The sequence below is a fragment of the Stomoxys calcitrans genome, chromosome 2, assembly GCF_963082655.1.
Source record: "Stomoxys calcitrans chromosome 2, idStoCalc2.1, whole genome shotgun sequence".
In the NCBI taxonomy this organism is placed as follows: Eukaryota; Metazoa; Arthropoda; class Insecta; order Diptera; family Muscidae; genus Stomoxys; species Stomoxys calcitrans.
Window position 1 is genome coordinate 133,531,506 of NC_081553.1, and position 72,089 is coordinate 133,603,594.

Sequence of the window (72,089 nt, forward strand, 5' to 3'; positions counted from 1 at the left end):
AACCCCAACAAAGTATTGTATAAATATTATTGATCGTCTTGACATTCTAAGGCGCGTTAGCTATGTCCGTCCGTCTGTGGAAATCACGATATCGGTCAAACGGATAAAACTAGCTACTTGAAATTCTACACCCTCACATTTCTTATTTGAGATTGCAAATGGATAGAGATGGGCGATGGGTTAATACCCAAAAGGTATTTACCCGGTAAATTGGGTTATAAAACATTTTTCCAAAAAATTTTCATGATTTCGTATTCTTTGTATGTAAACCTGACTTTCTGATCTCATAAAATCGGATTTTAGTTATATATAGGATATTAGTTACGGGAGATCGGTATATATGGACCAAATATGGTCCGATCTGTACCACATTTGACAGGAATGGGTAAGGGTCTACCAGAACATTCTGTGCCAAATTTCATCGAATTTGGTTAATAAATGAATCTCTTATGGCCTCAATACCCTATATCGGGAGATCGATTGGTCGGTCTAAGGGCAGCTATATCAAAATATAATCCGATCTTAACTGCACTTCACAGAATTGAGTAGGGGTCTGCCAGAACTCAGTGTGCCAAATTTCATCGAAATCGGATGAAAAATTATCAATTTATTGCCTTTAAGTCTAGAGATATAATATATAAATATACCCCCATATAAACCGATCCATCGATTGTACTTATTTAACCTAATGGGGCTACACTATTTGACTGAAATTTCGCATAATGACTTTTACTATGACTTCCAACATTCGTGCTAAGTTTGGTCTGAATCGGTTCATAATCTGATATAGCTCCCATATAACCTATTTCTCGATTTAACTTCTTGGACAACAACGGAAAACAATTCTTATATATTCATTGCCTATCTACATATGTACCAATTAAGATAAACCGTGCAAAAAAACTTGGCAAAAGCGATACAGCCGAACGCACGCTTTAACTTGTTATCTTAACAGGCCATCAGTTTTCATTTTACAAATCTAATCACATGATCGTGCGTGAACGTGAATCACGACTCATAACTCTAATCACGACTCACGTACAAATCACGAACCACGAGATATCACGACTCATAAGAAAATCACAACTCAGGGTTGGTTTTCTATTCTGCTTTTGGAAAACTCACGTGCACATCTCTAGTTCACACACGAGTCGTACACTCGCAAAAAAAATAGTTCGTTTCACACAACGGAAATTTTCGCCAAGTAAACATTTTTTCTGAAAAACGTTAGACTTTGTTTACAATAAAGGTACAGGTTTTTTGCGATACATTCTTGAAAGAAATTGTGAATTAACGTCATGCTTATGTATATGTACATATATTTTTTTTATACCCTCCACCGCAGAAAGGGGGTATACTAATATACAAAGTACATATATTCTGGATCGTCTTAACATTCCAAGTCGATTTAACCACAACCGTCCATCCGTCTGTCTGTCGAACGCTAACTTTCGCAGGAGTAAAGCTATGCGCATGAAATTTTTACAAATACTACAAATGGGCCAAATCCATGTTTGATGAAGCTGCCATATAAACCGATCCCCCGATTAGACCTCTGGAGCTTTTAGAGGGCACAATTCCTCTCCGATTTGGCTGAAATTTCACACATATCGCTAAAGTATGTCTTCCAATAACTGTGCCAAGCATGATCTAAATCGGACCATAACCGGATATAGATGTCATATAATCCGTTCTCCCAGTTTGACTTCTTGAGGATCAAAAGGGCGGAATTCTTATCTAATTTGGCTGAAATTTTGAACATGACGTTTTGGTATTACCTCCAACAACTGTGCGAAGTATGGACTTAATCGGTTTATAACATGATACGGCTGCCATATAAACCAGTCTCCCAATTTAACCTTCTGAGCATCTGTAGGCCGCAATTATTACTCGATTTGCGTGAAATTTTGCAGGTATTTTTTCTATGTCAATAACTTGATGATCAATATATATTTGAAAAAGTCATTCAAAGAACTTGATAGATTGTATCGGAATAGTGGAAAGTAAGGCTTTCTTCTCTCTTGCTGCGCTAAGGAGAGGTGGAGGACTTATTGAGCCCAGTTTCAAGACAAAAGCGTGCTCTAAACCGTACTCAATAGTCTTTGGGTATGTAGGACAACTTAATTAATTTGACAAAAGTGCTGATGAAGTTACACGGCGTAACAGAAATCATGATACACAAGCCAAAGTGTTATAAATAACAACACATACTTGTTCAACTTTTAAAAGTTCATTGCTGTGATATTCTTTGAATAGAAAGCATTGAATATGATCTCGAGCTGGAAGATATTCGAAAAATCACGAAAAGATTTTAAAGATCAAAATCAAAACAGCGCAAACAGACGAAGGACAATTAAGTTTCAAGTTTCGCACGACTCCATCACGGTTTTGCATTATGATCTGCTGTATTCGTTATGCTAGAAATAAAACCAGAGGAGGCCACCGTAGTGCCGTGGTTAGCATGACCGCCTATGGCGCTAAACGATTGGGTTCGAATCCTGTTGAGTACATCAGAAAAATTTTCGCGTTGGAAATCCCCTCCTAATGCTGGTGACATTTGTGAGGCACTGTACCATTTGATGGCAGCCATGTAAAAACTTCTTCCCAAAGAGGTGTCGCCCTGCGGCACGCCGTTCGGACTCGTTTAAAGGAGTTTTGGGGTTGGGGACCCGCTGGGTACTTGGACCAAAATTTTAATACCATATTAGATAAAACTATAAAGCCTATTCCTACTTCCTAACCATATTCGTAATCTACTCCCGAATACCTTTCATTTGAGCCCCATATTGTCATGATCGTCAAATAAACTTATTTTAAGGGGTTTTGGGGCTGGGGCGGCCCCCCAGGTACTTAGACCCAACATTAATTATGAAATACTCTTGAATACCTTTCATTTGAATCCCATATTGTCCCGATCGGTTCACTTTTATTTTTGGGTAGTACTTTTTGGGGTAAGGGGGAAGATCCGCCCCGCTCCCCATATCAAAAAATTATATAGTCTATGTTTCTTTCCAGACCAACCTACACAATCTGTGAAAATGTCAATGTAATGGGGCTCAAATTAAAGGGATTTGGAAATGCAGTACCAATTTTATATGCATATTTGAGTCGAAATGTGTGAGGTGCCATCCCTCCCCTAATGACAACATTACCCAAAGGAAGAACATTACCACCAGGAACCGAGAAGGGGCAAATTCGCACACATCAATGAGTGCTTCCCGATTCAAGTTTAAACTCAATGGTAAGTGACCTTTTTTATAGCCAAGTTCGAACGAAGACGAACGCGTTCAGCGTCATAGGCTACAATGGCACGAATTCGATATCCCCATTCAGGGCGAAGTGTCCCCACCCTAAAAAGATATTAGAGAGTAAAAGAAGGCGCAGCGGAGCAGCCACGGTTCGGCAAGTTTTTTTTTCCCACAGTATCTTTTCAGAAAGGCACAATTCACAGCTTTTTTTAATCACTTACTCGTAAGGGGGCCTTCATTTTGATGTTATTCTTATGGACATCTGTCAGCAGCAAAGTGTCATGAATTATATTTGAATACCTTTTTAACTTATGAATATTTCTGTCCTGCTTCTGTGCCAAGATTTTTCGTAGTGAAGCACGTTTAATTTCATCAAAACAGCATAAGGAGTAATTTTTACCGTCAGAGGCAAGGCCTTGCGCTCCAATGTCAACCTATGTAAAAAAGAAAAGAAAAGGGAAACTATGGGCTACACTCATAGAAAAATGTTTGCTGAAAATAGCAAACACTATCTGCCGAATATTAGTAATTAATTTTGCTGCTATTGTAGCAGTAGTCTCGTAATAGGTCATTATTTTTGGAAGAAAATTTTAAATCACTCAAGGATAGCTGCGATAGAGGTATCCATTAGGCGGTTGATGATCTTAGAATTGACTCCAAAGACCCAAGAGCTGCGTTGATGGTATCAGATCGTATCATGTTGTCTGCTACGAGTTTTCAGTAGCAGCTGGTGGAGCGACTGCTCCTGGCTCCACTAGCCGACAGACGACGGGTCAGCAGGGGCTTTAGACGAAGGCACCTGGTTCGAGACTTAAAGACAAGGCAGATCCTATCCTTTCTTCGTATGCCTATAATTTGCCTAAGTAATCGACCTTCCCCGGCAAACCATCACGCTCTTTAAGAGGTAGGAATAATAGAAGATGCATCGCCCTCAAGTTTATTGAGAGACTTGCGGATGATCCTGAGACTCTCACTAATAGGGACTCCCTAAATTTGGATCGGGAATTTGCTGCATTGTAAGATGGGTTCAAGAACCTTTGCTAATTTCGCAAGGGACAGGTTGGTGATTGCAGTTGTCGACAGGGGAGAAAAACAGACACTGCATACCTAGGAATAATTGGAGTGGGATAGTCAATGGACTGTCATTAGTGTACTCCGATGTCCTTGCGGAATTTCTTGGGTCTTCTCCAGTTTGTGACGAAGCAGGCTGGAACGGGGCCGATACAGGCTAATTGCCAACGGGGATCAACACTCAATTGAAATGTATCGTTGTGCGCTAAAAAAGATTGGTTAGATCAGGCCAGGTGCAACACTAGATTTAGTCAAGAAGGATGATATTCCTTCTCGACCAATGGCGCATGCTTGGATACCAAGGATTCCCTCAGATCCTGAATCGATACTTGGAAGACTAAGGGAATATAATCCCAATCTTTCAACCACCGACTGGAAGATTGATAGAATGGATAAGGCTGATGGTGACCGGAGACATGCAGTATTCGTACTAAATTCCGGCTGTCTCGCAGACCTCAACAAGCTTGAACGGGTTGTGTCCTATGGATTCAACAAGTTGAAACTGAAGGTCTAGACGACTCAGCAGTTGTTGCTGAACACTTGCCTGAGGAACTATCGACCACATAGCTAAAGTCTGGCGGATTGCAGGAGACTGATAATCCACTGCCACAATCGAGACAGGAGGGGATGGCATCGAAACAGGACCCGACAAGCCATGTGTGGGTGGGTCATCCAGTTGGACTGGGCTTAAGGTGTGCGCTAGCGGGGAAGCAAGGAACTCAAAAAGTACTTCGACTGCAACAGCTAGTGAAGCATCTAAGGAGGAATCGTCCACACAGCAAGTGTCCAGTGTCCTGAGGAAGAGTGGTTTCACATCTTTCTCACCTGCCCCTGGATGCGTACGGAAGCTCATCATGACAAGATCTAACGAATCATGTGTGGATCAACTCCTGGTGGGATCAGAAGACGAGGCTAACACAACAGTGGTGGAAGTTCTGAATCCTGACTATGGTCCGGTTTCTACAGGGCAGGGGTCCTCCTGATGGCAGGGGAATTTGACGTAGTTCTTATCCAGGAACCATGAGTGTGTGGAGGAATGGTTCGTGGACTAAGAATTCCGGGATTTAAACTACTCAAGGGTACGGGGAATGGGAGACACAGAGCCTGCATTCCTGCAAAGAGTAGTCTAAATGTTTTTCTTCCGTGTTTATTGCTGGCTGGCTTTCCTATATATGACACACGATTCAGATATACCGCTTTCAAACCTTAAGCCACTGGTTGAAGCCGCAAGTTACCTACAGAACCTGTCTCCTTGTGAGGAGAAAATGTTCCATTTACAAAAATCGCAAAATATCCGAGTGTTTTGCTAGACAGGAAATTGAACTTCAAATCCTACATTTTTGAAAGGGTAAGTAAGGCAACTCTTAGACTATACACCTGCAAGAGAACCATTGGCAAAAGATGGGGGTTTAGACCGCGTGTCGCGCATTGGCTATATATACTGCAGTTGTCAAACCTATAATGCTATATGCTGTTGTGGTCTGAGAGACGCCGGTTCAAAAGTCCATCTACTGCTCAATACTTAACCGGATCTTATCTTATGCCTCTGGACATAGTGGCTAGACAAATTGCAGCGACTGAGGTTAAGAGACCTTTCTCATTAGTAAAGTGGCGGCTACGGACACTGTGTTATCCTTGAACTATATCCGATGTTTTTTGTCAGAGTGGATTACACCCTATCTGAGCCGCTTTTAGATAAAAATAATTGTACCACTATTCCTGATAGAACCGATTGGAACTACGATATCCATGGTAGCAGAAGTAACATAGACTTCAATACGGATGGTTCCAAACTAAACGACCAAATGGGCTTTGGGGTGTACTCTAAAGATCTAGAACTGGTCATATCGAAAAGTTTACCCGACCACTGCAGTGTGTATCAAGCAGAGATCCTTGCAATTAAGGAAATGGTGGAATGGCTAAGATATAATGTCAATACGACGATTGGCATAAATATCTTCTCAGACAGCCAGGCAGACATTAAATCCCTGGAGAACGTATTTCTGAACATAAAAACCGCCCTCGACTGTCGCAGATTTCTCAACGAGATGGCTGAACAGTTCAAAATTCACCTGTTCTGTGTGCCTGGCCACAGATATCCCAGGGAATTATAAAGCGGACGAGCTTGTGAGACTAGGAATTACCCTACACATTCCAGGGATACTGGAATCTGTAGGTATGCATCTAGCGACATGTAAGTTAAGTTTTCAGGACCAGGCCCGAAGGACAACGAGTGATAGATGGTCACAAAGAAGCGGCTGTGAGCATTCCAAAACTATGTGGCCTAATCTAGACTTGAAGAGGGTTACTGCTTTGCTGTCATTGGCTAGAACAGACGTCTCAGTTATTGTGTCACTGTCTAATCGGAAAACATGCTGACAGACTGAAGGTTGCCAGCAACGACTTTTGCGGAAGCTGTGAGGTCATCGAAGAAGAACAGACTATAGAACAGCTTCTGTGTGTGTGTCCCGCACGAGCAGTTAAAAGGAGTTCCACATTCGGTTCCCATTTCTTTGAGAACCTGTCCGATTTAGCGGATGTGAACATTCGCAAGTTATTGGGCTTTTTTAAGCGATCTGGTTGGTTCAACGGTAGGAACTAGAAGGCTTCTCCTTCTTCTGTTCCTGTGTTATCGCAATGGACGAACACGTCTAAGTGAGTCTGATGGCAGGCAGCCACTTAAACCTAACCTAACCTAGAAGAAAAAATAGAACAGGTTTGTTAACGTGTGTCTCAGTGGATGTTTATAATTAAAGTGAAAAGTTTTATTTTCTTTATTTTAGGGCGAACTTAAACATGGTCCTTCGAAACCTAACGCGTTTCGTGATATAAATTAAAAAAAGCTATGGAAACTTTAAAATTGGTTGGATTTATTTGTATGTCGCCAAAAATACATCGAGAGTTCCATCAACAAATCCCATTAAGTGATACTGGCTTTACAAGCCCATCGTGTTTTATGGAGAACCAGACTTCACGAGCCATTGGATACCACAAGAGAGTGAGTTTAATACAACAAAATAAGACTTTTCTAAATGTCCCACCCTTTGTATTAATAAATAATGAAACGCAAAACAATTTAAAAAGAGACAAATGCAGAACTTATTTGTAAAAATAATTCGATTTTGTAGAATTTTCACTGTCTTAAGTAAAATAAGCACAACTTTAAAAAGACTCTGTCAGCATCTTCCACTTTTATCCAAATAATTGTTGTTGTAATTGGAAGACCAAAAACACAACACATTCTTTCACAATCCTCATGTGAGCAACATCACTAACACTAACAAACACTCAGTTACAATTAGAAGTTTGGCGATCGCGTTTATTTTGCGTAAATGGCTTGTTGCACAGCGACTGTGGTTGTGCTCTCAATTAGCGTCCCAAAATGTAAATTTTCCGTATATGAAAAAACAAGTTATAACGAAACGAACACTTTTCTGCAAATTTGTCCGTTTATTTGTATACCCTCCATCATAGGATGGGGGGTATACTAATTTCGTTATTCTGTTTGTAACTCCTCGAACTATTCGTCTCAGACCCCATAAAGTATATATTGTGTTGCCCAAAAAGTAATTGCGGATTTTTTAAAAGAAAGTAAATGCATTTTTAATAAAACTTAGAATGAACTTTAATCAAATATACTTTTTTTACACTTTTTTTCTAAAGCATGCTAAAAGTAACAGCTGATAACTGACAGAAGAAAGAATGCAATTACAGAGTCACAAGCTGTGAAAAAATTTGTCAACGCCGACTATATGAAAAATCCGCAATTACTTTTTGGGCAACCTAATATATTCTTGAACACCATGACGCTGATCTAGCCATGTCCGTCCGTCTGTCTGTCGAAAGCACGCTAACTTTCGAAGGAATAAAGCTAGCCACTTGGTGTAGGTCGATTGGGATTGTAAATGGGCCATATCGGTCCATGTTTTGATATAGCTGCCATATAAACCGATCTTGGATCTTGACTTATTGAGCCTCTATAAGGCGCAATTATTATCTGGTTTGGCTCAAATTTTGCATGAGGTGTTTTGTTATGATTTTCAACAACTGTGCCAAGTATGGGTAAAATCGGTTCATAACCTGATATAGCTGTCATATAAACCTACCTGGGTCTTGACTTCTTGAGCCGCTAGAGGACGCAATTCCTATCCGGTTTGGCTAAAATTTTGCATGACGTGTTTCGTCACGACTTCCTGATATAGCTGTCATATAAACCGATCTTGAATCTTGACTTTTTGAGCCACTAGAGAACGCAATTCTTATCCGATTTTATCAAATTTAGCATGAGGTGTTTTGTTATGATTTTCAACAACTGTGCCAAGTATGGGTGAAATCGGCTCATAATCTGATATAGCTGTCATATAAACCGAACTGGGGTCTTGACTTCTTAAGCCTTTAGAGACGCAAATTCTATCCGATTTCGCTGAACTTTTGCATGACGTGTTTCGTTATGACATTCAACAACTGCTCAAAGTATGGTTTAAATCGGTTCATAACCTGATATAACTGCCATATAAACCGATCTGGGATCTTGACTTCTTGAGCCTCTATAGAGCGCAATTATTATCTGATTTTGGTTAAATTTGTACAACATGACCTTCAACATACGTGTCAAATATGGTCTGAATCGGTCTATAGCCTAATACAGCACCCCTATAAAAAAATCTCCCTATTTTAATTTTTGAGCTCCTAAAAGGCGCAATTCTTATTCGGTTTTGCTGAAATTTTACACGATGACTTCTACTATGGTCTCCAGCATTCATTCCATTATGGTCCGAATCTGACCATAACTTGATATAGCTCCAAAAGCATAGCAATTATTTTCTTTTATCCTTTCCTTTACTGTGTTTGCCTAAAAAGAGAAACCGGGAAAAGAACTCGACAAATGCGATCTATGGTGGAGGGTATATAAAATTCGGCCCGGCCGAACTAAGCACGCTTTTACTTGTTTTTATATGGAGTTTCAACGCGAAAACTGAAAGGCAATAAATCCGGATTTAGTGGCCAATGTAAACGTACTTAAAATTACAATAACTATTATAGCTTATCCTTCTCACATTTGTTTATCCTATGAAATATTTAATTATTTAGTGGCTGCTATAGACAGTTTGTTTCTTTAAGCTGCCATTAGACGATAAGACATGTCATATGTGCTGTCACTTTCTATATTCAAAAGATTTGTCTTATGTACGTCGAATACGAATAGAGCCAGCTCTAATCGGCATGTATTTTCAAATGTATTGTCCTTTTTTAGATACATATTCGAAAAAACTCGATTTAATCGAAAAATTGCATATTTATTCCAATATCCTTTTGTCAACTTTCAGAGTTGCTGTTTTTGAAATTACATATGACATGTCTTATCGTCTAATGGCAGCTTTAGCTGAACTCATTTTCGGCATATGCTAAATTTCTGGACAATTGGGTAACAAAGTATACGATTTTTATGAGCCTAAGTCCTTAAACCGAAATCAGTCAATGTTCGAAATATGATCAGATTTAAATCATATTTGGGAAGATTCCAAATCCAGCGAACGGGTTTTGCTTTTTTAATTTACTATACTACTATAGCGTGTATTAACAATTTAATTATGCATTAAAGAACAGACGTAAAATTCAATGCATACTTTTAGGCATTCCTTTACTTAGCTACAACATCACTGTGAGAACCGTGTGTAAATTTTTGAAGCAGAGTACACTAAAACAAATATGTTAGACGAATTTCGATATGCTAATGGTTGGTGGTTGGTCTACCCGCATCTTGTACATTTTTTTCAGAGGTCAAACATAAATTTAAAATTTTGGCAGATAAATGTTTTTAAAATCAGTCTTTTGTTGTACTACATTTAAAAAAGAACTGTCAAAATTTGCTCTCTCTCGCGCTCTGCTCTGCTGGCGAATAAAGTACGTAAGTAAGCATATACATTGTTTTGGAAAACAATTTAAAAAAAAAAAAAAAAGTCGGGGGTTACTTATGTGGTATTTTCCTTAAATAAGCGTTAATTTATTGACCCGAGAGTGAAAAGGCTAGAAGGGGAGCCATTACCGTGCATGCATTTCGAAGGCTGCATAGGACTACAACTGCTTTACATGCCATCACCGTATACAAAAGTACACTTGTTGTGCCAACAAAGATACCTTGGACTAACCATCTAATGCTTTTGGATATTGTGGCTAGATAAATTAAAAAGCTGTTAAAAACGTCACTGTTGACAAATAAAAACCGCATAAATCGTAGTGGAAACGGGCTTTTGAGATTATCTCAAATCAAGTGGATTTGGGCTCTAGTGGAAACATGATTCAAACATTACTTAAAGATGCATTAAGTTTTGCGAATAGGCCCCAGTATCCACCTCAAGCAAAATTTTAGAAAACAAACACATGGTGACAATAAAATATGAATTCGTTTGCCCTTATTTTGCTTATAAAGTACGCATTTGTCAAAATTAAGTGCTATTTTGTACCATTACGTGCATGGCGAAACAATTAAAGGTGGTACAACAACCACAAATCATTTGGTGCAATCCGCCATCTTCTCATTAAGCTGATCGATGTTATGCCAACACCAACAAAAAAAAAATTTGTGTGAGTGTGTTTATAAGTATATGCGAGAAAGAAGATAACAACAAAGAGAATGCAACGAAAATCTGACATCTTGATACCGGCAAACCTGGACGGCTGTTGGTGTGAGACAACCTTTTTAAATCCGCCTTGCATTACGTGGTGAAAAAGTTTCCTTGCAACCATGGCGAAACAATTAAAGGTGGCATCATTTGTACAACAACCACAAATCATAAGGTAAAATCCGCCATCAAGCTGATCGTCGTTTTTCCAACACACACAAAGTAATTTGTGTGCGTGTGTGTATACATGTGTGTACATGAGCAGAGATATGCGAGAAAGAAGATAGCAACAAAAAGAATGCTAACAAAAATCTGTCATCTTAATACCGTCCAATTTGGCCGTCTGCTAAGAACTGTTCGCGTGAGACCACCTTTTTAAATCTGCCTTGCAATGAAACCAAAAAATATGTATCCATTCATTTCAGTGTCACCCTGTAACACAAAGCAAACCGAAAATTTCGCTTAGGATGTGTCAACACCGCCATTCATCGGTGAATCACACGGCAGCCGGTTGTACGTACCGGATTGACTCGATGAAGTCCTTCATTGGCAAGACTGCCGCCTCAGTGTACAAAACATGACATAATTAACAGGTAGTGTATCATTAACAGCTGAGTAAAATTCTTTCTAGCGAAGTGCACTATCTGTCAACGAGTTTTGGTTGTGTGTGCGTATTATAGTTAAGAACCACAACACACACAAACGGCGAAAAATGGAGCGAACTTGTAACATACTCAAAATAAGAGTTGAACTAATCACTGATTTTGACAGATAGTGCACTCAATATTTTGTTGTTGGGCAACTGAATATATCTTGGTACACTGCTACAATAACAACCGGTGAATAACTTGGGCTTGTAATCGATTAAACCCCGTTTACACTGCTCATTAAATCCCGATTAAGGGCTCTCTTCATTTGATTTTATAAAGAGAAAACAGATGATAGTGCCATTAAATCTGGATTTAATGAGCATTCTAAAACGTGGTTTTTTCGATATTTTATCCACTAGTAGTCGGCTTCGACTTTTTTACGAATAATCGATTATAAGAAAATCGTATTTTGGATCCATTCGGTTACTTTGTCTTGTCACCGCTAGTGGTTAATTTTTTTTACTCTATTATTCATTCACTGCTGCACTCTCGTTAACGAACATATAATTAGTAAGAAAACAACAGGAGGATTTATATCCCGTTTAATAATATAATATTAACATTATTGTGCGCGTACAAGAGTAGTCAAAAAGAAAAGATTTTGTAGGGAATTGTGCGTTAACCATGAAACAAGCAAAATTTGGCCTTTGTGCCATAGTGGCTCTCGTAGCTGTGTTTGGTAAGTTTGGCAAATTAAATTATTTGTTTATTACTAATGCCTCAATACCACTGCAAGTAAGCTATCGCTTGCCAATAGAAATAACCACTTAATATTTCCATTGTCCGATTGTTTGCCCTATGTGTTTGTGTTGGAGGCTAGCTACAAATCTGCGTATTTAACATTGTGCTTCAAATTGGTTAAATTTCTTTGTTGTGTTGTTTTTTTTACTTCTTTCTAGGTTTGGGTGTAACCAATGCCTCTCCCGTACACCAACAGTTGGTGGGAGCAAAAAAATGCACCTGGGGACCCTCATACTGGTGCAGTAACTTGGTGTAAGTTCTTAACAATAGCTTAAACAAATTTTAGTGCATTTTTGTCTTCATTGTGTGAATGTATTTCTATGTGCGAATAGACCAAAGATAACAACAACAATCAAAAAAACAAAAAGTTCAAAAATTGCGTTGTCATTTGTTGCAAAGCCGCAGCAACGACTAACCGGCCATTGTTTGCACAAACTTAAGAAAAAAATCAACACAATTAGCAAGTTCTTTCCTCTCCTGTGCCCTATAGCTTTTGTAGTCCATGAAAAAGAATTAAAAATAGCTATGCGAGTCGATAACTTTTTCTAAACAAATTCACCAAAATTGCAGCTTTGTCGCAGGCTATTAAGGAGGCAGAGAATAATACTGTTCGAAAAATTTAAATATTCATTGATTGCCTTTTCCATTCGGGACTTGCTGGCTGACTGACATATGTATGTGTGTATGTTTGTTTGTACACTGTTGTTTTCAATCGAATGAAAACAAAAATATGATAAGAAATGTGCGCCAATTACATTTTTGTTATTCTATATTTTTGTACGTTATATATGCTTTTGCGAATCAGAAATCTAGATTTCATATATAAGCAGAGTGATAAGCCCTAAGACACGTCTATACTTTGTTTATAGGATAGTTGTAAAATAGCACTTCATAAAATAAGTTATAAACTTAATATTTTTCAACGCATCTCTGGCACCGTTTCAGCCCAAATTTACTACTGCTATATTCAAAAGAATTAACTTACAGTGGTATTTATCATGTCCTTCGTCTTATCAAGATTAACCTTTAATTTATGTCATACTAACTTATGTGTACAATCTCCTCGTACTACTTGTAAGGTATCATATATCTTATAATTCGAGGGCTAAGCATGGTTATTGTTATTCAGACTCTAGAAATTCTGCAACTTGGTTAAGATATGTTATGAGTAATTTGGTTGAAAGTTGAGTAAAATTTATGCGGTCCCAGGTTACATGGCCTCTAAGAGCAGCATTCAACCGATAGTCTCCTTATTGTCGTTAGACCTACCTGATTCACTACTTGATCTAACGTGGTCGATGCCTATTCACGATATGGTGATTTTAATGAATGTTCAAAAACAGCCCAGATCATGCTATGCTCCTTATGGGTCCCATGAAAACTAAGTGACAAGCTGTCGTTTCGAAAGCCTTTGATATATCAACCGCCAGGACAACCAAAAGGAACATATTAATCTAAATGCAGTAGTATGCACCAATGCTTTTTTTATAAATTAAAAATATCAATCCCATGGCAGCCGGTTCTACGTTGACCAGTGTACAACACACTGCTACAACAACATAAATTAAAAATTAGTATTTGCGTTCTTGTTTGTAGACTATAACAAATATAAAGTGTAAATAATTTCATTTTGAAAAAACAAAATGATTTTGAGTATTTTCTACAAAACCTTTTTAATGTACATTTGTGTATGTGCTTTTCTATCATTTACTGCAAAATCGCAGACCAGAAAAGAAATTAGCACAAATGAAATTAATGACATTCTCCGATAACCTCTTTGTTGATTCCGTAACAATAGGACCGGCCACCCGTAAATATATCGACATATTTTTCGTCATACATTTCTGTATTGTAGATTGAAATCACGTTTTATACCAAATGACATGTTCTAAAGGAAACTTTCTACGGAATGCATTTTCAAAAAAAAAAAAAAAAATTTATGAGGGTAGATGAATAAACTGACACTGATGACTGTGCATTTACTCGCTTCATTTATTTTTCTTAATTTTCGTTTAATTTAATTATTACATATGTTCATATGGGTGTATATTTGTTATTTACTTTTGATGACTAAGGCCGTGTTGTTTTGCTTGCTATGTATGAGTTTCATTGTATAGGGGAGGTTTGTTATTTGGAGTATTATTTGATACTTATGTATCGGAAGCAATTTGTAAAGGGTGATTTTTTAGCTAATAGCTTTTTGGCAACACTGGTTTAAACAGCTCATGTACCTTTCATGTTTTGTTCATCATCTTACAAACGAACAACGCTTGCAAATTATTGTTAAGAAAGTTCATCGCGCGCCACACAACACGCGTAACAATGTACTTATTTGTACGAGTTCAGTGAACATTTTATTTCACGTTTGGGACCGGTCAATTGGCCGCCTAGATCGTGCGATTTAACGACCGGCACGGGATAGCTGTGAGTACCACACAAGCTGGAACATTGAGGTTCGATATGTGTGGTATTCATTGCTGTCATGAGAAGCTTACCGGGCGCGTCCACAGGTTACGGATAGTGGAATGCTCCATTCGCAGTAGCTGTTACTGCAGTCACGAACAATCAGCGGTGTCGAGTGGAGAGTCTCAGTGAGAGGTCGCGTGGCACCGGCTCTTGCACAAATACTGAGTGCCTACGATGCTCGATATAACAAGGCGAGTTATTGGCGCATTTAAATAACCAATGGCCAACCTGTTCCTACGGCGATCGGTCCTTTGGACCGGAACGAGCTTGCTCACCTGCAGGCGCTTGACGAGGATCGCCACCTCCACATGAAAATGTTACAACAACAACAAAAACTTTTTTGTGGAGCTATGTTAAAGCTCATGTCTACACAGACAAGCCCGCTTCAATTGACGCATTGGAAAAAAATATTGAAATGACTTTTTCATGAGATACCGGTCGAAATGTTGGAAAGGGTATGCCAAAATTGGACTAAGCGTATGGGCCATTTGAGGCGCAGTCACGCCCAACATTTGCATGAAATAATAACCAAAAATTAATTATATGGACCATACTATCGATTCAAACAAAGATGTCATGCATTTCTCTGAATTTTATGCTTTTTCTTTGAAATAATTTCCTATAGCTATTAAAAAATTACCCTTTATATTCATTTTTGGATTTCTCAGAAAAGCATTCCGGGAAAAAATTAACTACGTGTAAAACACAGTCTACGCAAATTGGAGGCCTATTTATTTCAGCATTATGCATTGAAAGTCTTACGGATAACAGTCTGCTTTATTTTAGGGTTTGAGTTGGGGTCTAACTGGTTTTTTGATAATAACATTGATCCAGAATTCTTTAAGCTTCGCAGGTCCAAAAATTTTTATGTGCGTCGTGGTCTAAAACCCACCCGGTTAATAAACTATATAATTTGAAGGAAACTGCCGTATATATCCTTAAATTTCATACTTGTAGAAAGAAAAATTGAAAAATACAGCAAAATACAACATCCCCTCCAACCACTTCCCTCCTCCAGTATGTTTTTTAATAAGAAAAATTACCTCAAATAAAACAACTTCTTTACTAAGACAGTTTCTTCTGCTGGAGTTGGGAAAAGGCACGTGCCAAGCTATATGGAAAAGCATTTTTCATCCCACAAGTACAAATTATTTGTATTTACTATTGGATTTATTATTTTAGGGTTGGAACGCAAGTTTTGTCCACTTTTTTTTAAAAAAATACTATTTCTTTTAATGTTGGGCACAAAATATTTTGCAAAAAAAAAATAACGATCGCACCCGGGTGAGTTTTGGGTACGACTTATAAAAATCGAAAAATATTAAAAAAAATATATATGTTAGGGAAATCAATGTTAGCGTTTCGATTTTATTTTCTTGTAGAGAAAACAAATTTAGACACTGTTCAAAGCGATTTTTGATTTGATAAAATTATGCTGAGTTATTGATGTTTAAACATCGAAGATCCCAACCGGGTGGATTTGGGCTTGCTAATGTTAATCTTATACCACGCGAGTGGGGAGCTAATGTCTCTAATAGGTGCATCTCATTGTAGCAGTGTTTAAAATTCAACTCACGGGGTGTAGGCAAGGCCAAGGGAGGCGTTGCTCTCTCAAACAGATGGCGTGCACCTTACAGCGGAATGCGTTTTAGGCTGTACTCTGTACTCTACAGGGAATGTGTTTTAAGCTGTACTGTGTTCCTCAACAAGAGGACCCGTCGGAAAACTCAAAATTTCTTGACCAAAAGGTAATTCTTAAATTAACAACCAGGGATTAAATTAACAACCAGGGATTGTAGCACTTTTAACTAAATAGTTGTTGTTGTTTTAGCAGTGTTGTACACTGAGGCGGCAGCCCTTGCCGATGAAGGAATCCATCGGGTCAATCCGGTACGCACAACCTGCTGCCATGGCATTGCCGCTAAATTGTGGTGAGAACCTAGGTTTTTGTTTGTAATTCGGTTGCATAAAAACCGGATACACGTTTTACTTAATTCTCGGGCATACTATCCAGTTTATTGCACATCAGACCGTATATTTGCTTCTTCAATTCTGGCCCAAAATCGCCTGTAATTTTTTTTTTCTAAAAATTTTCATAGTTGTGAATGTTAGTTGACTCCATCTAATGTAAGCATGTATATTCTGCCTAATAACTTACCGTAGGCAAACGAAGTGCTGTGATTTTAAGCGCCCATGATGCCCCCCGTCACTTCTTTGGGATCAGACCTCCTCCCCATAATTCTCACCATCGACTGACCACCCAACTTTATAACCTCTGAGCGCCGGACGTTTATCTATCAGAACAATCCCATGGCAGCCGGTTGTACGTACCGGATTGACCCGATGAATTCCTTCATCGGCAAGGGCTGCCGCCTCAGTGAACCACACACTGCTACTACAACAACAACAACAATCTATCAGAAAAAGGCCAACTGGGTCGGCTACAGAAAGTACACCAATCGCCGCTTCAGTGAACTGACAACCTTAACGAATGTGCTAGATGCGGAGGAGAAATTTCGAGACATCATTAACGCAGAAGCCGCTTGCTTTATACCAGCCGGAGGAATACCCCAAGTGTGGCCCAATATCACGGCTCAGGCAGTAGTACTCTCGGATTAGCGTAATGGAATTCGTTGTAAGGATCCCACTAACCCCAGAATCAGCGAACTAAAACTGGAAATAAACAGGGTAGTCAACGAACATAAGCGGAATTTGTTGCTGGAACACTTGGAGTAATGTATCTTAGGTACCGGTTTAGGCAAGCTGTTGTCTACTGTTAAGTCACTCTCGAACCTCAGTAGACGGGATGACAGGACCTCAGTCACCTTTTGACTTAACTGTGACTGATCCGAAGATATGCGCCAGGTTGTTCAACCATCAATTTATTGTTCATCCCGAGGGTGACAGGGCTTGGGGAAAGACATTCGTCGTATCCGTTGTCTCAGAGCCGAGGGGTAGCCATCACAATTTACCATGGGCGATGTTACGCATCTCATCCGTGGTGCCAAATCATTCAAGGAGTTGGGCCCCGACACAATCTCTACACTGATGCTGAAGAATCTGGGTCTACCTGGAGTTGAGAACCTTACAACTGTCCTCAACCTGTCTTTGAACACTCTTATAGTTCCCGATATCTGGAAGATGGGCAGAGTGAACTCGCTATTGAAGCCAGGAAAGAACCCGAGTTTGGGAGAGTCGTACAGATGGGGTGAATAGCTACCGGGTGAATGTAATCCTTGGCCCTAGTGGAAGCGACCGGGTGAATGTGGTCCATTGCACCTGAAGAAATTGGCCTCCCCGGCAAACCAGAGTAATTCTGGCAGAATTACGATCCGGAATATGTAGCCGCCTCAATTCCTAAAGAGCAAGGATTAAGGATGTATGTCCCGATTGTGAACAGGGACCACGCGATACTACACGTCAACTTTGAAATTGCCCAGCCAGACCCACTCGTCTCAGACCCAGATCCCTCTGTACGCATCCCATCTTAGTCGCATAGTTCCTGGATCTGGATCAAGTAGACGAAAGATAGAATACAACAACACTGCTACAACATCGCTTAAAGCACTATTCCTGACAAAGAATTTTAGAATTTCCATTCGCAGGGCATCAGCATGGATTTCGAAGACTGCATAGTACAACAACTGCTTTGCATGCCATCACCAGGTCATGTGATAGGACGTTTCTCGTGGCACTGGACCTATCGAAGACATTCGACACGTTCAGCCATGCCACACTATTTGAGGAAATCGCAAACAGGTCCCTCCATCAAGGTCTGAAACGTTGGGTCGCGAATTATCTGTGTGGTCGCCAGTCATTGTGCGATAGGTTGAACGTCTATCTCAACGAGCTTGCCTCATATATCGCCGCAAAAGAACTGAAGATATCTGCCACCAAATCTTCAGACACATTGTTCACAACAAATACGCGTAAGGTGAATACTGAGCTGAATGTGATGGTCGATGGAGAAATGATTCCGACCGTCAAGTGTCCCAAAATATTTGGCGTCACATTTGACAGCTTTCACACATTCTCCCCACATGCCACAGCAATTTGCGATAAGGTCAAAAATAGAAACTCAAGTCGCATGCCGGCAGCAATTGGAGAGCTTACAAAGAAACCTTGTTGACCACGTAGAAAGAAATTGGACGGTCTGTTGTAAGTAATGCATCGCCAGTGTGGTCTCCTCAGCTCTGTGATACGCAGTGGAATAATATGCAGATCAGTCATAATGCCGCCCTTCGAACTTGTGGATCACCTCCATCAGGAGACAAAGACCCTACCCATGCGAAGACATAACTACATGCCGTCTAAGCAAAACCTTCTGAGCTGTTATCGCAGAGAGCATACAAATCGTCATCCTTTGGATAGGTATCCACCGCCCAGAAGCCTTAAAGTAGATCTAAAGCGTGAGGTTCAGCTATCCCGAAACGGGACCTGTAATGACGAATACAATGAGTAAGTCTTTTGTTCTAGCCAACGACAACGAAGAGATAGACCACATGAATTTCGTTCCCCAGAAATCGGTTCTTTGCATTAGAACGACATTGCTCCCCAAAAAACGTTATCGCCCTGCAATAATGTGTCTACAACAATAGCCACTTCAAGTTCAGATTAAGACACAAAATTTTGAAGCGTTTACAGCCCCCAAATTGTGACCATCAGCCATCCGTTGCCCTTTGGGTCTTATCTCAAGAATAAGCATAAATGATGCTAGAGACATGTCCATAGATTTTAATTTCTTAGGAATGTGATAGATATTTTCTGGTCTAGCATGCTCGTCAGCTCTACAATTTCTCTGTACAGAAAAGAAACAACTTTCCTTTAAACGGACTAAAGCCGTCAGGATACGCACCACTTTTAACCTTACAGCGTGAAATTCAATATAGAACACCGACACAGGATAACTATGAGCTCCACTAAAGCTGGAACTTTGAGCTCAAGCTGTTCGTTGTTCATCGATATCACGAGAAACTTAGGTGTGGTTACCGGGCGCAATTTGTTTGAAAATTTTATTACGATAATCATAGGTTTCCAATTCTTTCATTATTGTTTTCTGTAGCCGTGGTCAATTAATTTTCTATAATCAATAATAAATCCTTTGTTCTGGTGATATTCATTCAAGATAATTTTGGCAAATGTAGTCTCCAATTTCAGGGTCATTGAAAAATACTTTCTTTGTTGACTGCTCTCAAATAAAAGTTTAACATCACTTTCAAACGCGTCTCAAGAGGCAATGCAGTTTTTTGCGATAAGAATTTTTATTGTTATTTTTTGTTTTTGTCATAGTAAATAGTATATAGAATTTCTTTCACTTGACCGGCATTTTAATTATCTTCAAAAGAAAACAAAACGAAATGTTCAAAACAAACGTCCATAGTCGACACAGTTGCTCAACAAAGGGAAGTGATTACAAAAAAATGATACATTGGCAAATTCTAGAATACAGGCAAAGTCCATGGAGTAATTTGAGACGTACTTAACCAAGGAGTGATGACTATGCACGTCATACGTGTATAAGCCGAAAGAAGCTATTAATGCGGATTAAATAAAAGTAGGAGGAATCAGATTCAAAACCATTTAATAATGTTTTGTTGTTGTTGAACATTTGCCTACCATATTGTGTTTTGTACAATACTCCAAAAGTGAACATCCAATTGTTTTTTATGGTTAACAAAACATAAGATTAGATGTTACACATATGAATGATGTATATGAAGATGTTTTGTTGTGAATATAACATTATGTTTTTTTGATAAATATTCCTATTTATCACAAAGTGAACGTGTTATTTCCTTTCAAATTGCTAATCTTTGCCCCCAGTTCTGTTCTGTTGAATGTTTTGATTTCAAATTCTGCGCTGACCAGCATTAAAGATTGGTTGTTGTTGTTGCATCAGTGTGTTGTACACTGAGGCGGCAGCCCTTGCCGACGAAGGACTTCATCGGGTCAATCCGGTACGTACAACCGGCAGCCATGGGATTGAAAGATTGGTATGCGCTTTTATCGTCGTTGCTTTTTATGCACTCGCTGTAAAAAAATTTAGTAAGCTGAGTTTTGTGATTCATGCTTATCATTTAAATGCAATGTTAAACACTTAGAATTTACAATCGTACGAATTAAATTTCAAATGAAATCATTTCCATGGAATTACTTTATTTAGGTTTTGTTATAAATGATCCGATCCACTCAGTGGTATATAATCTGATTAATATGACCAACGCTTCACTTCAATATTTTGTTAAATACCTCTACATATAAAAATCCTTCGTTTTACTATTAGGAAGGATTTTTATAGTAAAACGAAGGAAGAAGTCTTTTGAAGGCCAACACGGTGGTACACGCAAACCGGGAAGACCAAAAGCCCAATGGAAAGATCAAGTTGTGGGAGACACTTCGAAACTTGGTGTCAGAGATTTTAGAATGAGCGCAGAAGATCGAGGCGCTTGGAACGCTATTCTACGTTCGGCTAGTGGAAGAAATATTCTGTCATAGCCAATTAAAGTAAAGTATATATTAAATCCTTCAACATATAGATTGATTAAATAAGCGTTTAGAAGATGAGGCTTTTCAACTCCAATAAACTAAAAATCAAATTTTCAGGTGGATACAATTGCAAATAGTAGGTTCATAACGATAGGAGGTCACCGTAGCTCAAAGGTTAGCATGTCCACCTATGACGCTATGAACGCCTGGGTTCGAATCCTGGCGAGATCATCAGAAAAAAAATGTTCAGCGGTGGTTTTCCCCTCCTAATGCTGGCAACATTTGTGAGCTACTATGCCATGTAAAACCTCTCTCCGAAGAGGTGTCGCACTGCGGCAAGCCGTCCGGACTCTGCTATAAAAAGGAGCCCCTTATCATTGAGCTTAAACTTGAATCAGACTGCACTCATTGATATGTGAGAAGTTTGCTCCTGTTCCTTAGTGGAATGTTCAGGGGCAAAATTTGTAGGTTCATAACGATTACAAGAATAGACCTAAGTCTAGTTTTTTCCTTCTTCTGTAAAGTAGAGAACAGATTGAAACCATTCGCTTTTGACTTGCCTTCATTCAAAAATAGCAAATAATGTTGTTGCTCTCAAATGCACCTATTGATTTGATGAGTGCTTCTTTATGCTTTTTTTTTTAATGCCGTTGCACCACAAGCATTAAAATGAAAGCGGACATACTAAAAATTGAAGATGATTCGCTCAGTATTCGTTGACATTTTAGTGTAGTGTAGTGCGAAACATGGAGTTAGAAATTTTAGATAAAATTAAAACCGTACCCCAACAACATTTCTCAAAATCGATAGTGGACCGCTCGGGACAATATGGAACTCAAATGAGAGGTACTTAAGAGTAGAGTACGAATATCGTATTGAAAATTAGGTTCAACAATCTAGAGGGCCGGCCCAAGCCCAAAACCGTCTCAAAAATGCATTTTGGGCCATTTTTAATGACAAATTTGTACTCTACTCCCAAGCACCTTTCATTGGTGTCCCATATTGTCCCGATCGGTCGAATTCTATTATTGGGCGGAGGTTTTGTTGTAAGGAGGTGGTGACAGTTACAAGAAAATCGGTTCAATCGTTTTTTAGTCTATACGGAACAAACAAATTTACAAACCCGCTCGCAAATTAATTTTATTACATTGGCCTATATGTTCGTTTGGGGTTTCTTTTGGGTGCATGGCCGCTCCCCAGGCACTTGAGTCCATAATTCTTTTGACATTCTCTTCCCCAGTACCTTTCCCCGTTCTATGGTGGTGAGCACAATAGAAATTAACTAAGTATTTAAGAATACATATTCCCTTTGAAGGCTAAGGGTGATTTTTTAAGAGCTATAGAAAAGTTTTTCAACAAAAAACACATGAAATTCAAAAAAGTACATGAAATCTTTATTTGAATCGATAGTGCGGTCCATATAATTTAATGTTTGAAAATTATTTAATACAAATGTTGACCGTGACCGCGGCTCAAATGGTCCGACCGCTTAGTCCAATTTTGGCATGCTCTATCCAATTTCGGCCGGTATCACACTAATAAATGCTTCAATTTTGTCATCCAATTCGTCCATTGAAGCGGTCTTATCGCATTCGCATTATCTTTGAAGAAGTACGATCCAATGATGCCACCAGCCCATAAACTGCACTAAACTGTGACTTTTTCTGGATGAATTGGTAGCTCTTGCATTACTTCTGATTGATTTTCTCTCCAAAATTGACAATTCTACTTATTTATGTGCCCATTGGGCCAAAAATAAACTTCGTCGTATAGGGGAAGAAACGCGCGATGAACTTTCTTAACAGTGCCCGCATTTTGATTATAAAATTCAATAATTTGCAAGCGTTGTTCATTTGTAAGACGATTCATGGTTAAACTATAGACCAAACTGAAGATGTTTGGCAGTGAAACAAAACACGAAACGTGCGTGAGCTGTTTTAACCAGTGTTGCCAAAAACGCTTTATTCAATATAATTGAATAAATAATGGTGTGAAATAATTCACAATATAAATAAATAAATAATGGTGTGAAATAATTCACATCATTCGCTGCATATTCGTGCCTTAGCGAGTGTTAGGTGAGAAGAACAAAACACATGCAATCCAATGCACAGCTTTCGTCATATTCTCCTTCTATGAATAGTCTTGAATGCTCTTTTGAAATGATGTGTGGTTGTTGTTGCAGTTGTAACCACATTTTCATGTGGATGTGGCGATCTTCGTCAAACTCGTACCGGTCCAAAAGGACCGATCGCCGCAGTAACAGGGTGGCGATTGTTTATTTAAAGGCGCCAATAACCCGCCTCTCAAGATAACGATTAACACCATATAGATCAGAGCTCAAAGTTCCGGTCTGTGTGGTGATTTTGAAGAAATATTTTTCCTCCGCATGATCTTTTCTACGAACAAAAAGCGTCTTAAATGGATCAACTGGCAACCCACTACTGTTGGTTGATTTATTTTTATTCCCACCACCGAAGTGGATATATTCATTTTATCATTCCGTTTGCAACACACCGAAATTGTGATTTTTTTTTTTTTTTGTTTCTAACTCTGACCAGGTATACTGCCCTTCTATTTCTGATCATGCACGGATTTTCTTATGACTTAAGTATAACTTTGAATGTCAACCTGAGTTAATTGAGCACCGTGACTGTAGTAAAGTCAATTGGAATGGTTTATTCTCCTTTTGAATGTTTTTGACCCATATTCGATCATTGATGCTATTGGCGCTGGTGCTAAATGCTCCATGATTTCTTCACTATTTGATAAATTATTTACTTTTGAATACATGAGCGTAGTGACTAGTGGATGGAGTCTATAGAGATAACGTTGGCGAGGTCTTTAAGGGATTTGTCCCATAATAAGTTTTTATCGCATAGATCGGAGGAAAGTCAAAATCAGTAATTCGGAGAGTTAGGAGATATCATTATTCCAAATTGTTATGAAGGATGGCATGTGAAAGGTGCTTAAGAACGCTGGTCATGTTGGTGATGATTTGGTTTGTGGTGAGTTGGATTCCAACCGCATGAACCAGTTGTTTGTTGACAGTTACAGTTCATTAATAGTATTTTGACCGCATTAATAGTATTTTGATGTCTTTATCATTACCTCTTGCTTGGAAAAAAAATCGGGTTATACCAAATCCCAAATCTGGACATGTGAATGATATTGAAGATTAAAGGTCAATTTCAATACTTCCCGCTATTTCGAAATTAGTAGAACATATAATGAAGGATCAAATTTTACTATATCCGCTGCTTCATATTGATGATATACAAAATGCTTTTCGTCAAGGACTTAATACCACCCATTTGTTATTGAAATCGACAGATTGCATACGGGAGATTGTTGATAATGGACGACTTATCGTAATGGTCTCGCTTGATGTATCTAAAGCATTCAATTCTATAAACCTTGTGGTCCCCATGAGAAATGAGGAGACAGCCCGTCGCAGTTCGGAGGGCGGCATTCTGACAGATCTGAATATTATTCCACTGCGTGTCACAAAGTTGACGAGACCACACTGGCGCTGCATGACTTACAACAAACCGGCCAATTGCTTTGTACGTGGCCAACAAGGTTTCTTTGTCTGCACCCCAAGTGCTGCCAGCAAGTGACTTGTGGACCTTGTTTCTACTTTTGACTTTATCGCAGATTGCTGTGGCATGTTGAGAGAATGTGTAAGAGCTGTCAAATGTGACGCCATGTATTTTGGGACATTTAATGGTCGGAATCATTTCTCCATCGACTATACTGAATACTGAGCTGACTGTGATAGTCAGCTCAGTATTCATCTCACGCGTATTTGTAGTGAACAATGTGGCTGAAGATTTGGTGGCAGATATCTTCAGATTTCTCGCAGCGAAATATGAGGCCAGTTCGTTGAGGTAGATGTTCAACCTATCGCAGATGTCATCAATGGGTGGGGGGCCTGATGCCATGATCGTACAATCATCCGCATATGATACGATCTCTATGCCGTCTGGAGGGGGCGGAATGGAGGATAGGTAGAGGTTAAGCAGTGCCGGTGAATCACACCACCTTGAGAACTCCCTGTTTCACTCTACGATACTTCGACTTCTTATCCCTAAATTCCACAAGTGACTGGCGACCACACAGATAATTCGCGACCCAGCGTTTCAAGCCTGGCTGGAGGTACGTGTTGGCGATGTCCTCGAATAATTTCGCATGGCTGACCGCGTCGAATGCCTTCGATAGGTACGGTGACACGAGGACCGTCCTATCACATGGCCTGGGCTGATTGAAGCCACGATAAATGTGTACGGTGATGGCATGCAAAGCTGTTGTTGATGCTCGGCGAATGGAAATCGGTGCCTAAGTTACATTGCTCCAAGTGTTCCAGCCACAAATTCCGCTTATGTTCGTTGACTACCCTGTTTATGTTTCAGATTCAGCTCTCTGATTCTGGGGTTAGTGGGGTCCATACCACGAATCCCATCAAGCTTGTCTGCGAGTACCACTGCTTGCGCCGGGAAATTTGCCGCACTTGGGGTATTCGACCGGCAGGTATAAAGCGAGCGGCTGCTGTGTTAATGATATAATGATATCTCGGAATTTCCTCTCGGCCACTAGCACATCAGAGGGGGTGGCAGTTCACTGAAGCGGCGATTGGTATACTCTCTGAAGCCAGCCCAATTGGCCTTCTTATGATTGATAAATGTCCGGCGCTCAGAGGTTATGAAGTCGGGTGGTTGTAGGCTTTATAGGCTTCATATTAAAAGAATGGTTTGTAGAAAGAAAATGAAAATATACATTTATATTCTTGATTGTCAAAAAAATCTAAAACGACATACCGTCCGTCCGTCTGCCTGCCCATCTGTCTGTTGAAATCTCGCAACAGTCTTAAATTTTAACAGATTCGCTTTTTTTCGTTCATTGGCATTGTAAGTTCAAAGATAAGCTTTATCAGACTTTAACTGGTCTGGTCTTGATCGATCTGTATTTGGATATAGCTCCTATATACACCGATCGGAAAATATTAAAATATAACCTCATATAGATCGATCTCCCTATTGAAGGTTTTTCACCCATAAAGGATGCGTTTATTGCCATATTTATTTGTAGACCCCTACATATCTTTTCAGAATATGGTGCGGAATGGACCATAGTACATATAGTCCAATATATCGATTTATGGTCCTAATTCCATTATAGACCCATTTACTGCTCCCATTTTGCTGATATTTGAAACAGCGTCCCCACCGTAGCGCAGAGCTTAGCACGTCCGTCTCTTACGCTAAACGCCACGGTTCGAATCCTGGCGACAAAAAGAGATGAAATTTTCAGCGGTGTTATCCCCTCCAAATGCTGACGACATTTGTGAGGTATAATGCTATATAAAAAAAGGACCATGATTTGCGGATCTGCACCTGGAATGTCCGGATGTATTAGAGAAGTACAAGGCAGATATAACCGCCTTACGGGAAGTGCGATGGGCTGGGAATGGCGCCACTACAACACCAAACGGTGACGAACTATACTATAGCTGCCATAACACGAGGCATGAATTTGGCTGCGGATTTGTGGTTAGTCGAAGACTGAAACACCTAGTCTCCAGCTTTACTCCGGTGGATGAGAGGCTAGCCACAATCCGCATAAAAGCCAAATTCTTCAACATCAGCCTTATTTGTGCCCATGCCCCGACGGAAGACAAAGACGAGCAGACCAAGGATATTTTCTACGAGCGCCTAGAGAGAGAATATGACCGCTGCCCCGCCCATGATATTAAAATCGTTCTGGGAGATTTAAATGCGAAAATAGGGAAGGAAGACATATTTGGTCCAACAGTCGGAAAGTTTAGCTTCCACGAGATAACGTCCAGTAATGGGTTGAGGCTGATAGATTTCGCCGCGGCAAAAAACATGGTAGTTAGTAGCACCAGATTTCAACATAAAAATATTCACAAAGCCACATGGCTGTCACCCGAACAAAACACGAGAAACCAAATTGATCACGTTGTGACAGATGGAAGGCATTCATCCAGATGTGCGATCGATCCGTGGAGCGAATATAGATTCGGATCATTACCTTGTTGCAGCAAAGGTTCGCACCCGAACAAACTATTGCCCATTCCATGGAAAATGCCGCGAAATCCGTACTTGGGTATCGAAAGCCTCCTCCAAAAAACCCATGGTACGACCAAGAGTGTCGAGATGCTACTGAAGCCAAGAATGCGGCATATAGAGCAACCCTGCAATCAGTAGCAACGAGCCAGATGAAGGAGAGGTATCGGGAGAAAAGGAGAGAGGAGAAACGTCTATTCCGCAGAAAGAAAAAGGAAATGGAAAGACGTGAGTGCGAGCGAATTGAGATGTACAGGAGTCAGAATGAAGTCCGGAAATTCTACCAAAGAATTAAACACCAAACCGATGGCTTTGGTGCAGGCACATCCTCCTGCAGAGACAAAGAAGGAAATCTGGTAACTGACACAGACAACATGCTGGGGATATAGAAAGAACATTTTACCCAACTGCTAGTGTCTGATGTTGGCGGCGAAGAGGATACCGCAGAACCAATCCCTGATGATGGTATAGAATGTTTACCTCCTAGTCAGAATGAGGTCCAAGTACCAGTAACCCGTCTAAAGAACAACAAGGCAGCAGGAGCCGACGAGTTACCCGCTGAACTATTTAAGACCGGAGGCGACACGCTGATAAGGCGTATGCATCAGCTTATCTGCGCAATCTGGCTAGAAGAACGCATACCCGATGATTGGAATCTCAGCATACTATGTCCCGTACACAAGAAAGGAGACAAGACGGAATGTGCCAACTACAGAGGAATAAGTCTCCTCCCCATCGCATACAAGATACTCTCGAGCGTACTGTGTGAAAAATTAAAGCCTAAAGTCAATGAGATAATTGGGCCCTATCAATGCGGCTTTAGACCAGGTAAATCCACCCTAGACCAGATATTCACACTGCGCCAAATCCTGGAAAAGACCCGAGAAGGACAAATCAACACCTACCACCTCTTTGTTGACTACAAAGCCGCCTTTGATACTCCTTTACGTTCAAAGGTATTTTAAGCCATGTCTGAGTTTGGTATCCCTGCAAAATTAATAAGACTTTGCAGGATGACACTTGCTGATACGCGTTCCTCAGTAAGAATAGGACAGAATCTCTCCGAACCATTTAATACCAAACGAGGTTTCAGACAAGGAGACAGCCTCTCGTGCGATCTCTTTAATATCCTGCTGGAGAAGTTATACGAGATGCAGAAGTGAATAGATATGGCACACTAATCACAAGAGAGCACATGCTACTCGCCTATGCCGACGATATCGATATCATAGGTTGGTCACCTGAAGTAGTAACTGCAGCCTTTGAAAGAGTCGAAAGAGAGTGAAAATGGGTCTGGCAGTAAATGGAGATAAGACGAAATGGATGGTTTCCACTCCCAAAAACCCTTGTACCGAGCAGATAAAGAACATGGAGAAAGTTGGGAACCACAACTTTGAGATAGTCAGTAAATTTATCTACCTCGGCACCGCAGTAACCGAAACGAATGACACCAGTTTTGAAACAAGGCCACCTCTCGACAGACGAAGACTACACTTTAAAAGACACTGATACTACCCGTGCTGTTATATGGTTCTGAAGCATGGGTACTTGTGAAAGCAGATGAGGCAGTGCTTGGAGTATTTGAGAGAAAGATTCTTCGTAAAATATATGGACCAGTCTGCGTTAACGGAGAATATAGGTGACGTATGAACCACGAGCTGTATGAGCTGTATGGCGACGATAGCATAGTTACACGCATCAAAATACAATGGCTGCGTTGGCTAGGTCATGTTGTCAGAATGGATGAAGAAGCTCCAGCAAAGAAGTCTTTTGAAGGCAAACACGGTGGTACACGCAAACCGGGAAGACCAAAAGCCCGATGGAAAGATCAAGTTGTGGAAGACACCTCGAAACTTGGTGTCAGAGATTTTAGAATGAGCGCAGAAGATCGAGGCGCTTGGAACGCTATTCTACGTTCGGCTAGTGAAAGAAATATTCTGTCATAGCCAATTAAAGTAAAATAAGTAAAGTAATGCTATATAAAAACTTCTGCCGGAAGAGGTGTCGAACTGCGGTACGCCATTCCGACTCGGCTATAAAAAGTAGGTCCCCTATTAGCGAGCATAAATCGAATGTTTTTCTTACTAAATGATCCCTCGACGTGCGTACCGAGTGTGGTCCAAGTCGGACCATATTTCGATATAAAGTGTGTTCGTACACTCAAGAATTTTTACAAATTTGCACAAATTGTTACAGGAAGTCGACCGCGTACTTTATTTATCAGCAGAAGTGGTGCGTATCTAAGTTTGGACCGCACAAGCTTTTTAACTTTACTGAAAATCATTTGGTGTATGTATATATAAGAGTTTCCATAAATTTCTATAATATTAGATGACGTTTTGTAATAATGTTCTATGTACATCTAGGGAGTTTTAGATAACGATCGACTATGAAAATTTCACTATTTTTAGATTGCCTTTTAAAAAAGCAATTAAAATTTTCACAATTTGCTTAAATTTCCGTAGTACTGCTGCTGAATAGCTTATACTGAAAATAGAATTAATCTTAAGGGTTGTTTTGAGGGCACAGACATTTGTTTATAGACGAAAGTCTCTTTGATGACAAAGCCTCACAAAGTGTAACCACAAAACATGGGTTTATCTTATCGTACACTGCAATACACTGGGTTCGTAGCATTACGCGTCAGGTCTACGCTTATCACTTGTATATGAACTAAAGTGTTACTCTCTTCTTTGTTGTTTTGTTGCTATTTTTAAGGCATTATTTATAATGGTACATTTACCTTCTTTGTTTATTTCTAGGAATGCTAAAGGTTGCAAGGCTGTTCGCCATTGCATTCAAACCGTATGGGAAAGCCATAATGTACCAGAGGACAATGATTCCATTTGCAAAATTTGCAAGGACATGGTTACCCAGGCTCGCGATCAATTGCGGAGCAATGAAACAATGGAGGAATTGAAAGAAGTCTTTGAGGGTTCATGCAACTTGATTCCCATCAAAGTTGTGAAAAAGGAATGTTGCAAGTTGGCCGACGATTTTATTCCAGAATTGGTTGAAGCTTTGTCATCGCAAATGAATCCTGATGTAAGTAATTGATGATTGAAATCTTCCCATGGGATGAGTCAAGAATATATAAGCATTTTTTCGTTTCACTAACAACAAACCCAAATGGTTGTTTAAATTTTTTGAGTATTATTCTATGTTTAATTGCATGATGTAGCGAAGTGTAAAATTAGTGGCCAAATTGCTATGTTTTTAAAATACGGTATATAGATTTTTTGCTTATACTATTGCGTAATGCAATATTCGTTTACATCTGTCCAAAACTTAACATGAATAATTGCGAATTTTTTGTTCAAATCAGTACAACTGGTCGGTTGAACTGGAATCATAAAAGTTTATTTTCAAAAAGTTGAATTGTTAATTAATTGTCTTAATTGTATGAACCGATTTCATTCTTCAATACTAAATATTTCTAATATTAATATCTAAATATGTTCCCATCTGTTTTGAAAATATATTTTGTCATTTTACGAAATGTATATCTCATCTTAAAAAATAAATAAAACATTGCTCTAACACCAATCCTTGCTATCCCTTCCAAACAACAGCAAGTCTGCTCTGTTGCTGGTCTCTGTAACAATGCCGAAATCGACAAACTGCTAACGAAATATTATAGCGGCGCCTTGGATGGTACTTTGCGCGAAAGCGAAGAAGACAAGAGCACGGAAGAGGTTAAAGCTGTTGCTGTCCAGCCAGCAAAGAAGGCTTCGTTGACTTGTGGCAATTGCTTCAGTGTGGCCACAATGATGTCAAATAAATTCCAAACGAGCAATCGCGATGACATTTTGGAAAATATTCTACACATGTGTGGTGGAATGTCCTCATTCTCGGATGCTTGTGCTAACATCGTTTTGACCTACTTCAATGATATATATGACCACATTAAGGGAAACCTTCAACCTGCCGGAATTTGCCACCTTTCTGGAGTATGCGCAGCCAGATATCACCAGCATCCTGAAGATCCCAAGGAAGAAGAACCCATCGATTTAATGGCCCCTGGCAATGATGACATTCCATGTGAATTGTGTCAACAATTGGTGCATCATTTACGCGATTTATTGGTGGCCAATACTACCGAGGCCGAATTCAAACAAGTCATGGAAGGTCTTTGCAATCAAACTAAGAATTTCAAGAGCGAATGTATATCTCTAGTTGACCAGTACTACCATACCATCTACACGACACTTGTCAATGATTTAGACGCCAACGGGGCTTGTTTCCTAATCGGAGTGTGCCCCAAGGGTGCCGATTACTTGTACAAAGGTGATATTATGCCATTGTTGCCTGTTTTGCCACCAGCTGAAATTAAAGTAACTATTCGCAAGAAGTTGGGTGCTCATGAGCCCAAATTCACCCAAGAAGACCTTCAAGCCATGGCTTTGCCCATTGATCATTTGATGGGCGCCGCCAATCCCTTACTTCTTGTCGAGGGTGGAGAGTTGTGCACCATTTGCGAGTACATGCTGCACTTCATTCAGGAGACTCTGGCCACACCAGCTACCGAAGACGAAATTAAAAGAACCGTGGAGAGCATTTGCAACAAGTTGCCCAAGAGCGTTAATGACAAGTGTTCGAAATTTGTAGACGAATATGGCGACGCTGTTGTGGCATTGCTTATTCAAGGCCTTAATCCCGCGGACATTTGTCCCAAAATGCAAATGTGCCCAAAACACCAAGAAAATCACAATGACATGGAAGTATTCTCTCCAAAAACAAACGACGAACAAGACAAGCCCACGTGTCCCTTGTGTTTGTTTGCCGTCGAACAGGCACAAGAGAAAATCAAGAATGACAAGTCCAAGGTAGGATGTTGAAAATGATGAAACAAAAAAATATACATGTGTTTATTATAATGTATTTTGTTTTATATAGAAAAACATCAAAGACGTCTTGGATCACTTGTGCACACATTTGCCACAAAAATTGCAAGCAGAATGTGTTGATTTCGTTGAAACCTATTCATCGGAATTAATTGACATGCTAATATCGGATTTCAAGCCTCAGGAAATATGTGTTTCATTGAAATTATGTCCCAAATCCAACAACTATTTGGAAGAAATGGGCCTAAGTGCCGAAGATGATAGCAGCAGCCAGGAATTTGATAACGATCTATGTATGCTCATCTCTATGTGCAGTTGAACATTTCTAATTATTGCATTTACACTTTAGCCTTCAACGAAGTCGTTCCCAGTGAGGAACTTCCTGTAGAAATTGTCTTCCAACATCACTCCGAAGGCGTAACACCCAATTGTTTGTTGTGTGAGGAAATGATAAAATTAGCCGAGAAGCGTATCAACAAGAAAACAACTAAGGTAAGATTTTTAGATGGCATGTTTGCTCATTAGTAATTTAAGTAATGTTATATACAGCAATAATTCTTACATAAAAAAAATGTTTAGACTCAGTTTCAGAAAACTGTCTTGGGTTCCTGTAGAAAAATATGGAGGTAGCTTCAATGTATGTTTGCGCTCTTCACGAAAGAAAAGTTTCAGAATTTTGGACTACAAATGCCCACCACTTTGACGTTAAATAATTATAAAACGTTGAAAGAGTTTTCCAACCCGATTCAAATTTCCACTAGTGCCTTTTGATATACAATCGTGCGTGATTAAAACAAAAAATTAAATTTTTCTGTTGTTTTTTATATCTTGTGGAATATCAATGACGCATACACCTCTAGTTGAAATTTTTAGCCCCAAGGACAAAATTTAACTCAATTTTCCTTAAACACAAAATTTCAGTGAAATTTAATTTAATAAAATTGTATAAGCATTTTTATATCTCGTGAGGCTGTGCGAACGTGAGTCACCATGACAAATTCGCGCGTGATTAAATTTTTGTCTCTTTTGTCTCAGTCACGGACAATCAACGGTATCGAGCGGGGTGTCTCAGTGAGAGGTCGGGTGGCACCGGCTCTTGCACAAATACTAAGTGTCTACGATGCTCGATATGACAAGGCGAGTTATATGCGCCTTTAAATAACCAATGGCCACACAGTTCCTGCGGCGATCGGTCCTTTGGACCGGAACGAGCTTGCTCACCTGCAGGAGCTTGACGAGGATCCCCACCTCCACATGAAAATGTGGTTACAACTACAAATTGATGAGTAGGTTACGCTTCTCAAGCGTTGATTGCAGAATTGAACAAGGCGCAATTGCCTTCAGATGACAAATATTAAACAAATACATGAGTTGCTTAAAATCCTTAAATTTAGAGACTACTACGAGCAGTGCTGTCAGTTCTTTTTCGTAAAAAAGTAGTCAAATCTGAAGGAAAAAATCGTTAAATTTTCTCTGAAAAACGTCCTAAAATCGTCACACTTAAAATTCGATTTTTTAATGTAAATTTCGCAAATTTTCGTAGAAAGAAAACATCTGGAACCTCAAATAATAAGAGCTGCTCGTTTTTTTTTCTATTCAGATACAAAATTTCAACTTAAATTTCTTTAAACAAAGTATCATTGAAATCTTCACCAGAAGCAAGATTTTAATAAAATTTTCCCCAAAGACAATATTGAACTCAATTTTCCTTAAACACAAAATTTGAGTGAAATCTTTAATAAAATTGTATAAGCATTTCTCTGAGGATAAAATCTTATTAAAATGTTGACTAAAGAGAAATTTTCAGAATGCAAAGCTAATAAATCTCTTAAAATTTAATATTATTGAAATTTGGATTTTTTGTCTAGTTTGCGCTCTTTTTGATTTTTTTTTTCCAAAAAAAAAAATTTCACGCCAAAACGTAAAGTAATTTTAGGCAAAAATCGTCAAGCGTCAAATTTTGGTCAAAAATCTTCAAAATGGCGTTGTCACGCTAGCAGCCCTGACTGCGAGCTTATTTCTAAACATTCTGGATTCTCATCCGATACATGTCAGAAGAAACATCAGGACATCCAACAACAGTTCACCGATTTACTCACAAACAGTACTTGTAAGAGTCACTGTGGCCTGACTGAAATTCGGTAGACTTAACTCAATTAACACAATTAATTATCTATTTGTATAGCCAGCAAAAAGTCTTGTCTAACAGAATTTATATGTACTGCTTCGAAAGAGGTGGCCAGATTTCGTTGCTCACATTTTTAGGTTATGCCACACGAAAATAACATGCAGGTGTGATAGGGAAAATGATGAATCGTATGTAAATTGACAAATTTTGACAAACATTTTCAATTACATGTGAATACAAAAAGTGGCATGTCATAAGACATTTACATGCCGTGTAATAGCGCTTTAAGTAGTGCGTAAGAGTGCATGAGTAAGTCACCATGACAAATTAAATTTTTGTCTCTTGAGTGAGCACGATTATGCGTGGGCGTGATTGGAATATTACTTACCGCTGCTGTCGGATGTATGTACGGTATGTCGGATGTATATACGACTTAGGATCTTTCCAGGCCAAGGACTGTTCTCACCGTTCACCAAATCTGTTGCTACAATATTATGGTGTCACGCCAACAATGTTTATAAATGTCAAAATGGTTTTGAATGACGTCGTCTGAAGGTTCTTAAGCTAGCTGATGGCAGTAGCGTTCCAAAATGAGCAAATTTGGTGATCGAACATACATGTAGACACATGTCACGTTTTAAACCGCACCCGAAATACAAGAATTGAAGATTGAATTTGAATTGACAACAGAATTGGAGAAAATGGTTTGGCAAACGATTTGCCAAATGTCGATGACTTTTTCCAGGAACTAGAAGTGTCTTATTGTATTTGATACAGGCTGGTCCGGTGTTCTTCGCAACACCTTTTGACATAGTCCAAATTTGAAAATTATTTATATTCATTTTTAACTCTCAAAATATGTTGATTAGAATATCATATTAGAATACCACATGTCCGTTTTGGGCATAATTTTGGGGTGAGGTGACTTCCCGGGAATTAACCCAATTTTTTTTTGTAATTTTCGTATTCTACTCTCAAATACCTTTCGTTTATATTTCATCTTGTACCTTGTCCATTTGGTGGATTTTTGGGTGTAGCGACCCTCCTGGGAATAGATTTCAAAACTTTTAGATAAGTTTTGGATTTTACTCTCAAGTACCTTTTGTTTGAATCCCCAAATCTTCGTTTGGGGAAGATTTTTGGGGTGGGACGGCCGCCCCCTGGAACTTGAACCCACATTTTTAGATAAGTTTTGTATTCTACTTCCAATTACCTTTCATTTGATGCCCATTTTGCCCCAATCGGTAAACGTGTTGTTTTTGGGCGGTTTTGTTTAGGCGTAAACGACAGTGTTTGGTACAGTATTCTTAGCATGCCAAATATTTTTCCAATGGTCGCTGTTATATGATCAGTCCATGTCAATGACTGATTGATTTTTAGATTTTTCAACAAACTGAATGTTTTGGTTACCATTAGATATGCGGTTATCCGTAGCTAAATTCTGGCGGAGATTTGTAATTAACAAACAGTTTGCCTTTTTTGGAGTTTATATGAAGGCTGTTTGTAACAGCCCGGTTAGAATTAATGTGCAAATCTTCATTAATCTTTGAATATCCTTGACCTACGTCAGAATTAGGAAAGCTCAGATGGCTGTACATCATTAGAATATATCAATACTATAAATAGCGCCAGACTAAGAATAATTTATTTTTAACTTTTTGTTGCCAGCTTGCGGTGGAAACCATTTCCAAGGTAAACAAGTTGCCCTTGTCATGGACCACACGAAGCAAATCCATCCATAAAGCATGTAGATGAATATAATAATAAATCATTAAAAGTTTAAACAGACGACAGCATTACAACATTTATCTATCTCAAGAATATATTTGTCAGGAAGTACATTTTTGCTCCTTTCAGGATGATATCAAAAGGGCTTTGGAACATTCCTGCGATAAGATGCGCACCAATTTCCGTGCAAAATGCCACAGATATGTGGACAAATACGGTGACCAAATAGCCGAGCTCTTACTTAAGGAAATGGACCCGAAATTGATTTGTACTGAGTTGGGCCTGTGTCTCTTCAGCGAACAAGAAGATTGTGAGTACAGTAACGAGTTATTTTTAGAGTTATCGCACAAAAAATGATTCCCTGTTTTCTTTGATTTGCAGTGGAAATTGACGAAGCCTTGAAATACGATGTCATTGCGATGCCCACAGAAAATGTGGTTTTGGGCAAAAGTGACCGTTACAGCGGTCTAGATACATCATTGAGGGTGCAAGAACCACCAACATGTGTTATGTGTGAATTCATTATGACCAAATTGGAAAACGATTTGAAGGACAAACACGAGCAGGAACAAATCAAAGCAGCCATTGAAAATGTTTGCAATCACATGCCCAAAACGGTTACCAAAACCTGCGATAATTTTGTAGAGAAATACGCAGACGCCATCCTTTCCATGCTTGGATCGGTGCCGCCCAAGGAAGTATGCCAGCGTATGTTACTATGTTTCGATGGCTTGAGTGTGGTTTCGGGTAAGGCAGTTGCTATTTTCAAAAGTCTTCAGGCACAATGTTTTTCCATTTTGTACTTACAGACGAAGTCATAGAGTGCGGCGTTTGCCACGGAGCCACCTCATCACTATTGCCTTATTTCAGAATGGTAAATACGGAGCACGATAATATAGATGCCACCGAAATGACTGAAGTGGCTTGTGAGGCAGTACCAGCCAAATATTATAGCATCGTAAGTTCTTATGGCTGCCTTTCTGATTCTTGTCATTATCAAGTCATTTTCCCTTCTCCTCCCACTTTAGTGTTCTGAATTGGTTGAGGTTTACGGCAAGAGTATCATGCATTTGTCAGAGAGCATAGTGATTGACGAGTCTAGCGTTTGCTCCCAAATTGGCAAATGTTTTAATCACGAGAAGTCTTCCCTAGCCTTTGCCAGAATTTCAGGTAAAATAACATCCCAAATAAAAAGCAACACCTATTAAATATTCAATCCTGTATTTGAATTAATTTGTGTTTTGTTTTCAGGCTAAAACTTCAGTAACTGTTGCAGATGCATGTTTATGGAGAACTTAAAGTTATAGCAAAAATTGGTGATTAAAAGGCGGGTGAATTCTTAATTGTATTGTGATGCATTCTTTTCTTTTGTATATTGTCGTTTAAAACCCAACAAAAAACTATTAAAACATATGTCTAAAACTATAGAATTCATTGCGAAAAACAAAATATAAATATCGAAAAAAAGAACGAAATTTTCAGTTTCAACCATTGCTAACTATCACACAGACATGTATTTCTTATTGCGCATATTCATATCTGCACTTCTCATCATTTAATTATTTTTCTCTAACGTTTATAAAATATTAGTTGGCTAATTCTATTTTATATTAGTTTGTAAAGACTTTGTCAAAAGAATGAAATAAAGTAAATATAATATTAAAGTTTTTGCTGCAGATATATTTTTGCTCAGATATATTCACGGAATGAAAACTCTTAATTGCCAAGTAATTTTGCTGGTAAGCCAGCGCAAAGCACTAACATAGTTATCCCGGCACGGCATAACTGGTCGGAGTCTCAATTTCCATAGGTTGGAAATTTAAGCTCCAATCTATGAAAACCACATAGATCACAAGAAGCTTAGTAAGAAGCGGATAGTGGAGTAGTTGCAACTGCAGTCAGCGGTATGGAATAGAGAGTCTCAGTGAGAGGATGGGTGGCACCGGTTCTTGCTTAAATACTCAGTGCCTATGATGCTCGATACGACAAGGCGAAATAATGGCGCCTTTAAATAACCAATGGTCATCATGTTCCTGCGGCCGTATATATAGTATAGACCGTTTGGTGTTTCCCTGTTTTTCCCTTCCCTCTCTTTAATTCGTTTGGAAAAAAAATTCAGAAGGTGCCCAATAAGTCACACAAGCGCTGGTGATGAGCCCTAGACAGGTCTTGAAATGTTTGCTAATAGCGTAGTTTGCCATTTTCCTTCTGGGAGATGATAACTCAGGGTATACGATATATGAGTTCATTAAGTCGTTAAAGGGAACATGGTAGTCCATGTCATCTCCGTACCCGGCATAACTATGAGCATCATACAGGCTGGAACTTTGAGCTCCAATCTGTGAGGTGTTCTTCGTTATCACGAGAAGCTTTAATCGCATGGCAGCCGGTTGTACGTAGCGGATTTACCCGATGGATTCCTTCGTCGGCAAGTGTACGGCCTCAGTGTACAAAACACTGCTACAATAACGAGAAGCTAAGCTAGCTATCTGCGGATATTGGAATGCTCCGTATGGAGTAGTAGTGGGCAATAAGCGGTATCGAGTGGAGAGTCGATACGACAGGGCGAATTATTGGCACCTTTAAATATCCTATGGCCATCATGTTCCCGCGGCAACCGGTCGTATAGACCGGAACGAGCTTGCTCGCATGACGAGGATCGCCACCTCACATGCAAATGTGGTTACAACAACAACAATCTTACATTTTTTATTTCATATTTCAAAACATTGAAATGCTGATTTTAAAAGGTGTCGTGCGAGTCGCCATCACGAACACCACCGTGGCCTACTTGTTGATTTGTCCACGTTAGAAATTTTTAAAAATTCCCCAAAATTGGTATTGAATGACCGTTGATTAGTGAGTTCGTAAGCTAGCTGAGGTCACAGGCATTTGAAAAAGTGATGTGCATATTGACAGAAAATTTATGATGAGAAAGTTGAGTGCTACAAAAAATGTACCGAGCTTGCAGCAGATTATGTTGAGCAATAAAGAAAAAATTTCCCGGGATGAAACTAATATGCTTGACAATAATGAAGGGGTGTTCGCCCGGGCCGGAGCTATCTACTCATCCATTTTAGGCCCCTAGTGTAGTCCAGAATGGCATAGACAATTCAAATGAGAAAAATTGTGACCACCTAAACGATGGTCTCCTTGTTCTCCTCATTCTTCATTTTATTGTGTTCTAGTTAGTTAAAACCTCTATCAGCAGCCTGTGGCCATGTTTCCTCAGTTCTGCGATATTTAATGTTTTACTCTTTGAAAAGCTAGGTATTTTCTTAACCCTAGGTAGGATATATGATAACTTCCTCCTCGAGAAATAGGTTCACAGGACTAGGACACCATGAAATCTGTAAACCCAACCCGCGCCTTGTCCCAATCTTTGTGGAATGCGTTAGTGATCCTCGTCATGCTCCTTGAGTGAGGAAAATCGTTCTGGTCCGTGGGCCCTATTACCGCGGGAACGTTACGGCCATCGGTTATTTTAGGGCGGCAATAAATCGCCTTGCCATATCGAGCATCATAGTCACTAAGTATTTAGGCAAGAGCCGGTGCCACCCGGTCTCTCACTGAGACTCTTCACTCGATATGGCTGATTGTCAGCGAATGCAATTGCTGCTTCTCCGTATGTAGCAATCCACTGTAGCAGCTAAGCTTCTCATGATAACGCTGAACACCACACAGCCGTTTAGGGTATATGAAGTTAATCTGGTCTGTTCTTTACTTACTTTAATTGGCTACGACAGAATATTTGTTCCACTAGCCGAACGTGGAATAGCGTTCCAAGCGCCTCGATCTTCTGCGCTCATTCTAAAATCTCTGACACCAAGTTTCGAGGTGTCTCCCACAACTTGATCTTTCCATCGGTCTTTTGGTCTTCCCGGTTTGCGTGTACCACCGTGTTTGCCTTCAAAAGACTTCTTTGCTGGAGCTTCTTCATCCATTCTGACAACATGACCTAGCCAACGCAGCCGTTGTATTTTGATGCGTAACTATGCTATCGTCGTCATACAGCTCGTGGTTCATACGTCGCCTATATTCTCCGTTAACGCAGACTGGTCCATATATTTTACGAAGAATCTTTCTCTCAAATACTCCAAGCACTGCCTCATCTGCTTTCACAAGTACCCATGCTTCAGAACCATAGTGTTATCTTCGTCTGTCGAGAGGTGGCCTTGTTTCTAAACTGCTTACTTAGTCCAAAGTAGCATCTGTTTGCCAGTATTATTCTTCGCTTTATCTCAAAACTGGTGTCATTCGTTTCGGTTACGGCGGTGCCGAGGTAGATAAAATTACTAACTGTCTCAAAGTTGTGGTTCCTAACTTTCTCCATTTTCTTTATCTGCTTGGTTGTGCAGGCTTTTTGGGAGTGGAAACCATCCATTTCGTCTTGTCTCCATTTACTGCCAGACCCATTTTCACTGACTCTCTTTCGATTCTTTCAAAGGCTGCAGTTACTACTTCAGGTGACCGACCTATGATATCGATGTCGTCGGCATAGGCGAGTAGCATGTGTTCTCTTGTGATCAGTTTGCCATATCTATTCACATCTGCATCTCGTATAATCTTCTCCAGCAGGATGTTAAAGTCTGGTCGGTTCCAGTTTTTACAACAACTTGTTATCAGCCGAGCCATTGCTTTCGCATCGAAAAGAACTCAGACGATTGTTAAGTTACTGACTCTCAGTTTTAAGGAAGTTGTTGCACACGTAACATACAATTTAGGGTGATCAAAAAACCGAATTTTTCGTAAGACCAGTTTCAAACTATTCGAAAATGAATTTTTGTTTAAAACCGGTTTAATCGGTTATCCATCTTTTAGTTTCTGAGACAACATTAATTTATTGGGTTGGGTTGCCCAAAAAGTAATTGCGGATTTTTCATATAGTCGGCGTTGACAATTCTTTCTTCTGTCAGTTATCAGCTGTTACTTTTAGCTTGCTTTAGAAAAAAAGTGTAAAAAAAGTATATTTGATTAAGTTCATTCTAAGTCTTATTAAAAATGCATTTACTTTCTTTTAAAAAATCCGCAATTACTTTTTGGGCAACCCATAGCTGATGCAATTAAAATTTTAATGAAATATTTTCTAGAGAAAACAATTTTTATGATGAAAAGATTTGTTGCAATTTTCTGAAAAGACGAAATTTTATATGAAATTAAATTTTTTCTTAGAAACCGAATATTAAAAAAATTATTTAATTTTTAAGCAGAATTTCGATGAAAATTTTCTCCAGACAAATTTTTCAAAATACCCTTTTTATACCCACCACCGAAGTCATTCCGTTTGCAACACATTGAAGTATCCATTTCCGACCTTATCGAGTCTATATATTCTTGATAAGCGTAAAAATCTAAGACGATCTAGCCATGTCCGTTCGTTTATCCGTCGGTCTATTGAAATCACACCACAATCTTTAATAATAGAGATATTGAGCTGAAACTTTGCACAGATTCTTTTTTTGTCCATTAACAGGTTAAGTTCGAAGATGGACTATATCTTGATATGGCCCCCATATAGACCGATCCGCCGATTTAGTGTCTTATGCCCATAATTGCCGCATTTATTATCCGATTTCATTGAAGTGAGTTGTGTTAGGCCCTTCGACATCATTCTTCTATTTGGCCCAAATTGGTCCAGATTTGGATATAGCTGCCGTATAGACCAATCTCTCGATTTAAGGTTTTAGCCCCATAAAAGGCGCATTTATTATCCGATTTCGCCAAAATTTGGGTCAGTGAGTTGTGTTGGGGCCTTCGACATCCTTCTTCAATTTGTCCCTGATCGGTTCAGATTTGGATACAGCTGCCATATAGATCGATCTCTCGATTCAAAGTCCTGGCCTCCTAATAGGCACATTCATAATCCGATTTCGCTCAAATTTGACACAGTGACTTATATTAGGCTTTTCGACATCCGTGTCGTATATGGTTCAGATCGGTCTATGTTTGGATATGGCTACCAAAAATACCAATTTTTTGTTCTTCAAAATTGAACAATGACTTGTACTAATAGACCTCTCAATATCCGTGTCGAATTTAGTCCAAATTATGCATTTTCACCGGATTATGACGAAAGGTGGTTTACATACATACCCGAGGTGGTGTGTATCAAAAGTTTAGCCCGGCCGAACTTAACGCCTTTTTACTTGTTTTATTTTCAATGATTTTGGTAAAATTTTTCTTCAGACAAATTTTCTCAAAAAATAAAATTTTATATTTTTTTCTTGAAATTTTGTATAAAGACAAATAATCAATAAAATTTTCTTTACAAACAATTTTGACTCTGATACATTTATTTCGAAGATTTTTCTCTAAAGGTTGGTACTATATTCGATTATTTTTTTTTAGATAATATATGTTAAAGCAAAACAACTTGCTGATTTCATTCAGTAGTACATTCCCTCATTACTTATCCCGTACCGGATTGACCCGACGAAGCCCTTCATCGGTAAGGGCTGACGCCTCGGTGTACAACACACTGATAAAAACGAAAATCGTACCAGCCATAAAGGAGAAATTCCAAGGAAATACTTTCAAAAAACAATTTCCAATGAAACGATAATGATATATATCAGAAAATATGGTTAGAAATGAACCAATAGTAAGAAACTGTTTTTTTTTTTTGACAAAAAACCGATTTATCAATTACCTTGAAAATGGACATTTTTAAGAAACCAATTAGTATATTCAGGCCAAAAACCCGGTTTTCAAAAACCAAAGTGATCACCCTAATAGAGATGCAAGGGCCTTGAGTTGAGTATGGCACTACTCGATGTCAAATGAGCACCTGTAAGTCGTATCCATGCTGTAAATGTGCACTGCTCTGCTCTCTTAGCCCAAAAGTTGAGATACCTTGGGTAAGATCAACAAAATCAACCTCTTAAATAACATCGCCAGCCCGTATTCCAAAATTCAATACACGACTGGCTTGACATTCGCAAACAACAGGATGTAACTTGAGGCTTACATTTGTGAAGTTAGTACTTTTTTCGTGATTAAACCTTGCAAATAAAAGGATACATATTTGATTAAAGTGCTAATTTCTGTTTTGAGCTTGCCAAAAAAAAAAAAAAAAAAAAAGAAAAACCATAATTGATTTTATCAATAACAACGTGAATTTCTTGATTAACTATTGATTTATGGGAACATTTTACATATTATGATAAAAAGCATTTAAATAACGGAACACTTTTTTGTCATAACCCTCTAGTACGGGCTGACCACATTTGTATGCGCAATGTGTAAACAAATGCATATTTTCTTCTTGGAACCAATAATTTCTGGCATCTGAATTCTCGCCTAAGTTCAATGTATTTAGCTGGAATACGCCAAAGTGAAATGTACGCCCATCCGTTTGTATACTTTGAATTACTATGGGCTTAGGGATGTGCTCTAAGGATGCATCCTTTAATAGAATAGTCAAAACGTTCTTTGCGTTAGTTCTTTGTTAACTTAATTTCACATCAAAATCAATACATACTCCGTATAGTTGTTTCGCCCTCGCTGCAGCAACTGCAAAAGCACTTAATAGAGTACGGCTCTGGAACTGGGCATTTGACACATTTGAACCGTGAATATTTCGGACATTTTCCTTATTAAAGAATGTAAAAATAGTGTGGGGATGCGAGCAATTAATCCTGTTGCTAAGGGCTGCCAATATCAAGAATATAATTTCAATCATTACTTGATCAATTTATAACGACACTCTCCTACTCACGAAATCTTGTTTCACTGCAATAAGTATTCCTTAACGGTATAGATGTCGTACATTTTAGTGGGTACATGTTTGGTATATCCGACTCAAATTTGCCTTTGATCGGTTCTATGGCCTTATTGGCTGTCACCAGTTTATGTACTTCCAAGTCGAGTTGAATCAAGTCCTCATCTTTCGGCACAGATACGGTGAAGTCAGCATTATCTATTACTCGGCGTTGAGAGGTAATGGAGGGGTTAGCGATTTTTTCACATTCCGTTAAAAGTCTGTTTATCAAAAGCCGGCTGTAACGAAAAGATCGTGGATTTCATATTTCATACTGAAGCATAAAATGAAATTATTCGAAATTTTAGGTGTTGTTAGCGCGCAACCCTGATTTTTTTTTAATTTTTTGCACGCAAAATATTTTTGAACTATATTTCAAGCTAATAAGAATTGACATTTAGAAAGTGCTGAGTTCAGAATTCATAAATCCACAGACAAAGACCGAAACATTGATGGCGTTATCAAGGGTTCAACGAAAGTAGAGGGGGGTACAAGTCAAGAAATGTTCTGCACTCGGCTTTGTGACGACCACCCATGTAATATCTCATAATTCCGATTTGTGGAATACATTTACGATACATTTGTGTGTGAAAACTTAAATGAAATATTCTTACTTTTGGCGATACTGTGAAATACCATATTGTCTTGGAAAGTTAAATGCCGGCCGTTCGTCCGACTTGATCTTAGGCAGTACCACCTGTTCCGCATCAAGTAAAGTGGAAGCCAATATCGATTGAAGAATATTTTGATCAATGGTGCTGGGAAGTGATAAATTCGCCAACATATCCGTCAGTGGCTTAGGCAATCCGTTTACTCGAATTGTTTTGGTAAGAACTTGAGCTTGCGACATTCCCTCAAGTAATACATTTTCGTTTGAATAAACATAGCATTTTTGTTGGTGCCACTGGTAATTGGTTTCATCATCACCCACCTGAGTATCAGGATCAATGACAAAGCTAGTAAAAATAAAAGTATTTTTATAAAAAAAAACAATCGGATTCAGTTAGTATCGATGGGTTTTACCGCTGCCTCTCTTTTTTGGGGTTGAGAACTTCTTTGGGATCTTTAACTATTATACCCACTTTAGCCAACTCATTTGCAGCGCCAGTATCCCTGGGTATGCGTTTTCCCTGTGATTGCCAGTGTTTCTTGAAGGTCCATCCCAAATGTTGAGCACATAAACGAGGTGTTAAACGCATTGTCAATGTATTATTTAATAATGCTTATTTTTTCGGAAGAGGGAATAAGTTCCACTGGATGTTCAATCGAATTGGTTTCGTTGCTGTTCAGCAATCGATTAATTTCGTCCCAAATCGATTATTTTACAATCGGTTCTAAAGCCTAGTAATGACTTCTACTATTCACTCGAACAATTGCCACAACGCACTATAAAAAAATGATGACGAAGATAATGCTCACGCAATTTTAATTTCAAGTGTAATTAAGCGCCGCCAATACAATTTTTCGGTTAAATTAATTGCCATTGTAATTAAATGCTCGTGAAATGGGCACCAATCAACTCCGCTTCAATGCTATTGTCTTTGTTGTTGTGTGACTTTTGTTAGTGCTTTGGCAAAGAAATGAGTCCATCGGATTTCGCAATAATTCAATAGACATTTTCGGTGCGAATGTAGTCAGTCTAAACCCCGTTTACGCTGCTCTTAAAAACCCGGATTTAATAACTCGATCATCTGTTTTTCCTTTATAAAATCAGCTGACGACAGCCTTAAATCCGGTTTTAGTGAGCAGTGTAAACGGGATGTAGAGGCTTTATACTGACATCATTCGCAGCGAAAATACCTATTAAATTATTGCGAAATCCGACGGACTCCATTCTTTGCCAGAACACAAACAAATATCAAATAACAACACACAACAAACACATCATCAATAAAGCAGAGTTAATTGGTGCCCATTTCTTGAGCATTTAATTTCATTGGCAACTAAAAGAAGCAAAATTTTTATTAGCGCAGCGACATGAACTCACTACCACTTCTATGGAAAGTGTTCACATTTTCTTCTTCACTATTTTTTTTATAATTCGTTTTGACAGTTGTTCTTACGAAAATTCGAAGTTAGTGCTGGGCTTAATGGCTGGTAATTTGTTCGTTTTTCACAGTTCAAAACACATGTTTTTCTCGATTGCATTTTAGAAACACCACACAAATCTCAATGATTATATAATACTTATATATTTATTTATGAATTTACTAAACTCATAGTCAATATAACTTATATTGGGTTGCCCAAAAAGTAATTGCGGATTTTTAAAAAGAAAGTAAATGCATTTTTAATAAAACTTAGAATGAACTTTAATCAAATATACTTTTTTTACACTTTTTTTCTAAAACAAGCTAAAACAGCTGATAACTGACAGAGGAAAGAATGCAATTACAGAGTCACAAGCTGTGAAAAAATTTGTCAACGCCGACTATATGAAAAATTACTTTTTGGGCAACCCAATAGTTTAAAGTTATTTAGCATTAGTTACAAAGGTTATCAGCTAACTTTCCCAGCCCAGGAGACCACCGTAGCTCAGAAGTTAGCATGTCCGAGAACATTAAAAAAAAATTTCAAAGGTGGTTATTCCCACCAAAGGCGACATTTGTGAGGTACTGTACCATCTGGCACGGCAGCCATGTAAAATCTTCTCCAGAAAGAGTTGTTGCACTGCGCCACGACGTTCGGACTCAGCTATAAGCCTAGTACTGACTTCGACTTTTCGCTCGAATAACTGTCAAAACGCATTATATAAAAATTACGACGAAGAAAATGCGAACACATTCCATAGAAGTGGTACTGAGCAAAATAAATTCATTTAAAGGTAAGATCAGTTGGCCAACAATAAAAAAACGAGGTCACTATCTGTCAAAATCAGTGTTTTAGTAGCGATATGTCGCAGTGCCAATAAAAATTTTCTTCAATTAATTGTCAATGTAACTAAATGCAACCGAATTTAGATCGACATATGCAATCGACCTGGCGGCTTTTACGTCTTGATCATTTTAATTACCTGTTTGAAGTTAGTGACGTCGATAACTTTCGATAACACAAAAATTTCTAAAATCACAGGGTGACAGTAATAAAAAATCATAAAGTAAGGAAATTATCAACCGTTATTAGCTTCGGTCACCAGAAATAAAACCAAATTAAAGAGGAGTTCAGTACATTCCATTTGGTATACCACACTTATCCCAGAACTGTTTTTTGTAGAACAAACTCTCCAGATTTCGCTTTCGAAACTGGAGGGCAGTACACAAAAATTAGTCTGAAGGCCATAAATGGACTTCGTTCAAATCAGTGCGTACATCAAATTAAAGGGGAGATCAATACCTATAATATGGTATACCACACATACCCCAGAACTGTTTTTCGTTAAACAATCCTTCAAGATTTCCTATTTTGAAACTGGAGGGCAGGACACTAAACCTCGCTTGGAAGCCATAAACGGCGATCAGTCGAAAAATTGCGTACAACAAAAAAAAGGGGAGATCAACACCTTTAATTTGGTGTACAACACATATCTCAGAACCGTTTTTTGTAGAATAATCCTTTCAGATTTCTGTTTAGAAACTGGAGGTTAGGACACTTAGTCTAGTCTGGAAGGCGTAAATGGACTTCGTTCAAAAAAGTGTGTATACCAAATTAAATGGGAGATCAACACCTTTAATTTGGTGTAACACACATATCCCAGAACTGTTTTTCGTCAAACAATCTTTCCAGATTTCTATTTTGAAACTGGAGGGCAGGACACTAAATCCAGTCTGGAAGCCATAAATGGATTTCGTTTACAAAAGTGCTTAGACCAAATTAAAAAGGAGATTAACACCTTTAATTTGGTGTACCACACACATATCCCAGAATTGTTTTTCGTAGAATAATCTTCCCATCTTTCTATTTCGAAACTAGAGGGCAGGACACTAAATTCAGTCTCTGAATCCCTTTCTGATTCGATTTAGTTATGTCCGTCTGACTGTCCATCTTAATTTGTGAACAAACTACAGGCCGCAGTTTTCATCCTGTTTATGTTACAATGAACATAAACCCTGCATTTTCCCTACCTATGTGTCAACCCCTAATATTAATACACAAAACTCCCAAATACCAATAACTTGACGTTTAGTTAGATTTGCCAATCTAACTAAATGCATTTTGCTTTAAAACCATACTTGTCATAATTAGACTTCCGCAAAACTTTACAAGGCAACTGGCTCTTTTCGCTTGTAATCTTTGCACTGGTAAGATCCAACTTTGTAAATAAATCCAAAGTTTTGAATTCCATCCTCACTTGTTTGTTTTTACTCCATTGGTTTTCTTCCTATATAATACTTGGAAATACACTCTCCACTATTTCTTGCGGAGACCATAAAGTCTATCACCAACAACAATTCTTGGACTTTGTGATTGGCTCATGAGACGTTCCTATATCTCCTGCAGATCGATTCCAATTTTGTATACACAATCATTTTTGGTCCAGTCGAACCAGATACACAAACCTGCGTACATATTTGGAGGACTCTCTGGGATTTCAATTCCGCCGTTTCAACTCAACAGCATTGGAAGAAAACAGGTTGGTTAACTTTGCTTTTTTGTGTCCCTAGTCATTCATATAACAAGTGTGATAGAGTGAGTTTGGAAGTCCATGTGCTTAGTTAAGAAAGGGCGAAATACGTCACATGTGCTTTGGGAAATTATATTTATGTAGAAAGGAAAGGAATTATATCTATTTAAAAAGGCTGTGACTACAAAAGGAGAGAGAACGACGTGTTTTTTGAATGCACTGAATAAACTATAAGTCATTTCCGCCACGTGCCATCAAGAACAGATTAAGTCCACAAAACAGTGTTCACGGTAGAAGAATAGAAGGCTGGTTGAAAACTAATAGGTTAATGTCGAATTGCCTGGTGAGTTTCTTGTTTATAACAGTTCAGGACGGCAGAGACCTACTGAAATATGTAATTATTGTTTGCCGAAGCAATTAAAAGTGTGTAAATACGGTGGGCTTATTTTTCTACACGTGATGCCAGAGTTGTATTTTTAGTCAGTAGCCAATGCGAAAAACATTGTGCACTGTAATATGCAGCATATGTATGCATGAATGTTGTATTTTTTTTGCAGCTTTTTATATGTTCCATGACTTTCTCCCCTCCCCCAAATCTTGATATCAATCCATTTGCTTGCATTTTTATTGTAATCGTTCTCATCCCGCCATCTCAGTAGTTTCTAAATTTCCTGTAGCAACAGCACACCAGCTCCCATCCTCCCCTCTACTCCTTTGTACTTAGCACCATACTCCCATCTCACCTACTCCCCGCTCCATATTAGACGTGCACTTCTATTTTATATTGGAATCAATTTCATTGTGTTTCATATTCTCGAGAGTAGGAGAAATAAGAGAATAACTCTCTTTGGATTTATCGTCCCAATTGATTTCTTTTGCTTGGCAGTGGTCTTGCTTCCACTCATTACTTCAGTAGAAACTATATGTCAGTGCGGACAACTCGTACCACAGGGGTACAATTGTTTGATGACACCACTTCTGATCGGTATTACTAGTGCAGGCACATATCACTGTGACATAGATTCCATACGATTGCTGCTTTATATCTTTTCTATAACATCTCTTTGTGACAATTGGTATTGCAATAGACGGGAATGCTATTTACTATTCGAGATGAGTACTTTCCGAAGTAATAGTTCCAACACAGGCTTGGAAGTCCCAACAATATCTTAATCCCATCACCGTTGTGAACTGCCGTGAGGTTGTTTGTAATCGGAGCTCTCATTCTCTTGAGTGGAATTTCAAGCCATACCTCAACCCACATACAGAGAGTCTTCGTTTTTGTTTTGTTTTTCACTGCGCCTTCATTCTCTCATCCATTTCGGGGTCATTGAACTTTGAATATAAATTTCTTGTATCAGCTGTCTTATGACGTCATGACTTTACATAGGCCTGGCGTGTATTCTACAGTGGTTCTTTGTCTAGAAATTCGTAGCGATATTATGAGCTGTTGATATACGTAAGTTCAATTTCCTCGGATGTCCAGATACCAGTATTTGTTTCACATTAAGTAAATGCTGATACTAAATTGGATTAAATTAAATGAAATTATTTGGGTTTTAGGAACCCATTTGGATCGAATTCTAGAAAGGTTTTTTTGGTTGTGGTACATATCGAAGTTTTGCATTTAGTTTCTTCGAAAAGGGTCTCATTGGGAGGTCTATGTTTTCGGACAGGATTTTTTTGTCTCCCGGTCTCTAATAGATATTTTTCTATTGGGCTCTTGGGTCATATATATTACGATTCTTGTCCTTCTTTCTATGCTTTGATAGGAGGGTTTTTGCGGTACTCTAAATTCTTGACCCACCAGTCTAGCCCATATTAATCTCGCGCCCATATCACATCGGTCCTTATTGCCACCATGTCTTTGGATAGATTTATACGACTTTCAGATAGACTGGTCGAATTTGAGGCAAATTTGAATGATAAGCGGACCCAATTAACGTCTAGGTTTGTCATTGAGACCCATAAAGACGAAGTCAAAGATATCTGGGAAAGATTAAGGGCCTCATATGAAGAGTGCCTTTCCGACTTCGAAATTGAGGCTGTCGAGGAGGCTCAGACTGATGCTAAGACATCTAAAGGAAACGAAGATATCGCTTCCGAGATAGAGACCGTGAAGTTCAAATTTAGGAATGCTTTTGATACATACTGTCGCTGTGTTGCGCACTTAGGAGAATTGCTTCAGGAGATGCCCGCTCCTCGCACCGATCCCACTTCAATTCCAATTCAACAACCAGGTTTTAAGCTTCCACCCTGTGAGGTCCCAGTCTTCGGCGGTGATTATCCAGCTTGGCCTACCTTCCGAGATATGTTCACCGCTATATGTATTAAGAACCCAAGGCTCACCCCAGTTGAAAGATTGTTCCATCTCAATCAACGAACGAAAGGGGAGCCAAATGACATCGTAAAAAAGGTGCCTTTGACTAACGAGAACTTTTCTATTGCTTGGAAGAACCTGTGTGCCCGATACGAGAACAAAAGAGTCTTAGTGAATATCCAACTAAAGACTCTCTTCAATTTACCTTTGATTCAGACCGAAACGGGTACTGCCCTGAAGAATTTGCAAAGAGATATCAATGGTTGCATTTCTTTGTTGAAGCTCTATGCTATAGATGTTGAGAGTTGGGACCCTATTTTTGTCTTTATATGTTCTAATCGGCTCCCAGATGTTACTCTTACGCTCTGGGAGCAATCTCTTCTTGATAAGACGGTGATACCAAGATGGTCTGATTTTGATTTGTTTTTGACGAATCGTCACCGAACACTTGAATCTGTATCGGAGATCCGCAGAAAGGAGTCAGCTTGCTCCAGTCCAAGGCAAGTGTCCGATAAGTCCAATCCGAGAGATGGTAACAAAGCCATTAAGACGTTTCAGAATAAGGTGACACTGTCGAACTGTCGACTGTGCACAGGTGAAAGCCACGTGATTCGGAAATGTCCTAAATTTCTGGAGATGACTCAGAATCAGAGATTGAATGAGATAAAGAGAAACAATCTCTGCCTCAATTGCTTCTCTAAAGTGCACTCCGTGAAAAATTGCTCAAGCAAGTTTTCCTGTTACAAATGTGGCAAACGCCACAATACGCTACTTCATCGGGAACAAGATTATACAATTCCTACCCAATCCAACTCGAATATTGCTTCCAATCCTTCGCCATCTCCGAACAATACCAATGCAGTCCATATACAGTCCACTAACACCGGAGGTGGAATTATACAGAGCTGCTTTTCCAGCCAGTCTAAGGCCGTTCTTCTTGGCACAGCTTTGGTCACGGTGTGCCACAATGGTTTGCAGTACCTTGCTAGGGCTTTAGTGGATTCAGGATCTGAGGGCACCTTTGTTTCTGAGAAACTGTTCCATAACCTGAAACTCCCGGGCAAACGGGCCTGTGCTGAGATTTTAGGATTGAACAATACTACTTCCGCTTCCGTCCAAAGGGAATGTTCATTCGTATTAGGTTCGAGTAAAGATGAGAGTTTTCGATTCACTGTGGCGGCACTTGTCGTACCTCATTTGTCAGGGAGGCTTCCGTCAAGAACTATTGACCCTGAATCAATTTCCGACTTGCCAGATATTCCGTTGGCTGATCCTAGGTTCTATGAGAGCTCGAAGATTGATATTTTGATAGGAGGTGATCTATTCCCCTTCATTATGCTTCCTGGCGTAAGGCATGGAATTTGCGGTTCATTATTGGCACAGGAAACAGTGTTTGGATGGATCCTTACAGGACCAGTTCCTGCGGAACCCAAACACATATCCAAGATTGTTTCCTATTTTTGCGAAATCTCCTTAAATGAGGAGATTTCACGTTTCTGGGAGGTGGAGGACCTTCCTCGAAAGACATTCCTATCCCCTGCCGATCAATTTTGCGAGGATTTGTACGTTGCAACGACTAAAAGGAACTGCGAAGGGAGGTATATAGTAACCCTTCCGTTCAGGGAAGAGTTCCAAAGGGAGACAGTTTTGGGTCCTTCCAGAAATAGTGCCTTGGCACAGTTTCATCGGAATGAAGCCCGGCTTATTCGAAATCCACACTTCAAGGCAGAGTATGACAAAGTCCTTTTAGATTACATTTCCTTAGGGCATATGACTGAGGTATTTCCCCGAGACGAATCTGATTGTTCCAGACATTATTATCTGCCACATCACGCCGTAGTGAAACCGGATAGTACGACTACGAAGGTCCGGGTAGTCTTCAATGCTTCTTCTCCTACATCTAGAGGTTCTAGTTTGAACGAGGTTTTACACGCTGGTCCTGTGCTGCAACAGGACCTCGTCGTGCTTATACTGCGGTGGAGATTTTATCGCTACGTCTTTAATGGAGACATAACGAAAATGTATAGACAGATTTTGGTCACTCCCGAGCAACGACCATATCAACGTATACTATTTCGGCAGAATCCTGATGGGCATATTCGAGAGTTCGAACTCAATACTGTGACCTTTGGGGTCAATTGCGCCCCTTTTTTGGCAATTCGAACTATTAGGCAATTGGCAGACGATATACGTTCATTATACCCACTTGGGTCTGAAATCCTACGAAATTCCATGTATGTTGACGACGCTTTGGCGGGTGCCCACAGTATTCAGGACGCTATTGACTCCAGAATCCAGTTAATGAAGGCTTTGCAATCGGCGGGGTTCTCTATGAGAAAATGGACCTCTAATTCGAGAGAAATCCTCTCAGATCTTCCATCTGATCAGCTTCTTTATGAAGATTTCCTTGAGTTCGATAATCGCTCTACAACGAAGACGTTAGGGATACGTTGGAATGCATCATTGGATGCATTCTTCTTTACTGCAACGCCATTTCCTAGCAACTGCAGGTATACAAAGAGGGAAGTGCTTTCACAGATCTCCAGGCTTTTTGATCCGGCCGGCTGGCTTGCTCCATGTGTTGTGACGGCCAAACTGATAATGCAGAACATTTGGGCTGAAGGTACCAAATGGGATGACGAGATTTCTCCAGAGTCATTACCTAGATGGAAGTCGTTTCAGCACGCCTATCCCTCTATTAATAACATACAGGTTCCAAGATGGGTCGGTTTTAGTCCACAGTGTACCGTTCAGTTCCATGGTTTCAGTGACGCTTCGGAAAAGGCGTACGCTGCTGCTATCTATGTCCGTATAAGTGATGGCCAGTCCAATTTCGTCCATTTAGTTTCATGTAAAACTAAGGTGGCGCCACTGAAGTCTATCTCAATTCCTAGACTCGAGCTATGTGGGGCTACACTTTTATCAGAAATGCTGGATCATTTGATTCCAGAGCTACCGATTCAGAATTATACAATTTTCTGCTGGACCGATTCGACGATTGTTTTGTCGTGGCTGGCAAAACCTCCAAGTTGTTGGTCTACATTTGTAGCCAACAGAGTATCGAAGATCACTCAGGTCGTGAGCCCATCAAACTGGTATCATGTGAGGTCAGAGCACAATCCTGCTGACTTGGCAAGCCGCGGTGCCCACCCAGAGGAGATTGCGACCAACCAGATGTGGTGGCATGGTCCTCCATGGTTGAGTGACCCTGGGGAGAGCTGGCCAACTCTTGAAGATTATCCGAAGGACACGATTGAAATCGAAAGAAAGAGTGTGCAAGTGCATTTTTCCTACTTCAGCCAATTTGAAGATGTCCTCGAAAGATTTTCCTCATTTGCAAGGGCAGTCCGAGTTATGGCATATGTTTATCGTTTTTTCTACCGCACTCATCCAAATTTTAGGTCTAGTTTCAACCGAAAGGACAAGAACATATACACTTCCGAGGTTAAACTAGTTCGAAATCGACTTATTTTGATGACGCAGAAGGCCTTTTTCCCAAACGAATATCTAGCCCTATCTTCTAAGAAACAGATTCCTTCTGGAAGTTCCATTTTGAATTTGAATCCATTCCTTGATGTGGAGGGCATCATAAGAATAAGCGGTAGACTTGTCTCATCTCCAGCTTTGTCCTATGACGAGAAACACCCAATCATCCTTCCGTATAATTGTCAATACTCTCGGTTGTTGGTGAAATTCATTCATGAGATTTCGATTCACGGAGGTAATCAACTAGTCCTTAGGCTTATTCGTTCACAATTCTGGATTGTAAGAGCTAAGAACTTGATAAAGACTACGATCAATAAGTGTAAGCCATGCATTGTGTACAAGCACAGACTTCAGGAGCAAATAATGTCCGCATTGCCCCCCGAAAGATCCGAATTTTCTAGACCATTCACCCACACAGGGGTGGATTTTGCAGGACCCTTTGACATAAAGTATTATGCCGGCCGATCCTGCCGCATTACTAAAGGGTACGCTTGCTTGTTCGTATGCTTTTCTACGAAAGCAATTCACCTCGAAGGAACATCAGATCTATCCACTAATACGTTCCTAGCTGCATTTGACAGATTTGTTTCCAGAAGAGGTTGTCCTCTCCACATCCATTCTGATAACGGTACCAATTTCGTGGGTGCCTCGAAAGTTATTGCCAAGAATTTCTTCCTGACCACCCAGCAAGCTGTCGAGTCCAACTATGCCCATCAGAATATTTCATGGCATTTTATTCCACCTGGAGCCCCGCACATGGGGGGACTATGGGAAGCTGGGGTAAAAAGTTTCAAGTCCCACTTTCGTAAAATGGCTGGGAATTTCAAGCATACATTTGAAGAATTTCAAACATTACTCTCCAGAATCGAGGCTTGCTTAAACTCCCGCCCATTATGTCCTCTATCCGAAGATCCATCCATTCTTTCCGCACTTACTCCGGGTCATTTCTTGATAGGGGCTCCTATCTTAACGCCAATAGATCCAAATATTCAGGAATCTCCTAGGTCACTTATCAATAGATGGCAGCGTTTGAAAGTTATTCACCAACACTTTTGTACTCGTTGGAAAGAGGAGTACCTCAAAGAGTTACATAAACGAAATAAGTGGAAAAAGCCCTCCGAAAACTTAAGTGAGAATATGTTGGTCGTAGTAAAAGAAGAAAATATGCCACCTAACGCCTGGCGATTAGGAAGAGTCATAAAAGTTCATCCTGGCAATGATGGTCGCGTCCGTGTAGCCGACCTTTTAACAGAGAAAGGCGCTATTACAAGACCAATTACCAAACTCGTGGTTATAAACAGCGATCCATCTTCCTGATTCCCTTTTCGTTCACATGCCTATTTACTTTAAAAATATACAACATGACGACAACATAATCGATTATGATTTATCTTAGCTCAATATGCGTGACCATCCAAAACCAAATCACTCATCGACGAAAGGAAACCGATCATATGTGTGTAGAGTATGCAGACACCCCCATGCATTACGTAAGTGTAAGAGATTCCTAGAGATGAATACCACCAAGCGCCTCCAGGTTGTGGATATGTATGGGTACTGTAAGAACTGCCTAGCTCACACCCACTCTCAAGGGAGATGTTTTACCACAACTGGGTGTCGATACTGTCATCAAAAACACCATTCTTTACTCCATCTACATCCCAGGCTTCAGCAAGATAGTGAGGCACTGCATAGACATAGACAAAGCACAGAATCTACACATCAGAACCGTTCCTCGAGATCACGATCAAATAATCCAAATCCAATTCCACACAAGTCCAAACCGGAAATTAAATCTGCTTCTGGGTCCCAAGCTAAATCATCCACTGTATCCTTGTCGACAATCCTCAAACAAAATATAATTACTTTGCTACCCACAGCAATTGTCCAAATAAAATTCTCTAAGGAAATTATTAAAGTCCGATGTATTTTGGATTCCGGGTCTAAATACAGTCGTATATCTATGAAAATCGTCAATCAGCTACGGCTAAATACATATAGCCTTAATGAGGAAACCGCTTGTCCAATCACATTAACATCCGTATATGATCCCGATATAAATTTCGAAGTTACTCTCCGTGTAAGCAGCCGTATCTCCATCCATACGCCAGAAAGGTCATTGCCCAGTTCCTACAAAACAAACTTTAATAATGTTATGCTGGCCGATGCTAAATTCTACAGGTCTTCTCCTGTTGACATCATCTTGGGTGTAGACATTTACTCACGCGTTATTTGTGAGGGCATCTTAAGCCGGCCAGGTTTACCGACTGCACAAAACACTATTTTTGGGTGGGCTATCTATGGTAATTGCTCGATTTGAATACACTCTAGTCCGAAATATCCAAGACTCACTCTTAACCATTAAAGTCTTATTGCATTTTGAAACTAATGACACAAGGACATTTAGCAAAGTATTAACCACCTATTCTGAATATATAAACCTATTATTAATCTCATACCCCTATCAATCTATATATACTATTAGATTCTTAGTACATAATATTGTATATAACTAATGAAGAATTGAATTTGTATAAATGAATTAACTGAAGGCAAGTCTAAGTATGTCATGCATGTGGAGAAATTTTATTGCAGGATACTGCAAGAGGGGGCGGAATGTTTATGTTACAATGAACATAAACCCTGCATTTTCCCTACCTATGTGTCAACCCCTAATATTAATACACAAAACTCCCAAATACCAATAACTTGACGTTTAGTTAGATTTGCCAATCTAACTAAATGCATTTTGCTTTAAAACCATACTTGTCATAATTAGACTTCCGCAAAACTTTACAAGGCAACTGGCTCTTTTCGCTTGTAATCTTTGCACTGGTAAGATCCAACTTTGTAAATAAATCCAAAGTTTTGAATTCCATCCTCACTTGTTTGTTTTTACTCCATTGGTTTTCTTCCTATATAATACTTGGAAATACACTCTCCACTATTTCTTGCGGAGACCATAAAGTCTATCACCAACAACAATTCTTGGACTTTGTGATTGGCTCATGAGACGTTCCTATATCTCCTGCAGATCGATTCCAATTTTGTATACACAATCACATCCGATCATCTTCAAATTTGGTATAGGCATGTTTTTCGGCCTAGAGACGAAGCCTATTAAAATGGGAAAAAAAACTGGTTCAGATTTGGATATAGCTCCCATATATATGTTCGTCTGATTTGCAGTAATATTGCAATAAAATTTTCATTTGTTAACCGATTCTCTCGAAATTTGTTAGGAAGGATTTTGACTTTTGACTCTCGACATTACTGGTGAATTTCATAGAAATCGGTTCACATTTGGATATAGCTCCTATATTTATGTTCGTCCGATTTGCAGTAATATTGCAATAGAATGGTAATTTGTTAACCGATTCTCTCGAAATTTTGTAGAAAGGCTTTTGACTTTTGACTCTCGACATTACTGGTGAATTTCCTAGAAATCGGTCCAGATTTAGATATAGCTCTTATATATATGTATATATTACCCGATTTTCACTCCTAGAGCCACTGCAAGCGCATTTATTGACCAATCTTCCTAAAAATTTTGTACAACGCTTTCCTCGCCGACTTCCACGATATCTATAAAGTTCGGTAGAAATCGGGTTAGATTTAGATATAGCTCCCATATATATGTTCGTCCGATTTTGAGAAATATTGCATAAAAGTGCTCATTTGTTAACCGATTCTCTTGAAATTTTGCAGAAAGGTTCTTATGACTCTTAATATTACTGGTGAATTTCATAGTAATTATTTTTCAGATCAACATTAACTAAAAACGAATAAAAATGTCTTTAGCGCTATATGAAGTTCAACTTTATTCGAAAGTAGTTCAATTTAAATCAACCATGGGATCACTTTTTTCGAGTGAACTTCCTATGTGAAAGTCCGTAGAAATGCCGTTGTGGTTAAGTCTTATTACTCAGTTCGTCATTTGACAGTTAGTTAGACTTAACGCCGACTCCGGATACTGTGTTATCCGTGATACAATGCCCAATGTTCCAGGCAGTGTGGATTACACAGTGTCTGAACTGCTTTTTGATAAAAAGTACTGTACCACTATTACTCGTGAATTTCATAGTAATCGGTTCAGATTGAGATATAGCTTCCATATATGTATATCGCATTTATTGGCCAAACTTTGCCAAAATTTTGTACTACAATTTTGAACCATCAAAATTGGTTCAGAAATATATAAAGCTCCCACTTTGTATTTATAGGGTAGCTGCAGTGCCCGCCCTACTTTTGCCTTTCCTTACTGGTTATGTTATATGTTAGTTAAAACTAAACGGCATAGAATAGAGATTTTGCAATAAGTTTGTACACACACAGGAAAATTTCCAACATTTTATTAAACCCTGCACCACTACTGTGGTACAGGGTATTATAACTTAGTGAACTTGTTTGTAAGATTTAACTACCTGTTTCGATTTAGCTATGACCCTCTATCAGTCTGTCCATGTTAATTTGTGTACAAACTGCAGGTCGCAATTTTCATCCGATCGTCTTCAAATTTGGTACAGGCATGTTTTTCGGCCTAAGACAAATCCTACTGAAATTGGAAAATTTTGGTTCAGATTTGGATATAACTCCCATGTTTATTTTCGTCCGATTTGCAGTAATAATGCAATAAAATAGTCATTTGTTAACCGATTCTTTTTAAATTTGGTGGGAAGGATTTTCTCTTGACTCTCGACATTACTGGTGAATTTCATGAAATCGGCCGTCCGACTTTTGCCCTTCCTAACTGGTTATATCAATTATTTTGGGTTCAGTTAAAAATGTCTTACACAATTGTTCATCATACGTACTGAATAAAGAATAGTTTATTTTCGTTTAGTTAACGTTGAACCATCACAAAGTTCATATGAAGTAATTATTTTTCACCGCGGCATACAACTTGGTAGTTAGTAGCGCCAGATTTCAATGATCAAAACAAAATGAACCAAATTGATCACGTTGTGATAGATGGCAGGCATTCATCCAGCGTTTTAGATAGATTTGCGATCGATCAGAGGAGCGAATATAGATTCGGATCATTACCTTGATGTAGCAAAGGTTCGCACCCGTTTGAACATGGCGAGGAAAGTACGATCTGACACTGCACGGAAGCTGGATATTGAACAACCGCAAACACCAAAGAATTAAACATCATCTACCAAAGAATTAAACATCAACAGATGGCAACGGCATACTCCACTCCACTGACCCAACAACTTGATGAAAGCACTCCTTGTTCCGATGACATAATGGCGCAATGGCAAACTACAAATACAAATTTTGCCCATGAACATTCCACTAAGGAACAGGGACAAACTTCTGACATATCAATGAGTGCAGTCCGATTAAAGTGCCGCAGTGCGACAACTCTTTGGAGAGAAGTTTTACATGGCATAGTACCTCACAAATGTTGCCAGCATTAGGAGGGGAAAACCACCGCTGAAAATTTTTCTGATGGTCTCGCCAGGATTCGAACCCAGGCGTTCAGCGTCATAGGCTGACATGCTAACCTCTGCGCTACGGTGGCCTCCACTATTGCCCACTCCATGGGATATGCCGCGAAATCCGTACTTGGGTACCGGAAGCCTCCCCCAAGAAACCCATGGTACGACCAAGAGTATCGAGATGCTACTGAAGCCAAGAATGCGGCATATAGAGCAACCCTGCAATCAGTAGCAACGCGCCAGATGAAGGAGAGGTATCGGGAGAAAAGGAGAAAATTCATATAAAGAAATTAATTTTTAGATCTACATTAACTAAAATGAATAAAAATGTCTTTAGCGCTATGTGAAGATCAACTTTTTGCGAAAGTAGTTCAATTTTAAACAACGATTTTTAAATTTTATTATCAAAATGTGTGCTCTGTTAAGAAAGTTTATTGCGCACTTCTTCCATTTTATGGACGAAGCTTATTTTTGGCTCAATGGGTACGTAAATAAGCAGAATTGTTGATTTTAGATTGAAGATCAATCAGCCAGAAGCATTGCAAGAGCTACCAATGCATCCCGAAAAATTCACAATTTGGTGGAATTTATGGACTGGTGACCATAACGTAACTGTGAATGGTGAGCGTTACCGAGAGATGATATCCAACTTTTTTTGCCCAAAACGAAAGAGCTTGACTTGCATGACATGTTGTTTTAAGAAGACGAAACCCCATGCGACACGGACTTATTGAGAGGCGAGTTCGGTGAACATTTTATTTCACGTTCGGGACCGGTCAATTGGCCGCCTATATCGTGTGATTTAACGCCTTTAGGCTTTTTTGTTGGGCTATGTTAAGGCTCATGTGTATACAGACAAGCCCGCTGCATTGGAAGACAACATTGAAGTATTTATTTGTGAGATACCGGCCGAAATGTTGGAACGAGTATGCCAAAATTGGACTAGGCGGATGGACCATTTAAGGCGCAGTCGCGGTCAACATTTGCATGAAATAACCTCCAAACACTAAATTATGTGGACCTTACTAACGATCCAAATAAAGATTTCATGCATTTTTCTGAATTTTATGTGAATTTTTTCTAACTCTCCAATAGCTCTTAAAAAAATCACCCTTCATATCTCTCAAGCTGCTGGTAAACTTTCTCCTAACTACAACGTCATCTGCATTCGCGCCCCTTTTAGATATTGTTAATGGCCATATTCCAATGCAAAGCCTGCCGTAATGCATCTTTGAGTAAGTAAGTTATTAATAAACTTTCATACGGTAGGGCTGATGCCTAGAAACTCCAGTTTCTTTATGATTCACCTACAATTACCATTGGTCTAGCTTGTATGGGAAGGTGCGACAAACATGTTTCTCATAAAGTTATCGATCTGAATTTAGCATTATATGCTTCTAGTGGGTAGAAAACACTATTACAAAAAATCATGAACATTGGTCCATGTTTATGCCCCCGTATAGTAGTACCGCCCGGTTTTACCTATTTTAAAAGGTTTGACGGTATTTTACAACATATGTTACTGGAATTCGGCATTTTGGCTTCTCAGAGGTCAAGAAATATATAAACAAAAAATTATCACGATAGGTCCATGTTTTGACATAGCCTTCATATTGCATACCGCCCGATTTCACAAATTTTTTACGTTTTGACCGTATTTTTCAACAGATTTCGCTGTAATTTGGCATTTTTGCTTTTTCAAGACTAAAAATGTACAAAGTAAAAATTTGACATAGCGGTATTGCCCAAACTCCAAAATTTACATATGTGAAGAGACACATTCCTAGTTTGCACTTAAAACAATTTAATTTAGGAATGAACAATTAAAAAGGCATTAAGTTCACCAGGGCCGAATTTGGGATGCCCACAACTTCGGGTATATACAGCGGTCAAAAAAAGTATTCATCATTCAATGTTTTTTTTTTAATAAGTCTACAAAAGACAATTGGAATAAAAACATATTAAACTAATGAGGCAGTAGTGCTTGTGTGATATATATGTACACAATTTCATTGTTTTTAAAGAAAAAAATAGTATTTATTGGAACAAAAAGGGCCATTTTACAGCTGAACACAAAAAATTAAACAAAAAAAGTATTCATCATTGCAAAAAAACAAAAAAATAAATAACATAATTTAAAAAAATTAATACTTTGTTATTCGACCACCGCGTCTTATAACTTCTTTTAAACGGTTTGACATCGATTGGACTAATTTAGCGGTTATATTTTGGTCTATATTAGTCCATTCCTCCATTATCACCTGTTGCATTTGACTCTTGCTCGAAAAATTGCGCGTTCTCAATTTGCGTTCGAGATGTTCCCAAAGATGTTCAATTGGGTTCAAGTCGGGACTTTGAGGAGGAGTTTTAATGACTTTGGGGCAGTTATACAGCATCCACATCTTGGTATTTAAAGCAGAATGTTTGGGGTCATTATCTTGATAATATTGAAAGTTATTACCAAGCCCAAGTTTTACAGCACTATCTTTTAAATTCCTCTTTAAAATGTCAATGTAATACTTATGATCCATTACTCCATTAATAATTTCAAGATTTCCCGCTCCTGAAGCCGCCATACACCCCCAAACCATTAAACCACCTCCACCATGTTTTACAGTAGCAACTGTGTTTCGTTCTTCAAGCTCTGTATTTGGTTTTCTGTACACTATGACCTTTCCATCGCACCCAAAAAGATTAAACTTGCTCTCGTCTGCAAAAATGACTGTTTTCCAAAATGATTCGGGCTGTTTTACATACATTTTTGCGAAGTTTAGCCTTTTCACTCGGTTTATTTTATTTATAAAGGGCTTCTTACGTGCAGTTCTTCCTCTGTAACTATGCCTTTTGAGTGTATTTCGAATCGTTTGTGTAGTAACTTCCTTCCCTAAATATTCCATAGTGTTTTTACGAAGAATGGTCGCATTTGTCTTCGGAGTTTTCTGAACTTGCCGCACTAGCCAACGCACATCTCCAACTGAAAGTGCTTTTGGTCGACCAGATCTTGGTTTATTGTCAACAGTTTTCGTTTCTGTCCACTTTCTGATGATGGATTGTATAGTAGATCGTGGTCTATTTAATATTTCACTGATAGTTTTTTGAGTTAAATCATTCCTGTGGTGTTTTATTATCAAAACTTTTACCTCATCAGAAACCTCGTTTTGCTTACGACCCATTTTGACAAAAACTATATTTTCAATGAAATTAAATATTTGCTGTCAAGGGCAAAGCCTCCTTTACTAAATAAAACAGAAAAGGGGGATTCCCAAATAATATTTGAATTTGACTTTGATGATAGCACATCAATGATGAATACTTTTTTTGTTCTGTTTTTAATGTTATTATATAAAATTGCATTTTTTGCGCTAATTAAATTTATTTTTTGAATTTATTTTAAAACATATTACGAAAAATAAACTATTGCATAAAACTGCATTATTTGTTTACTTTAAATTTTCTTCAATTACCCAAAATAAGTGAATTTATTATCAATTTTGCTAATGATGAATACTTTTTTTGACCGCTGTACATATATTAACCACATTTCGAGTGATCCGACTAGAGAAAAACAAGGCAGCAGGAGCTGACTTCCATTCTACACCTAAATATTCAACAAAACGTTCGCCCCACTCAACAGTTAAAACAAGAATCTTAGTTTTTACTGCTTATTAAATCCAGATTTATGTCTAACTTCGGCTGATTTTTTAAGGGGTAAGCAGATGATTGAGCCGTTATATTAGAGGGCATTTCAGCAAACTTTGCAAGCACATATTTTTGATATTCAAATAAGAATTGCGCTTAGTAGTTGCCAAAATCAAATCGATAGATCGGTTTGTTTAAGAGCTAAATCAGATTTTGGGGGATTAGGATTATCCTCAACAAAAATTATCCTCATGCAAGATTTCAGCCAAATTGTATAATAATTATGCCATCTATGATTCAATAATTGAGGTTGCGGAATCGGCATTTAAGTTTTGACAAATTTCAAACAGAGTTCTTCGTTTTTATAGGACCTACATATATAAGGCTTATGAACGATTCAAATTATATTTGTCTGTTGAAGAGTATAAAAATACGTAATTTTTTGCCTTACCTTTTGCCCCACTGTGCGATGTCAAATTCGTTGTTATGTCTCATAATTGTCCCCATTCTTAAATAATATAAAAATTTTATTCAGTATGTTTCAAGACTCTTTATTAATTATAAACTCAGATTTTGTGTCCAAACGTAAACGTTTGTTGATATTCTTATTGCATGGAGGATTTCAAATCCAAGGCCGTCGGATGATCCAGTTTACACCTGAGCTTGCTGCAGAATTCTATAAAGACAAAAGTGAAGATTTAGATTTTATGCTTCATGTAATTCTTTTGTCAAAAGCTCCCTCGGAAGCTTTGATTTTATCTAAAGAAAATGCAGTGGAAGATTTGATCAAAACCTTCTTATGCTATTTGTAAGTATTATAGATCGTATACCCTTCACCATGCGAACTTCGTCTTGCCGTTTGTAAATTAACAAAAACAAAACATTGATCAGAGACCCAATCACATACTTCTAATTAATGTGGTCGGTTGAAATAGAAAATGCTCCAAATCACTCCATGTAGCAATATAAACCAATTTTACGATTTGAATTCTTGAGTCTAAGGAGAACCCAATTATAATCCGATTAAGTTGGAATTTAGTTTGTTGAAATATTTCTTAGTTGGAATCGGTCCAAATTCTAATAAAGCTACATATAATATAAACAAACCTTTTGGTTTGACATTTTAAGAGCCTGCAAACGCGATCTATGGTGGAGGGTTAATAAGATTCGACCTGCCCGAAATTTACGCCTCTGACTTGGTTTTCGTTACATGTTATGTAGCGGCAATTCTGCTGAAATGGAAAAATTTGTTCACGCCACCTGTTGCTTAGAAAAAGTTCAAGAAGAAATTTGTTTTATTTTTCCCAATTGTAAGTTCTGTCCCATAACTATGTTAAAAATATAAAGCTCATGATTCATCGGTCTATTTTAGACATCTATGAGCCAATCAGATGCCTAGGGCAACATGACTTTTCATGCGATAACCCTTTGATATCTTCACAAATAATCAAAGTCTACGACTTAGTTGGCAAGCCCGACACTGGTCCACTCAAGAGCTGGAAGCGAAAATTAGCAGAGTGGCTAATTCATTCAAATAAAGACCTGCCGCAAGTATCCAATCAATGTTCTAAAAATCCAGCTTTAAATATACACGAAATGGCAGAACAAACAAAAGGAACAGCGCTGCCGTATAGGCAGGGAGATCTACAATCTAAAACTAAGACTTCAAATTCTTCTGTGGATTTTGATAGCGATGGAACATCTTTTAGTATAACAACATCGTCATGTGTAACTTGCTCAGGTTTTAGTGGTAGGGAAGAATATGTGCAGCAACAACAGTCTCTTACAGATATTATAAACTCCAAAACCGCCCCACTGTCTGCCATTAATAGCACATCTAGCACAACTGGAGTATCACAAATTGATCACGATAAGGTTATTGTAGTGGTGACTGAAGAAATGGAGGAGCAGAAATCTGAAATAATTGATGATAGGGAAACAGCAGTGGTTGACGAATTGGGTAATCTTCCTGATGTCAACTCAAATGAGTCTAAGGAGAGCGCTTACACGGGGTATCAAAAAACTTCTATTGTAATTCCTTCTAACTCTTTCTGTTCTATACTGGAATGTTCTAGAAGCAACCAGGCATATACCACGGCACCTCTTGCAACAACGAATGAAGAGGACATAAGAGTATTTCGAAAATCTGGGTATGATAATGCTGGGGAAGCTTTAAAAAGTTATAAAGACATCAAAGTCATGAACGAAGTTAAACATATAATTGGAGAAGTAAACCGAGATGATAATTTGGGATTTAAAAAATCTCTTCAGCAGGAAAACCAAGAAGAATTATTTACGGATGAGGGGGAACAAGCCTACATATCTCCAGAGCAAATCGCTGATTCTGTGTTAGCGGCAGAAGAAGAATCAAACGCCCTGGCCATCCAAGAAGATATAGAGCAATATTCGAATGAAAATGAATAAGAGTTTAGTCAAAATATATTTGTAAGCCTTATTTGGGATTTTTATTGTCAAGTTATGCCAATCCACTTTATTCTAAATCGATAAATTCTCAAAATCCTTCTATAACTATTAAATGGATAAAAATAATTCTAATTTTTTATCGAACATTGTTTAATGAGTATATAACACAACAAGACTTTTAAATGGTTTTTGCTATACTATTCTTTGAATAGAAAGCATTAAACAATGGTCTAAAGCATGACAATATCCTGCAATGGAATCTCAATAAGGTTTCAAGACCGAAAAAAAGCGCAAACAGACAAACCAAGCTAACGCGTGTTGTGTATGTCACTGCCTATAAACAAAACTGCACTGGCAGCATCAACTGTTGCACAGTGGGAGGAAATCGAAAAAAACTAACAAAACTATGTTGTGTGAGAACGGGTAGAGAAATCTCTTTGAAATTTGGAATGGTTAGAGCAGAGGTGTTAGCGAGCTCGTGTGCAATTTTTGGTGGTCTGGGTATCTCTTGGCAGGCCCCTAAAATTGGTCACCTCAGTACTCCGAAAAATTGTTGGAGCTGCCAAATCTTCATTTGTGGTCCGATTCTTTTTTTTTTCTGGATAGTGCTCAAAAATCCCTACAAAAAAGTCCGTCTGAGGTATACAATATCTCCACTGGTTTTGGAGATATTCAACTGTTATTATTTTATTGTTGCAATTTTGACCGAGACCTGCTTTGTATTTTGCAATTTACGAAGGCATTTGTGGTTCGATTTTATTTTCTATGCATGATTTGGATTCGTGACAAAATTTACAACAACTGTTCACATCTGATTATTCAGTTAAAAGTTATACAGTTTAGAAGTCAAAAAATGTAAAAAAGTGTATTTTTGCATTTTTTGGTAAAAAAGCACTTTCCTTGATAAGTCTTTATTGAAAAAAACTTGCTTAAATACCTTAATTTTTTCTTTTTTGTTTGTGAAGAGTATATATAGAAGACGCTTTTTAAGACAAATTTTAACAAGATAAACGGGTGCTATATGTACTTCAAAGTAGGCAATTTTTTATTTAAAAATTGGAAAAACCACTCGCGTACAAAGTTTCTACAGCCAAGATCCAATAATTGGGTACACGTTTTTTTACCCATGCAAAAAATAATTTGCATGCACCTTCCAATATTTGTAGCCTCCACAGCAAATTTACTAAAAAATGCCGGTTTTGAAACCATCTATGCCCGAAAGGGGTATTTTGGTGATTTTTGTAAAAAATATGGGGGGTATTAATTTTTAGTTTTTTTAAGACAAATTTATCTGCAATATTCAAAAACAATTACTAAGATATCGTTATTTGTTTTTTTTTTTCTTAGAATTTCTCAATTTGAATTTTCGCTTTCACAAAAATTTAGATCTAGACCTTTTTAACGATGTATAATTTGTATATAAAGTATAGTATCCTGTCACGAAATTGAATCATGCATAAAAATTAAAATCAAACCACAAATGTCGTAAATTGCAAAATACAAACCAATTCTCGGTAAAAATTGCAACAACAAAAACAACAAAAAGTTGAATATTTCCAAAACCAGTAGAGATATTGTATGCCTCAAACGGACTTTTTTGTAGGGATTTTGAGCACTATGCAGCAAGAAAGAAGATTTGGCACTTCAAATAATTTTTCGTAGTACCGAGGTGACCTAGTGTAAGGCCAGGAGGCGCCCAAACCACCTAGGGCCTTGAAATTGCACAAGAACTCGCTAACACCTCACAGCTCCCACTGTGCGTTGGGCCATCGCCGTGCGAAGGACAAAAGAGTTTTGTAAAAGATGTTTGTGTTTGTTGCTATTGGCATCGTTGATAAGTTGGATTTGAATAACGAAAGTAAGATTTGATTTATTTGGTATTGCGCTTGTGTATCAAGTCCTCTTAAAGAGCCCTGTTCAAATTCAGATGAGTGCTTTACAATCTACTCTAGTTGAAATGGTTGTAAAGCACCATGATCCATTTGACATCGTCAGTTAATATTTCTTGGCTGAAATTTAAATCGCGATACGGATAGCCCGTCAAATGCTTCAGCAACAAAACTTGCTGAGTTGTAATGTTGTTTGCTATACTATTCTTTGAATAGAAAGCATTAAACAATGGTCTAAAGCCGGGCAATATCCTGCAATGGAATCTCAATAAGATTTTAAGACCGAAAAAAGAAAGCGCGAACAGACAGATAAAAAATCTTATATGGGTTGCCCAAAAAGTATTTGCGGATTTTTCATATAGTCGGCGTTGACAAATTTTGTCACAGCTTGTGACTCGGTAATTGCATTCTTTCTTCTGTCAGTTATCAGCTGTTACTTTTAGCTTGCTTTAGAAAAAAAGTGTAAAAAAAGTATATTTGATTAAAGTTCATTCTTTATTAAAAGTGCATTTTATTAAAAATGCATTTACTTTCTTTTAAAAAATCCGCAATTACTTTTTGGGCAACCCAATAGTTATAGCGCAGGCTTATAAGAATAGTAACATATCCTTAAAAATATTCTAAAAGCATTACGAAAATGCAAAAGAGAACTTTTTTGAATATGAATAGTAGAAATACAAATATTACAAACAATTTTTATTTTCCGCTTAATTTAACTTCCTTTTTAAATTAGTTTAATAATTTAAACACGACGTTCAGAATTAGAAATCGGGTTTAAATGTTTTTTATTTCTATAAAATTCTGCCATAACAAACTAATATTTCAAGAGAATGACACGCTCAAATTTTTGTTTGAACTTAATTAAAATAGTTCAAAAAGGAAATTTCTACCCAGAACTTTTCCATAAAAGTTACATGATAAGATGTTGCTTAGAAATTTTTCCAACTGTGGTTCAGTGTGCTAATATTTGCATAAGTCTTAAATTTTGCAAATTTTTTGAAACAGATAGCTGTTTTTAGCCTCTCGACATCCGACCTAAATATGATTCAGATCGGACTATATTTAGATATAATTGCCATATAGACCGATTTGCCAGTTAAAGGTCTGAACCCATAAAAGCTGCATTTATTTCGCTAAAACTGTTACTTGTATATGAATAATAAGATTAAAATTATTTTAAATTGTTTTTATTTTGGTTCATTAGGGGGAGAAATATTTAATAACAGATTGGCACTAAAACCAATAACGGGTTGGAACAAGAAACAGCAACAGGAGGTACAAGACGTAACGGGTTGGTACAAAACAGCAACTAATACCAGTTCGGTAAAAAGCTTGTACCAAATGGTACTAGTCATTTCATATTTCATCAATACCATGCGGTATTACTTTGTTTCCATATGATCGGACTATATTCAGATATAATATAATCAATACCATATGGTACTGAAATGAGCGCGATTGATATCAAATTTTCTCTGGGTGTACTTTTCTTCTCTTTTTATTACTTTATTTTGCTTTTCAATATCATTCAAGTAATGATTGCACATTTCGGTGTAAACGGTAGTCGATAGACGCCAATCATCAAAAAAATCAAATGATTTTAATTTTTCAGCCATAACTGATGGCTAACATGTGTCGCCTACACCCCTATTTTCACCAATACTATTACAATGACCAAGCATCATGATGTTCCATGTTAAGTCCCCATAAGTCCTTCTCAACGATAATATTCAAAGGAAATAGAAAACTTGTTCATTCAACTAGCTTAAAATGCCGGCAAAAAGACTTTTCAATGTTCTGCCAACAAACTGTTGAGGAATTTAAAAATAAACTCATAGAATAAAACCCGCTGACTAATAGGGTATAAAAAAAATTACACAACACATTTTTAAATTTTTGGTCAACATTCAAAGCATTCAAATTGTTAATTTTCACCAAAGCTGTAGGAAAAGCTAAGGATCAAAGAAACCCTTATTTGCAAAATTGTTCTATTGCAAATCTTTTCTATTTCTTTTGTAAGTGGGCAATTAAATGCGTTTTTTCATGTATACAAATGCATAAAAGAAAAAAGAATCAGATTTTCTTAGAATAAAATCAAAAAATTCAAAAAGTTGTACATACATACATATGTACATCTTCAAAATTATTTTTAAAAAACTGTTAACTTTGCCCAACTCTACGGTTAAAGTCTACAGAACTTATAAATTCCGCACTGTGGGATAGAATCAAAAGAAAAACAAGTAAAAAGCGTTAAGTTCGGCCGGGCAGAACTTTGGATACCCACCACCTCGTCAAAATTCGGTGAAAAATTCATACTTATTCATTCATATTGGGCAATAGCAGCTAATCGTAATATGTTCCGATTTGAACCAAATACTAATAAGTACAAGTCATTGTTCAATTGTGTATAACAAAATATTTATCTTTTTAGTAGCTATATCTAAAAAAAACCGACCTGAACCATATACAACACGGATGTCGAAAAGCCTAACATAAGTCACTGTGTCAAATTTCAGTGAATTCTGATTATAATTGCGCCTTTTATGGGACCAAGACTTTAAATCGAGATATCGGTCTATATGGCAGCTATATCCAAATCTGGACCGATTTGGGTCAAGTTGCAGAAAAATGTCGCAGAGCATAACACAAATCACTACCCCAATTTTCAGCGAACTGGGACAATAAATGCGCCTTTTTGGCCCCATAAACTTAAATCGACAGATCGGTCTATATAGGTCATATTGAAGAAAGATGTCGAGTGACCTAGCACAACTCGCTGTCCCTAATTTCAGCAAAATCGGATAATAAATTTTACCTTTATGGGCCTAAGACCCTAAATTGGCGGATCGGTCTATATGACAGCTATATCCAAATCTGGACCGATCTGAGCCAAATTGAAGAAGGATATCGAAGGGCCTAACACAACTCACTGTCCTAATTTCGGCGACATCGGACAATAAATGCGCCTTTTATGGACCCAAAACCTTAAGTCGAGAGATCGGTCTATGGCAGCTATATTCAAATCTGATCCGATCTGGGCCGAATTGAAGAAGGATGTCGAAGGTCCTAACACAACTCACACATTTTATGGGCTCAAAACCTCGAGAGATCGGTATATATGGCAGCTATATCCAAATCTAGACCGATCTAGGTCATATTGAAGAAAGATGTCGAATGACCTAACACAACTCACTGTCCCTAATTTCAGCAAAATCGTATAATAAAAAATAATGACTTTTATTTGCTTAAGATCCTAAATCGGCGGATCGGTCTATATGGGGGCTATATCAAGATATAGTCCGATATAGCCCATCTTCAAACTTAACCTGCTTATGGACAAAAAAAAAAGAATCTGTGCAAAGTTTGAGCTCAATATCTTTATTTTTAAAGACTGTTGCGTGATTTCAAAAGACAGACGGACAGCAAGATCGTCTTAGATTTTTACGCTGATCAAGAATATATATACTTCATAGGGTCGGAAATGGATATTTCGATGAGTTGCAAACGGAATGACAAAATAAATATACCCCATCCATCGGTGGTGAGTATAACTAGTAAAAGTCTGCTGTTTGAAAACGGCTTAAGATATTTGTCGAGTTCTGTGCGCGGTATCTCTTTTTAGGCAAACAAGGAATATTGAATAAGAACGTCATGCTATTGGAGCTATATCAAGTTATAGTCCGATTCGGACCATAAATGAATGCCGAACATTGTAGGCTCAAGAAGCAAAATCGGGAGATAGGTTTATATGGGAGCTGTATCAAGCTTGGAAGTCATAACAAAACACCTCATGCAAAATTTCAGCCAAATCGGATGAGAATTAAGCGCTCTATTGGCTCAAGAAGTCAAGACCAAAGATTGGTTTATATGGCAGCTATATCAAAACATGGACCGATTTGAACCATACTTAGCGCAATTGTTGGAAGTGATACCAAAACACCACGTGCAAAGAACCTCTAGAGGCTCAAGAAGTCAAGACCCAAGATCGGTTTATACGGCAGATATATCAGGGCATGGACCGATTTTGCCCATTTACAATCCCAACCGACCTACACTAATAAGAAGTATTTTTGCAAAATTTCAAGAGGCTAGCTTTACTCCTTCGAAAGTTAATGTGCTTTCGACAGACACACGGAAGGACGGACAGACTTCTAGATCCACTTAAAATTACATGATGATCAAGAATATATATACTTTATGGGGTCTCAGACGCATATTTAGAGTGTTACAAACAAAATAACGAAATTAGAATACCCCCATTCTATGGTGGAGGGTATAAAAAAAAACGTTTCGAGAACTGTAAGGTTGCGTATGGAAAGAGAAATAAAAACACAAGGGATTTGAGTTACGCCGTCTTTTGAACGAGAGAGTCAACATAAAAACAAACGAACGATCAGGACGAGGAAGGCGGCAAAGTTACTCGTGAGGTCAAATGATACGATTTTTTATTTTCTTTCATTTTATTTAATTTTTCTTACTGTACATCTCATTTC

At 38.5% G+C, this 72,089-nt stretch overlaps 4 protein-coding genes across 8 annotated transcripts; 3 read left to right on the forward strand and 1 right to left on the reverse strand.

The window, feature by feature from the left end:
- Positions 1-12,144: 12,144 nt before the first annotated feature.
- On the forward strand, positions 12,145-37,735 carry LOC106096079 (uncharacterized). 2 transcript variants are annotated; one of them, XM_013263628.2, is made up of 12 exons: positions 12,145-12,271; positions 12,492-12,585; positions 30,134-30,416; positions 30,944-32,197; positions 32,268-32,508; positions 32,565-32,707; positions 36,012-36,035; positions 36,201-36,381; positions 36,453-36,818; positions 36,881-37,029; positions 37,100-37,241; positions 37,323-37,735. In XM_013263628.2, exons 1-12 carry the CDS (start codon positions 12,217-12,219, stop codon positions 37,325-37,327), a joined length of 2,937 nt encoding a protein of 978 aa, XP_013119082.2. In that variant the 5' UTR covers positions 12,145-12,216; the 3' UTR covers positions 37,328-37,735. The 2 variants fall into 2 exon arrangements, with proteins under 2 accessions (XP_013119082.2, XP_013119083.2); XM_013263629.2 differs by lacking the exon at positions 36,012-36,035.
- Positions 37,736-43,163: 5,428 nt separating this feature from the next.
- Positions 43,164-45,130, reverse strand: LOC106096071 (large ribosomal subunit protein mL37). Its single transcript, XM_013263617.2, has 5 exons — positions 44,854-45,130; positions 44,445-44,786; positions 43,789-44,069; positions 43,552-43,721; positions 43,164-43,476 (listed from the first exon to the last, which is right to left on the reverse strand). The coding sequence occupies exons 1-5, from the start codon at positions 45,027-45,029 to the stop codon at positions 43,222-43,224; spliced, it is 1,224 nt and encodes a 407-aa protein (XP_013119071.2). The 5' UTR covers positions 45,030-45,130; the 3' UTR covers positions 43,164-43,221.
- A 5,122-nt stretch (positions 45,131-50,252) lies between these two features.
- On the forward strand, positions 50,253-55,514 carry LOC131994757 (uncharacterized). The gene has a single exon (XM_059361633.1). It carries the CDS (start codon positions 50,253-50,255, stop codon positions 55,512-55,514), a length of 5,262 nt encoding a protein of 1,753 aa, XP_059217616.1.
- Positions 55,515-63,769: 8,255 nt separating this feature from the next.
- On the forward strand, positions 63,770-65,839 carry LOC106096075 (uncharacterized). Of its 4 annotated transcripts, XM_013263623.2 has the most exons (5): positions 63,770-64,091; positions 64,505-64,593; positions 64,656-65,295; positions 65,359-65,433; positions 65,555-65,839. In XM_013263623.2, exons 1-5 carry the CDS (start codon positions 63,820-63,822, stop codon positions 65,634-65,636), a joined length of 1,158 nt encoding a protein of 385 aa, XP_013119077.2. In that variant the 5' UTR covers positions 63,770-63,819; the 3' UTR covers positions 65,637-65,839. The 4 variants fall into 4 exon arrangements, with proteins under 4 accessions (XP_013119077.2, XP_013119076.2, XP_013119075.2 ...); XM_013263622.2 differs by having other exon boundaries at positions 64,656-65,433; XM_013263621.2 differs by having other exon boundaries at positions 65,359-65,839.
- The last annotated feature ends 6,250 nt before the right edge of the window (positions 65,840-72,089 follow it).

What these genes read in the sequence shown, in the direction of transcription:
- LOC106096079 (XM_013263628.2), top strand. Translation starts at nt 12,217, where the DNA reads ATGAAACAAGCAAAATTTGGCCTTTGTGCCATAGTGGCTCTCGTAGCT. An exon ending in TGGCTTGAGTGTGGTTTCGG is followed by an intron (nt 36,819 to 36,880) that starts GTAAGGCAGTTG and finishes TTGTACTTACAG; the next exon opens with ACGAAGTCATAGAGTGCGGC. An exon ending in CAGCCAAATATTATAGCATC is followed by an intron (nt 37,030 to 37,099) that starts GTAAGTTCTTAT and finishes CTCCCACTTTAG; the next exon opens with TGTTCTGAATTGGTTGAGGT.
- LOC106096071 (XM_013263617.2), bottom strand. Translation starts at nt 45,029, where the DNA reads ATGCGTTTAACACCTCGTTTATGTGCTCAACATTTGGGATGGACCTTC. An exon ending in ATTTCACAGTATCGCCAAAA is followed by an intron (nt 44,070 to 44,444) that starts GTAAGAATATTT and finishes TTTTCGTTACAG; the next exon opens with CCGGCTTTTGATAAACAGAC. An exon ending in GGGCGAAACAACTATACGGA is followed by an intron (nt 43,477 to 43,551) that starts GTATGTATTGAT and finishes ATTCTATTAAAG; the next exon opens with GATGCATCCTTAGAGCACAT.
- LOC131994757 (XM_059361633.1), top strand. Translation starts at nt 50,253, where the DNA reads ATGTCTTTGGATAGATTTATACGACTTTCAGATAGACTGGTCGAATTT.
- LOC106096075 (XM_013263620.2), top strand. Translation starts at nt 63,820, where the DNA reads ATGTTTCAAGACTCTTTATTAATTATAAACTCAGATTTTGTGTCCAAA. An exon ending in AAAACCTTCTTATGCTATTT is followed by an intron (nt 64,092 to 64,504) that starts GTAAGTATTATA and finishes CATGTTATGTAG; the next exon opens with CGGCAATTCTGCTGAAATGG. An exon ending in TTGTTTTATTTTTCCCAATT is followed by an intron (nt 64,594 to 64,655) that starts GTAAGTTCTGTC and finishes GGTCTATTTTAG; the next exon opens with ACATCTATGAGCCAATCAGA.